Here is a 64,701-nt window from a genome sequence, read left to right on the forward strand (position 1 = left end):
TGTTTCATAACGGAGAGAAACCTGAGGTGTTAGTTCTTGTCTTTTTTTTGACACAAAGGATTGTACAACCAAATGAAGGAAGTCCATATTTTCTCTTTTTCTTTCATATTTAAACACAATTAAAGCAGTGTTTTATATTATAAGAATAGAAAAGCACATGGAGAACGCAGACCTCCAAGCAGCAGATTTTGCCCCATATGGTGACTTACACCTATAGCTAAAACTCACACATGACCCGGATCATTACCTAATTTTAATTAATTGTTCGTTGGCATTAGGTCCACCTTTGTTAACAATTTCCTTAAAATGTTTTCATAAGTTTCTAAATAAGGTACAGTGTGTGCCTGCAGCCTCTGGTGTTTGTTCTGCTCTCACCTTCTTTATTTACTCTGCTTTCTTCTTTGATCAGCATATCGAGACTTCCAGTGAAGAATGGCTCACCTTTCCCTTTTGTCTTCAGACTAATAATTCTGGCCTTTTTGAGTCCGATGCTGAAGCGGTCAATAGTCAATGCTGCCACCCTCTGGCTTAGGGGGGAACTGCTTGATCTGCTAAATAATGGTAAAAAGTTATAAAAAAAAATCCGGCATCTGGATTATGATGTAGATCATCACCAAAATGTAAAGGATTGTTCCTTGGAATGATGTGCAGCTTTGGTAAAAATTTCATTAAAATTCCTTAATAACTTTTGATGTTATCCTTTACACGGAAATACAGACAAACACACAAACTCAACCAAAAACTAAACTAAACTACTAACCAAAAATGAAATAATGTAAAAGTGTTTTGAGAAACTAATTATATATATTTTTGCACTGCAAGAAATTTCACTTTTGCTAAAGGATTATTGGATTTATAGGATTTGTACTTACTAATCAATCATAACACTACAAAGTTAACCCCTAAAAATGTAAAATTATTCATTTATTTTTAGTTATAAAAAGATTGATTGTTTTTTTATAAATAAAAAAGATATGAAGGTGTGGATGTCAGCTGCTTCTGGAGATTTTTTTCTGAATTGCAAGGATTAGTAAAATCACAACATTCAAATCATCAGTTGGCACGGTTACATTCTACACATGGATTGTTGGACCTTGCCAAGTAAAAACATCATAAAGTTGCTGAAAACAGGTGGCCTTTACAGTGAACTCAGTTAACAGACCATTCAGACAGATAATCACTAATTTTGCTCCCCGTTTGTCATGTAACTCCGCCTCCCCCGGACAGTACATGCACCATTTGTCACCGCTGTCACAACAGATCCCATGAGGCTTTGCGAGGAGAGCTCTTGCAAAGCAATCTGGGATTTATCTGCTGATCAGGCAACCATGGATGATCACTACTTTTCAAGGTGCAGTGGAGGAAATTTTGAGTCCACTACTTTTTCATCAACTACACGTTCAGACACTCATTTAAAATTACGTAACCATGACATAATGTCCTATGTAGTGATAAAGGCGGCGGTTCGGACACAGCGTATAAGACACCTATGGATTGGAGGTTTTCAGTTTGTCTTCCCTATTTTTTCTACTCACATAGGCTGTTGATGCATCACACCCTCTCATCCTTTTTTTGATATGCTTGGTTATACAGTACCTTGTGAGTTCAGGAGAATGGCTTAAGGATCAGGATAAACCTTGGTTTTACATTGGGATGCTCAGCAGTGGTGTTCTAAAGAGCGTTCCAACGATTGGTTGAAAGCATCTTAATTGATGCATCTTAATTCCAGCCTCCCAGTTTAGATCGTCTTGTTTTGATAGGTTTATTTCTACAGTCATTTCCTTTTTAGAACGGGGTGGAAATAAAATCTGTGAGGTAATTAAAGCTCGTTTGATAGTTGTTGTTTTTTTTTACTTACTTAAACCTGCTTTAAACTTTAAACTGTGAGACTTTCAAGATTTTAAATTACATTAAATTACACATAGACTGACTCCACATATTATGTCACTTTAAAGGCAATTAGTACTTTATTTATTTAGAGATATCAGAGCAACTCAATTTTCATTGTATTTCACAATTATCTTTTAGATAATCATATGAAATCAAAACATCATATATTGTGGGCTGTGGTTATAATGGGAGAACATATAAGAAAGATTGAGTGCTGCAGATAGTTTCAGTGAGCAGTCAATGAAATGCTCTTTGCACAAAGGTTCAGGGGTCTGATAACTGGGAATGCTTCTCTACTGGTCCAAAGCAAACTTACACGGTTTGATTCATACCTGTCAAACAGATTTATGAGGACGAAAGAACAAGAAAAACAGAGCAGTCTTTTTGGCAAGTTTGACTTCTTCAGACTGTACAACAGGAAAGCTTTTTTTTCCAGCTCATTGGATTCAGGTTCTGGGCTTATGTAAGAACTGGACCAATAGAAAGTATAGAAGAATCTGTTTAACATCATGCATGTGTCTGTATGCTTCTGTTGTAGTTTCATTTCAGTACGTCTGGTTCGGCCCCTGTGGGGAGTTCTGTCACTAAGCAGCGGGGAGAGCTGGTCTTATTAGTGTGCTGATGGGAGGACTGCTGAGTTGGGCATTCTTTTAAAAAGAAGACACGCAGCTTTAAATGACAGTAAAAGTAAACAAAAATTAGTCAAACAAAGAAAGTCTCAAAGGAAAAACATGATAAAGACTCTCCTAAAGGTTGCTTAAAGGCAAGCTGACTCTGAGAGTGAAAAGTAAAACCTTTTTGTTTCCTTTTGACATAAACCAACATCTGGAGTCCAGTAACTGTATCTAAATGTGTTTCGGTAATATGCACAAAAGCAATTCGCTGGAGTGACATGAATTTCAAACTGACTTCTGGAACAGATCTGCTGAGCCTGCAGCAGCCTATTTTTAGCTGTTTGGCAACTAATATACTCTAAGTTTGGATCCACTTGGTGACAGGAAAAAGAAAGTAGAAGGGAAATGAAGTGCAGCTTAAATCTAGGCTAGAAATCAGGAATCTCTCTAGGCTCCATGAAGGACAACCACATCAATCCCATCTTGCAAAGAGCCTCCTTATCCAGCAGATAAGGAGTTGCTACAAACATGCAGATTGTACATCGGGTTGTGTGTGTTTGTGTGTGTGCTGTGCATATTTAAAACTGGAATTTGCCTCACAGATCAAAAGCTGCACAGAGCAAACAGCCTGAGTGTGTAAAGATCTACTTTGATTATTAAGAGTAAGGCAATGACTCGGCATATCACTGTAGATACACATCATTTGAGCAATCCACATAAAAGATTACCTTTAATGTCATTCCTGCAGGGATAACATAAAGCAAAGTCTCACTCTCTACTAAATTTAAAGATGATTAAATCAATATTTTTGAAATGACTGATAATTTTTGTCCCTTGCTGAATAAGTCTAAAAACTCAAGTGTAAAAGAAGGTTGTCTATAAGTCTTAAGTGTCATATTAGGTGAAAAAGTCCTCTACCTGCAGCCTGTCTACACAGTAAGCCACAGTAGAAGAGTGGGATATCCATGTAGTAAAAAAAAATTGTCCTCCTCCATTGCCATAATTCACCCCCCCATCTCTCTCCACTTTCCGTAATGGATTGTTGATCCTCGTCTCATTGTGTCCAAAAAATATAAATCAAACGTTCACCTAATGGCTCAGTCAGAGTGTACTTAATCCCTGAATAGTTTATATTTCAGACTACAACTACAGTGACTGTGGAAAAAAATAAACACATTTTTTGGGGCAAAATAAAATGTGTTCAGTTATAAAAACCTGAAAAACTATATTTAAAATGTGGATAACAATCAAGGTTTGTAAAAAACAAACAAGGTAGTTGTAATCTTAACCTTATTGAGTGTCAATCTTCACAACCTAAACTTTTAGGTCTTTTTAAACAGTGAAAGTTCTGCAAACTCATGGTTTTGTTGTGAAACCATGGAGGCAGGTAGTACCTGGATTACGATGGCCTGACAATAATGGGTATGAGAGGAGGGGGCACAGTGGGCTCTTCCCCACTAGGGGAATTGGCCCCTTAAAGGGGAACATAATGTATGTAATAGGAGTGGAAGAATTTGTTTAATGTATATGTTCGTATGGGCTAAGGGTGGGACTGTGTAAATGGATGAATGTGTCTACTTGTCAGTTTGTGTGTTCGCCTCCCCCGCTCCAACTACTGAACATCCTAGGCGCCAGATATGAGCAGGGCCTGCCTCTTTCCCCTTCCTATGCTTCCCGCCAGCGACAGGTGCCTGTGTCTGCTGGCGCTCTGATGGGGCTGGGCCTGGGCCTCCTGGCCCGTTGGGCTCTCATCCGGGTCCACCTTGGGTGTAACCGGCTGCAGGCAGAGCCCATAGGCTTGCTGCCGCAGACCCGGTACTATGGCCTCTGGGGTCGGGGCAAGTCTGAGGTTGCCCACACCTGCTATTGATTTTAAATCTGAAGAAGCCATGTACATCCTATATACACGAGCCTATCCATGCATACATACCACAGGAATTTGGTTCCAGATGTTCACAGACACGTCACTAATACTAAATACTGAGCTGCAGCCACACATATATATATAATACCCAGAATAATATTGTGTATTCAACATGGGATTTACCTTCCAGACACATAGATATCAAAGGGATACCTGCTGCTCTAGTAGTATTTTGATGTTTCGTTTGATTGTCAGTTGTCTTCTTTTTTGCTGTTGCAATGTTCTCTGTTTTCTTTCCTTTTTATCTCATACAGTTGTGGAAGCAGACTTATAGGAGTTACTGTACATCTTCTGTGTTTTCTGTTTTTGCTGTTTTGTTTTATTTTCTCTCTTTTCTCTCTTTGCATGCATGCTTTCCTATCTCCTTCTTTCTTTCTCACTTCCCTTTCCATCTCCATGTCCATTGTATGCATATTTAATCACTAAATAATTTTCAATAAAGTTTAATTTACAAGTATCAAACAGAAACCTATGGAAACAGTGATAATGGTTTCCTTGTGAAAGCAAAGCTATTGGGCTGTCATCTAGCTCTGGGAAATCTATTCCATATTAGCTAAAGAGGACAAAGAAAAAAATGCAGATTACAAAACTCCCCGTTTATTACATTTTCGAAGTCACCACTTCAACAGTTTAAAGTAACAAAGAGGTTTATAGACCACAGTTCTACTGATTTTTTGATTGATTTCAATTGCCTTTATTTATTTATTAAGCAGTTTCTTTTTAAAGGAGACCAACGTCTAACAATAAAATTATATAATCAATCAAAATAATTACAAAAAAATAAAATAACAGAATTGAATTAAAAAATCAACGAGCTAAGGGATATAAAAGCTTTTCTGAAAAAAATCCGTCTTTAACCTGCTTTTGAAAAGGCCCAGTTTGATGTTGCCATGGAGGTCCAAAGGAAATTGCTACATAACATGGCAGCCACCACCCAAAAGGCCCAGTCACCCCATTGTTCAGTCCTAGCCCTTAGAATATTCCACTAAAAACTGACTGGGTGACCTTCAAGGACCTGTTGCATACAGATACTTTAAATCTCAGATACACAACGGGGTGAGAGGCAATAAAAGATTTAAAATGAGCACAGCTGTGAAACTTTTAAATTCATTTAAAAATTAAGCCAGTGAATCAAGTATAAAACAAGTCATTGTTCACATAAAACAAGAGTACAGGAGGATTGGTTGAGCATGATATGAATTATAACGAATCAGCAGTTTTGCATGGCTGAATGTAACTGGCCTATTGTAGACCTCTGAAATGCGTTACATGTGACAGGAAGCCACAGACTGTAGAAGTGTCTCATCGACTGAATTAGTTTCTATCTTTAATATTAGATTTCTGTGTTTTATCACTTTTAGCAGCATCAGAAAAAAAGTCTAAATAAAACCCATATAAAAAATGAAATATGTTAGATTTCAGGATATAAGGACATTTTCCAAAAATATTAACTACAAAGCAGCAGTAGAAACCTTTTCTTCCACAAATCTGTTCATGGGTGATTACTATTGTGGCAATTTATTTTTACACAAACAACAGTCTGAAAAACTAGCCTGAATCCAGGAACAGGCTGCTGCAGAGGTTTGATTTAGGATTAACATTGAAAACCTAAAGAAAAGCCTCAAAAAACAGAAGATTAAAAGATCAAATTTGCATGTTCTCCCCGTGCATGTGTGGGTTCTCTCCAGGTACTCCAGCTTCCTCCCAAAGTCCAAAAACATGACTGTTAGGTTAATTGATTTCTCTAAATTTTCCTTAGGTGAGCATGAATAGTTGTTTGTTGTGTTTGTCTCCTTGTTGCCCTGCGAAAGACTGGCGATCAGTCCAGAGTGTACCCCACCTCCTGCCCACTGACAGCTGGAGATAGGCACCAGCACCCCTCGCAACCCAAGCTGGGATAAGAGTGAAGGAAAATGGATTGATGTTTTACAGTCAGCCTCTATCCTCTTTCATGTGAAAGGAGCAGAATAAATAAATGTATGACCTGGAAAAGAGGGGTCTGCAACTTTTAAAATCCAAACAGACATTTTGTCTAAAGTCTGGCCGAGTAAAAGAGGCTTAGAGCTGCGAAAACACAGCTTACTTAGTTTTTTGTTCTCTACAATGGAAATTTGTAGCCATTTCAAACAACCAACAGCTAATTTGTGCTTTTAGCTTTTAAAATAAAGAAAAACGTAAACCCTTTTATAAAGATGAAGCATGATTATTGTTTTACAGTGGGGCAAAAAAGTATTTAGTCAGCCACCAATAGTGCAAGTTCTCCCACTTAAAAAGATGAGAGAGGCCGGTAATTTTCATCATAGATATACCTCAACTATGAGAGACAAAATAAGAAAAAAAAAAATCCAGAAAATCACATTTTCTGATTTTTAAAGAATTTATTTGCAAAATATGGTGGAAAATAAGTATTTGGTCAGTTACAAACAAGCAAGATTTCTGGCTCTCACAGACCTGTAACTTCTTCTGTAAGAGGCTCCTCTGTCCTCCACTCGTTACCTTCATTAATGGCACCTGTTTGAACCTGTTATTAGTATAAAAGACACCTGTCCACAACCTCAAACAGTCACACTCTAAACTCCACCATGGCCAAAACTAGAGAGCTGTCAAAGGACACCAGAAACAAAATTATAGACCTGCACCAGGCTGGGAAGTCTGAATCTGCAATAGGTAAACAGCTTGGTGTGAAGAAATCAACTGTGGGATCAATTATTAGAAAATGGAAAACATACAAGACCACTGATAATCTTCCTCGATCTGGGGCTCCACGCAAGATCTCACCCCGTGGGGTCAAAATGATCACAAGAACGGTGAGTAAAAATCCCAGAACCACACGGGGGGACCTAGTGAATGACCTGCAGAGAGCTGGGACCAAAGTAACCAAGGCTACCATCAGTAACACACTACGCCACCAGGGACTCAAATCCTGCAGTGCCAGACGTGTCCCCCTGCTTAAGCCAGTACATGTCAAGGCCCGTCTCAAGTTTGCTAGAGAGCATTTGGATGATCCAGACGATGACTGGGAGAATATCATATGGTCAGATGAAACCAAAATAGAACTTTTTGGTAAAAACTCTACTCGTCGTGTTTGGAGGAGAGAGAATGATGAGTTGCATCCAAAGAACGCCATACCTACAGTGAAGCATGGGGGTGGAAACATCATGCTTTGGGGCTGTTTTTCTGCCAAGGGACCAGGACGACTGATCCGTGTGAAGGAAAGAATGAATGGGGCCATGTATCGTCAAATTTTGAGTGAAAACCTCCTTCCATCAGCAAGGGCATTGAAGATGAAACGTGGCTGGGTCTTTCAGCATGACAATGATCCCAAACACACCGCCCGGGTAACGAAGGAGTGGCTTCGTAAGAAGCATTTCAAGGTCCTGGAGTGGCCTAGCCAGTCTCCAGATCTCAACCCCATAGAAAATCTTTGGAGGGAGTTGAAAGTCTGTGTTGCCCAGCAACAGCCCCAGAACATCACTGCTCTAGAGGAGATCTGCATGGAGGAATGGGCCAAAATACCAGCAACAGTGTGTGAAAACCTCGTGAAGATTGACAGAAAACGTTTGATCTCTGTCATTGCCAACAAAGGGTATATAACAAAGTATTGAGATGAACTTTTGTTATTGACCAAATACTTATTTTCCATCATATTTTGCAAATAAATTCTTTAGAAATCAGACAATGTGATTTTCTGGATTTTTTTTTTTTCATTTTGTCTCTCATAGTTGAGGTATATCTATGATGAAAATTACCAGCCTCTCTCATATTTTTCAGTGGGAGAACTTGCACTATTGGTGGCTGACTAAGTACTTTTTTGCCCCACTGTACATAGGATATCTTATTTTAAAAAAACATACAGTGGAGCAAAAAAGTATTTAGTCAGCCACCAATAGTGCAAGTTCTCCCACTTAAAAAGATGAGAGAGGCCGGTAATTTTCATCATAGATATACCTCAACTATGAGAGACAAAATAAGAAAAAAAAAATCCAAAAAATCACATTTTCTGATTTTTAAAGAATTTATTTGCAAAATATGGTGGAAAATAAGTATTTGGTCAATAACAAAAGTTCATCTCAATACTTTGTTATATACCCTTTGTTGGCAATGACAGAGATCAAACGTTTTCTGTAAGTCTTCACAAGGTTTTCACACACTGTTGCTGGTATTTTGGCCCATTCCTCCATGCAGATCTCCTCTAGAGCAGTGATGTTCTGGGGCTGTTGCTGGGCAACACGGACTTTCAACTCCCTCCAAAGATTTTCTATGGGGTTGAGATCTGGAGACTGGCTAGGCCACTCCAGGACCTTGAAATGCTTCTTACGAAGCCACTCCTTCGTTACCCGGGCGGTGTGTTTGGGATCATTGTCATGCTGAAAGACCCAGCCACGTTTCATCTTCAATGCCCTTGCTGATGGAAGGAGGTTTTCACTCAAAATTTGACGATACATGGCCCCATTCATTCTTTCCTTCACACGGATCAGTCGTCCTGGTCCCTTGGCAGAAAAACAGCCCCAAAGCATGATGTTTCCACCCCCATGCTTCACTGTAGGTATGGTGTTCTTTGGATGCAACTCAGCATTCTCTCTCCTCCAAACACGACGAGCAGAGTTTTTACCAAAAAGTTCTATTTTGGTTTCATCTGACCATATTCTCCCAGTCATCGTCTGGATCATCCAAATGCTCTCTAGCAAACTTGAGACGGGCCTTGACATGTACTGGCTTAAGCAGGGGGACACGTCTGGCACTGCAGGATTTGAGTCCCTGGCGGCGTAGTGTGTTACTGATGGTAGCCTTTGCTACTTTGGTCCCAGCTCTCTGCAGGTCATTCACTAGGTCTCCCCGTGTGGTTCTGGGATTTTTACTCACCGTTCTTGTGATCATTTTGACCCCACGGGGTGAGATCTTGCGTGGAGCCCCAGATCGAGGAAGATTATCAGTGGTCTTGTATGTTTTCTATTTTCTAATAATTGATCCCACAGTTGATTTCTTCACACCAAGCTGTTTACCTATTGCAGATTCAGACTTCCCAGCCTGGTGCAGGTCTATAATTTTGTTTCTGGTGTCCTTCGACAGCTCTCTAGTTTTGGACATGGTGGAGTTTAGAGTGTGACTGTTTGAGGTTGTGGACAGGTGTCTTTTATACTGATAATGGGTTTAATCAGGTGCCATTAATGAAGGTAACGAGTGGAGGACAGAGGAGCCTCTTACAGAAGAAGTTACAGGTCTGTGAGAGCCAGAAATCTTGCTTGTTTGTAACTGACCAAATACTTATTTTCCACCATATTTTGCAAATAAATTCTTTAAAAATCAGACAATTTGATTTTCTGGAATTTTTTTTCTCATTTTGTCTCTCATAGTTGAGGTATATCTATGATGAGAATTATCGGCCTCTTTCATCTTTTTAAGTGGGAGAACTTGCACTATTGGTGGCTGACTAAATACTTTTTTGCCCCACTGTACTTTCCCAACTAATGACAAAAGAACTAGATCTAAAAATATATTAAAATAAATAAATAAACTTGCAAAAGCTTCTGAGACAGGTATTTTATATTATATTACATTAGTTTCTTTTTTATATAATGTTAGGCTCTGTAGCCACAGGCTGTAGACCCCTGACATGGAACAAAGCTTGGGGTATGTGAAGTATGAGCATTTAAGCTAAATCAGATCACAGTCATGGGTCTCATAAAAATACCAATTTCCTGTAAAATTCATGTAAGTCAACACCTGTTAATATAAATTAGATGTAAATAAATCAAATGGTGGAAATTCTACCTTTAGATTATTTCGTCTCACAGCAGATTGATGATTTAAATAGTCTGACATCAATATTTTAATTGAACTCACAGCTGTATTTAAAGCCTGTGGTTATTTTCCAGCCTGTTTAGCTGCTAGTACCAGAAGATGTTTATCACTTTAGAGGGCTTTTCAGTGTATGGTGCTTTCTTAATATGTATTCTGAAAAATGAGAAGTGGGATCAACTGAGACCTGCAGAGTGAGACATTTTATTTCAGACTCCCGCAGTAGTGATGAAACCAGTGGAGCAATTTGCTATATCATCAAGATGTTTGCAGATTTACAGGGAAACCCATATTTTTTACTCAGAAGGTGGAAGCATTACTTTTATTTTAGCAGGCTTTGTGAAACACATTTAGATTAGAAAAAATAAACATTATGTTCACTTAAACTGCCTGAATATTTTGGTCTATGGTATCTATTTTCTTTTATATTAGACAGCTGCTTTGATTGAAAACACCTTCCATATTCACTACATGCTTTACACAAAATAAATAATTGGTGGTGCACCATCTCCTGTCTCCATTTCCTGTATAAATAATAATCAGCTCCAATGTAAATAATACTCTTATGAAAACATGATGATGGTTACAGGAACATAAAATAGCATTTACCACAGAGGTCTGCATTGGATTTGGCACCTTGCAGGCCAACTCTAACTGAAGATATCTATTGCTGCAAAGTTATTTTCTGCTTATATCCTAAAAAGAGAAACACTTTTAACAAGTTCATCTTCAAAAAGGCCTTTTTCTGGCTTTTTTCAGCCTCTGCTATAAATATTCTGTTTATGCAAGACTATTTTAATTTGTCCTCTTTGTCACTTCTACAAAGTGATCCGTATTATAAGTATTATTTACTGAATAGTTAACCAGAATAATCGAGGTGTCCAAGTAAAAGAAAAGGAGTAAGTTTTGAAATGGAGCCTAGCGGAAGTTCAGCTGAGTAAACTGATTACTCGCCTTGACACAGCCAATCAGCTTTGAACCACACCTCCATGAAAGCCAATCAGAATCCAAAGTCCATCTTAAAAAATTCAAAATTGAATTCAAAATTGAATGCTGTGTGACTTTGATTCAGATTACCCTGTTTCAACCCTCCTCCAGCCCCTCCTCCACCATCTTAGTTAAAACTTCATCATTAGTATCATTCCTCCCGTCTCTTACTGCATTCCGCGTCTCATTTCAACCAGTTCGACCCAAGACCACCGTGTTGAGCCTGGTTCTGCCAGAGGTTTCATGCCAACGGGGAGTTTTTCCTCTCCACTGTCGCTTCATGCTTGCTCATCATGGACAGGTTCTCCCAACCTGTATTATCCATTCCACACTGGACTTCCATCTTCAAGGTGCCTGCGTGAATCTCTAGTTCAGCACGTAGTTGAAACACACCAGGCACTCGAACACAGTCGTCAGCTTCAGGGGTTGGTCCCCTGGCAGACCATTTCATCATTCTGCTTCATTCTATCTCTATTCTCCCACTCTGCAGTATCTGTTAGTTGCATCTCTAACATTATGCTCTCTCTGCTTTTTCTCATAGTAGCTTCACCTCGTCTGTTCCTCTTTGGCTGTGACTCCAACCTGGAGAGAAATATCAGCTGTGCTGCTGCCATTAACATGTTTGTTTATAGATGTTGGAGAGCGGCCTGTTTTTCAGTGTAGTCCTGTTTCTCTGACTGTGACTGGCTGGATGTGCTCTCTTCATCCTCTGACATGGGAGTTGGCTCAAGTTCATCTGTGTGGCTGTGTGTGTCCTTGATGGGGCCGCCTTTTACAGCTGCTTTTTCTATGTCTGCTTCTGTCTCCTTGAACCTCAGTTGGCCTCAGCAGATGGCTGCTCATACTGAGCCTGGTTCTGATGCAGGTTTCTTCCTGTTAAAATGGAGTTTTTCCTCTCCACTGTCGCTACAAGCATACTCAGTGTGAGGGATTGCATTCGAGTAAATGAGTCGATGCAATCAACTGATTTTCCTTGGATAGAAAACTTTGAATGAATTGGACTGGATGATCTGGTGAACTGCAAAGTGCCTTGAGATGACATGTGTTGTGAATTGGCAATATATAAATAAACTGATTTGAAATGAATTAAAAATTTAACCAGCGGAGGACGGAGTGACCGATCCTGACCCAGTAACGGTAGCCTGGACACCTGCGTCCCCGTGTTTCCCCCCACCTGCCTTGTCCCCCCCAAAGGAGGACTGTGTCCTCCTTTTCAGTAACCAAAATTTGGTCACCCTATCTGCAGCTCACATAATCCACTGGATCTCCCCATAAAACTCAGCATACCGTCTCTCTAACCAGCGTCTACAGACTGACCAACTACATTTATCTCCACTCCACCACCAGTTTCAGGCCTATTCTTTGCTCCGGTTCATGCATATCTATCAAAATTCAGTGCTACGTTTCCTGCCGAGGTCTGAGCCCCAAATACTAAGTAATTATATCAATAAATTTCTTTTCTCTCCGTGTGAGTTTTCAGATTGAAATAGTTCTAGTTATGGAAAAAACACCCCTCACTGTTGCTAAACTTGTTTATAAAAGAAAGTCTTTCAATAAAATAAAACAGCATCCATTTCAGATATAATTGTGAAGTTTTCCACACACAGGGACAATACTTTCTATATCCATTGCTGTAACAACTTCCACCTGTTGTAGAGAACATAATAGCTGGGGGTCTGGTTTCCTCAGCAGCATTATTTACAGTAGATGTAAGATTACGTTTGGGAAAGAATCAGAAATAATTTCACTGGCAATAATGCGGTCTCTGGTGAATGTAAAAGCGAAACAGAAAAGGGAACAACATGTAGGTGGGTGTATGGGTGGGGGGTGGATAGGGAGGGCGTATGAGCTCTGACACATGAACAGAGAGAGGGAGCCTGAGCTGGCATTCAGCTGCTGGAAGTCTGACAGGAAACTTTCTCAGTCCTCTCCTCCACCTCCTCCTCAGCAGCAGCAGCAGCAGCAGCAGGAGTCCTTCACCCTCTGATCCATCTGGACTCCTCCACCCATTGACTGAAGCCATGGCTCCACCGCTCCACGCTGCGTCAGCGCGCAACTGAGGCTCGCGGACATCAGGCTGAACCTGATCAGGACAAGCTTTGGACTCACGTGTCAGTGATTAGTTAGTAACGATGGAGACTTTCTTTTACCTGCTCGCCTTCGTGTTGACTCGGGGCTGTTCGGGTCTTGGATATGTGGCCGAGTCCAGCGTTCATGCAGGTCAGAGAGCGGCGAGCAGACACAGGTAAGGACCTGACCTGTTGGACACATTTAAACAGAGTTAGGTTTAATAATCTCTGGACCCCGCAACACCGTATGACGTCATTTTAGAGTAAATAATAGAGTAATTAGTTTGATATTACTGTTTTACTTTCTGTGGCGCAAAAGCATCAACAACGCTCACAATTGTTGGTGGTTATTCACGTTGACATACATATTTAAAGCTGTTTTATTGCTTGTTTTTTTTACATGATAGATCAACATAGAGATTTAAATTAAAAAAAGGGTTTTACTAACATGACAGGTCTGATATACATGCAGGAGGCGAATTAAAACTTCTTAGAACCACTCTAGGTTTCAAACTCAAATTAAGGTGTTTGTAGGTATTACAAACCATGGTGCCATTCTGGATGCAAAGCATCTCTGACATGCAGTTTCAAAGTCTTGCTACAGACTCTCTTGTGGATTTAAGTAATAACTATTACTAGGTTAGTGTAAAATACACTTTGTTCTGCTGAAGCATAAACCTCTGCTTTAGAGTCAATTATTTTAGTCTAATGAGTTTTCCTCAAGGATTTCCCTTTATTTCTCTTCATAAATGTTTAAAAAAATAATTTTAAGAATATCTTAAAATTTCTTTATTTAGTGTAATTTCAGCAGGTATAAGATGATTTTCCAATGGAGCAGTTTAGTCCTTGAAATGGGACAATTAAATATTATGCACTTGAAATTAGATGAGTTTTTTTCTCATTTTGAAATAATGTAAATTACCTCATTCAAGTTGTAAAATCTCTTTTTTTCCCTTGCTCAAATGAAGGGGAAATGCATCTAATTAATGAAAATGGAGTCAGATTTCGATCTTTGTAGAACAGAACCTCTGACCAACTTCTCTCCCATTGGTGAAAAGTAAAAAGGAAACATGGTGTTTTCATCATCATCATCATCATGTGTGTGTGGGTGTCTGTAGTTGGTGGGGGGGTCTAAGGTTGTGTGCAGTCAGTTTTCTGACCTACAGAAAGTTCAGTTCTTGTCTTTTCTGACCAGAGCACCTTCTTCCAGTGTCTATGTCCTCTCCATGGCTTTATGACTATTTACAAACTGGACTTCTCCATCCAAGCCAGATTTTTAGAGGTAGTCCTGTGAACTCCCAGCTGAGTTATAGATTTCTAAAGCTCCTCCTGAGTCACTCTTCTTTTGGCTTCTTCTCTGATCTATGCTCTCTGTTCCTGCCTGTCAGTTTAGGTGGACGGCCATGTCTTCATGTTTCAGTAGGTCCTGTCCATCCTCTTTCCATTTTTTAGATGATGGATGCAAAAGCTCTGTGAGATGTTAGAAGATTGTGATATTGTTTAAAAACCTAAAACTGCTTTGAATTGTCTCCCTGACCACTGTGCTATGATTGTTGCTCATCTGATTGTTCTTTCTGCTTCACATATCCTCAGAAAAGACATTAAAATGTCTAGTTGTAATTAGACTAGATCAGTCGGCAGTGCTCGGTAATTGGCCGGTTTTCACATGATCAGCCATGATCAGTCATTATGAATACAGTATGAAGCACTGATGAGTTTTACCTCAGAGCTAATATGCATCTTTCTCATTTGCTTAGTCCATGTTTGTTTTGGTCAGAGTGCCCATAACAGGAGGATGGATCAACTGGACAACAGTGCTAAGGGGAGATAGTATTCTCAGCTCAGACAGTAGCAACCGGGAATCAGTGTGAGAGAACCCAGAGAGAGAGAGCTCCATAACTGGGACGAGGCAGCCAGTTGTGCCCTCCTGTGGAGCTAACGAACCACAGCGGTAGATCGTAGGAGCCCGCAGAGCGGACAGTGCACCAGAGCGGGGAGATAAGGCTGCTGGAGAGGAGAGCGAATAAGCAAAGTGGTAGATCAGAGAAGCCTGACGGGAAAAAAACCTGGCAGGGTGGGGAGAGGCTACAGCTGACCAAGGCTAGTTAGCCAGGCTTTGGAGGATTGAAGGGGCTGAAGATTGGATATGTCCACTGGGGAAACATGCTGAAGGCAGGGGAGAGGCTACTGCTGCCCGATAGTAGGACAACAGTACTTTGGAAAGCCCACAGGGAAAATGAGCATGGAGAGACAACAGCTGGCCAAGGCTAGCCTCTAGAGGCTAACTGCTGGAGGTGGAAGCATGATATATGATCAGAGGAGCCAACTGCCGGTCGTGTTTTCTACTGGAGGTAGAACGATGAAACAGTCCTTCTAAGGCTGAATTAAAATGCTTTTTAAAAAGTCACCTGCAAACCTCTTATCAGCATTTTCACTTCATCCTTTGCCAACAATATTTTCTCTCTCTTCCATTTTGATAAAGAAAGCTAGTCTCCATTGCCTCCTTCATTAAAACAATGGCCAGTTCATACTTTCTCATCTCTTATAATTTTGATACGTAATAATACAATATCATTCTGCAGGAGAGAGCACTATTGACGAATTTATGAAGTTGATGTTGTGATTGGCAATCTGCAGATTCTGATTTTTCTGAGCGGTGACCGACAGTTGGCTCCTGAAATCCTGCATGTTTTGTTGGAATGTTCAAAAATGTGTGAAAAAACCTTTAAATATGCTGGATATTACTTTGATGTAAATTTAAACTTTAAAAATGAAAACTTTGGTAAAGTTATCTCATGCAATACCTTTATAGAAAGTCTATACTCTGAAGAGAAAGGATCTTTGGATTTACTTGGCATTCATATCTTTGTTACTTGGTTAGTATGTGCTGGTAGGTGTTTGGAGGAGAGAGCTGTATGAGTGGGTGGTGTTGAGGAGATTGTTGGGGCCCTGAGATAGACAAGACTTCTAAGGATTACAAATATTTACTGTTCCAGAGATCTTAGTGCAAAGTCTTTAGGGGTCTATGATTTCTACAGAGGCCCCCATGTCAGCCTTAGGGAGAAGGAATTCACCACACTGAGCTGGAGGATTATTTCAAAAGGAGGTTGGAGGAGTTATACGATGCAAGGATAGTTAGTTTTAAATATCAAGAACGTGATCATTTTCCACATTTTGTGTTAAATTTTCATTTTAAGTTCCTAAAGGCCAAGCTCAGCCAACTTCAACATTTTAATCCGTGTTATATTGTGTTCTGTGGGCTTATAAATGTCCCCCAGCAGAGTTTGGACCAAAGGAAATTATTCTGATTACGGTGATTAACTTTAACTTCCATCCAAGACATGAAGGTTTCCATTGTGCACCGTTTTCGACCTGATAATCCTTGTTGGAAGGGGCCTGCCTTCCTCACCTCTTGGAGCATAAATCTCTGTTCATGTATGTGTGTGCTGATTGTCTGCTTGTAAATCAACAAGTAAGCATATTTTGGCAAGCCAGATGAGGGGAGACCTGGTGTGCATATGTGAGTATTAAAGGGGTCACAACAAAAAACATTAGTGTGAATGAATGACAGATCTTCCCTCCATGTGGCGTTCGCCTGCATGTGTTTGCACTTTATGCACGTCAGACTTCTTGGAGCAGAGCTTGGACGAGGTTTTCCTGCTCAGTTTGGCCCAGTTCTCCCCTGCTGCTGCTTCTGCGGTTGCACCGACTGCCTGAGTGATGAGATCTGGTCACTCCGTTGGTGCAGGCAAAAACTCTTGATTGCTGCGAATGAGAGAAAGAGGCAGGCAGCCAGAGGCAAAATGTTTTTGGAAAAGCCGAGCCGAGTGGTACAACTGAACTTTTATTTTTTTATTTTATTTTTTTCAGAAAATGTGTTTTGAGTGAAAGTAAGCAAGCAGGCGTGACAAGAGGGTATGAAGGAGCAACAAAGGGTAGAGAGCACCATGATGAGAGAAAAGGCAGGCTGATAGGATGTAGCGGGGGCTTGGGTTGTTGTTGAATCCTTTCCTTATGAAGGAGTCTGCTTGACTGGCCTGTGCCTTACACACACACACACACACACCCAAAGTGACGCATCAGAGGGAAGAATGCACTGGCCTGTGGCAATTCAGTTTGCCCCTCTGACATCTGCTTGAACTCAACTGATCTGTTTTGACAGATGTGTGGAGTATTCCAAAAGTGGCAAAGGCTATAAAACAAGGTCTTAAGGGGAATCGGGAGGACCAAAAGCTGTTTGACACATCTCCTGCCAAAGTTTCATCTCTACATGTTATCCCATAAGGTCCACAAAACAAAGATGATAAGCTAAGGATAGGCTGCTCATTAGTTTTAGTTTATTTGATGGATAAATATTCAGTTTTCCCTTGATAGCAGCAATAATTGAAGACAGAAAATTATTGATTGGCTCTCTCTTATCAAGGATTTGTATTTTCAGTGGCAAGCTTTTCAAATGACTTGGGCATGCTCCTTTTTAGTATGTGTCAAAGTTTTATATAACTTGGTTATTGGACTGCTGGAGATAAGCACCAGCACCCCTCGCGACCCCAATTGCGACAAGCATGTAAGATAATGGATGGATGGATGGATGGATGGATGGATGGATGGATGGATGGATGGATGGATGGATGGATGGTTATTGGAGATTCACTTTGCTACTAGTAGGACCAACCCAAGAACATTCTCACCATGGACAAAACAATGTCAACATCATCTTATAAAACATATTATACATTTAACTAGGCCATACTTTGAACCACATGACTCCATACTAAGATCAGATCATAACAAAGAAACATCCTTTAGGCCACCAGAATAAATGAAACACCAAACAGTTGTTTTTATCTGTTTCTTCTTAAATTCACAAAGATGGTCCCTCCCCTAACCTGCCTTTTGTTCATGTTAGATTAAAGGGAACCAAAGGAAACCTGGAGGGGAAGTCAGAATGGTAGCTACAACTTGTTCCAGAAAGAAAAAGTGTTTAACACTGTTGTACTTCTACAGAGGAAACGGACATCAGTACAAGGCCAGTTATCTATATTATCTTGGCACACAAGAACATATGGGTGATAAAAGCAATAAATACTTATACTCAGTGGTAACATTCTGCTCTGCAAGGGTCTTTGTGTTTCTGTCCCTGATCAGCTGGTCCAAGGAAGCCACCCTTACAAAAATCTGCCGTTCAATGGCAAGTGGTTGGTTAACTTGAACCCCCCTTTCCTCATTGCTCCTTTCAGAAAACACCGAGATAATGGGAATGGATTCTAACTTAGCTCATTGGGAAGTAGGTTAGAGATAAGTGGTTTTAAGGGTGTAAAGTATCTCCAAGAAACCCAGCTATTTCATTTTTTCCTTTCTTCTTTCATCAATGACCAGGGGGACCAAGAGGATGTTGCCAAAAGGAATTGTGGTAAAAGTTGGAAAAACAACTTACAGACATTAATCAGACTTGAAAATGCTGTAGGGTTTGCCAGTGTGGGCATGGGGAGGCCAACAGCTGTCTGTAATTTAGCCTCCATTAAAATTTGTCTCAGGGCAAAATAATGAATGCCATTGGTTCTACTGTTAAACTACAGTCTCTTTGCCCTTTTTTGATTCCTTCATTTTATATCACTGCATAATAAATTACAAAAAATTTAGTTTCGGTGGCAACCCTACCTAATGCAATATCCAAAAAATGATCCGAAAACTTTTACGTTGATTGTTTAACATTTAACTTTTAGAAAGGTTTGAGACAAAGTAAAGGTACACATTTTAATAATGAATAATTGGCTTTAATTTGACTGGATTTCTGTCTGCTTTTGAGTGCATACAGCTCCAGTATTTGGCTTCATGGAGGGTTATGTCAGCCAGTTTATCCAGACTTAAACATCTCTCAGGGGGTTTCATTAAGGACCACCATGGAGTTGAATTTTGAGGCTTAAAGGAAAATGTCTTAATAGGTAGAACAATAACAGAGGAGATTATGTTGGTAAAGACTACAGCTATCATTATCTGTGTAAGTGATATGAAACCAGGTATATCTCTTAAATGATTGACAATGTTAGGTAGAATATTGGAAAAGTTCCAGCCAGAATGGACCTGTAGTGTGGAAGGTGGTACTGTATCTCATAACACCATTAAGCCCTGGTAGAAGGTGCTTTTAAGCCTGACTCTAGATGTGCAGCACATGCCTTGATATCCATTATGCAAGGGCTTGTAAAAACCGAAAGGGAAGATGTTGACCTGCAAATATTAGGGTTGCCAAGCTCTGTAATTATGGTGAGATTCTGAGCTTACATGTTGTTTGAGCAAACATTGTGGTAGAATTTAGCCAGCTTGAACTATTGTGTTGTAAGTAACCACTGTGTCTATAAACATAGGCCTACAGCTAATCAGACCAATCTCTTCAAACCTGAGCCAGTATACAATGACCACAGAGGTCAATGCTCCTGATGTACTCACAGATTGTGTTGTTTCATCTTGGTTGGTGGCTCTGGCATTCGTTAGCCCCCAACTTTCCCTTGTTCATAATGTATGATTTTAGTGCTGCAAATAGGGGGACCCCTTCAAGTATTAGTAAAAGCTTTGATGTTTTCAAATTAGAGATATTAAACTTACTTCCAGTTACCCAGAGGATTGAACTAATCTTTCAATTTTACCATCTGTCCTATTGAGGTTATATTATACTAACATGATATATAAACATTTTGAAGTGACCCAGCCATAGTCCTGACTTGCACCTGAGAGACAATGTGTAGAAGGAGCTATAGATTAGGGTGATTGTAAGGAGGCCTTCTAACCTTAACACAAGTTGTCAAAATAATAAGTGCAAGTATGAAAAATATTGTTCAGGAATTCAGATAATTTAATTGCTGGTAGACCAATGAAGATTTTTCTACTTATTATTGAGAATGGTATAAAGAGATTGCAAAGAGATTTTAAATAATATATCAATAAACCATAAACTGTTAATATCTACAGTATTATTGTAAAAAATATAAAAACTTATTTGTTGAATAAATTTTTTTTTAAATATAGTCAAGAATGCTTAACCGATTAGCTTGATGAACAGTGAAATATAGTAATGGTTTGCCATATTTTCTTCCTTCTTACTTTTTCAATACTACAATTCTCCATCCTACTCTCCAAGAGTCATTTATAAATCGGAGTATACATTCTGTAAGACATGTGGAGGTAAAGATTGCAGATGTTTTACTTATACAGATACAAAACCTGTACTGACCTCAGCTACAGATGTGGAAACTTTTATAAGCAGCTGTATAATAAATAGGTTCTACTTCGTATTTTCAGTGTTTTATAAATATCATTGCTGATATATTTGAACACTACTTTTGGTCTGATTTTCCCTTAATAAATTTAATGTCTTGCACTTTTAATAGAAAGTCAACATTGCCTTTCATTGCCTCAATTTTAAGCCTTTGGCATTCCCATGTGAACAGAAGTCCTTCACATAGCTTTAGCTGGGAACGGTTTAGAACTGGATTAAAGGCAAAGCAGAGTGGATCCAAATGAAGGAAAATAACTATAGTTAAATCTTGACCCCTTAAACAATAACAAGCAGGGCAAATGTGGATTTAGCGTGGGAGTTTTGTGTGGGGCACTCTTAGTGGTTTTATTTACAGTAGATTCAATGTTTTTGGGGGTGATTTAAAACAAGGCTCTGTTGGACGTATCAGTCAATGGGCTGCTCTATGTACATTGTTGAGGTTTCCATCCATCCATCCATCCATCCATCCATCCATCCATCCATCCATCCATCCATCCATCCATCCATCCATCCATCCATCCATCCATCCATCCATCCATCCATCCATCCATCCATCCATCCATCCATTTTATTTTTTATCAGGCTGCAGCGTATTAGTCCCATAAGGTAATCCTGGATCTCCTTTTCCATGGGGGGAAAGGGCCTTTCAAGGCTTTTCCAGTCCACAAGGGAATTATAGTCCCTTCAGCATGTTCTATACCTGCCTCATGGTGTCCCCACCATTATGCTTTGCACAGAACATCTAAAAAAATGGTGCTCTTGGGGTATCCTGATCAAATTCCTGACCATCTCATCTGACTCCCTCCAAATTGTGGGAGAAGCAGCGTTATGCTTCCTTTGGGTAATGGAATTGTTCTTATTATCACTAAGGCTAAGCCCAGCTACCCTGGGATGGATGTAACTTACATCTAGGACCTTATTCTTCTGGATGGATGATCCATAAGGCCTAGATTCTGCACCCAGCCAGAGCCAGCAGGACCGGAAGGGCACAAAGCTTGGAGTTTTTCCCGTATTATGGGCCAACTACCTGGACAGCAGTTACAGCAGATGGTCTTTTGGTGGTGCAACCATAAATATCTGGCTGATAGGAGCAGTGGGTGAGGCAGGGAACTGTTCATCGCGGTTCATGGTATAGATTGGACAAATGCGGTCCACTCTTTGAGGACCAGAATGTCCACATTTTGGACAAAGAAGACAGGTGGTTTGAAAGGGGTGTTAAGAAAGCCATTTATGTTAAGAGAGATAAAACAACCTTAAACAGAGGGGGAGGACTCAGCTTTTAGCTCTCAAATACCTATAACGCAGCGTTAGAATTTATTCCTACCCTCTATCACCTCAAACCCTCATCACCATGCAGGTGGGGAAAACATTGCGCCTGTTAAGCCAGTCCAATGAAAACCCTAACGACTCCCCATTACAGAGGCATGGGCCAGTTTCTGGTTAATTTGCAGGCCAACGGCGACCTTAATGACTCCCTATTACAAAGAGGTAGACCTGTTTTCGGTTCAATTTGCATGTTTTCTAAGCCATAACAAGGCTTTTGTTTTTCAGTGTAGTCCTGTTTACCTGACTGTGATTGGCTGGATGTGCTCTCTTCATCCTCTGGCATGGGAGCTGGCTTGGAGCTCATCTGCCTGGCTGTGTGTTTCCTGGACGGGGCTGCCTTTGGTGCTGCTTTACAGTTGCCTTTGTATCTCTGCTTCTTTCTGTATGTCTGCTTCTGTCTCTTTGAACCCAAGTTGGCCTCGGCAGATGACCAACTTTCAATGAGTCATTCAATGAGTCGATGCAATCAACTGGTTTTCCTTAGACAAAAAACTTTAAATCAGTTTGACTGTATGATCTGGTTGAACTGTAAAGTGCCTTGAGATGACATGTGTTGTGAATTCTTGCTATATAAATAAACTGAATTGAATTTTATTGGGCTGCTCCAATAAAAGCCTGGAGCTTAATGCTTCCGCAGGCATTTTGAATTGAGAAATCTTTCTGGATGAGAAGTGAAATGTCTTAAAACTTCCAGGGGTTTGTTTTTTAACTTTTTGGAATCAGCGTAGGTCACCATAGAAAGCTAATTCAAGTTTCAATTGCAATTGATCCAGCACACATGGTTTTAGGAAGACTAGGGTGAGTTCTTTAAAACTCACCAAACAGCTCTGGTGTACAGTAAAAGCTCCAATACATACTCGTTTAGCTGTAGCCTTTCTGGTCCATCACCCCTTTCTCTAAGCATATAAACTGAGGGCTTTTATTTTGAAGAAGCATAAATAATGCATTGTCTTGCTATTTATTTCCTGCAATTCAGTGAGTATTGTCACGCAGTTACACTTCATCAAAAGATGCCACAAGTAATCAGGAAATAATAGCATAACAGGATTTTCCTCTTCTTCTGCATTTACAATCTGAGGGTGATTTTAGCACACTGTTAATTTGTTTAGTGAAGAAAATCCTTGCCTATGGTAATACTGTGGGAAAGGGACCATGTTCCAAATTACACCATTGTCACATAATTAGCATATCGTCCAGCATTCATGGCATTCAAAAGCTTTATTATGTTTAAATAAATATTGGCCGCACTGAAGAGGCTTGGATTGCCTCCCAACAGTTATCAAATCCCACCCCGTAACAGAACAATTGAAACTATAAACCTCCTCTTAAAGCCTAAATGGAACAGCATGGGAGACAGCCTTCAGAGAGGATAGTAAAGTTTTAGCGAGCTGAGTGTCTTTTTAGGGCAGCTGTTATTTTAAGGCTTTGTCCTGACTCAAACAAATTCCTCCATAAATGGCTAAATGTGAAGCACCAAAAAAAGGCCTTGAGATGTCAACACTTCATATCTGAGCAGTGGTTCTGAACCAAACAGCTGTATCTGAGACCTTCTGTGTATATCTTCTTGACCGTCAGGCTAAACAGTCAGCGAGAGGTTTACATAGACCTGCTGTCCCTTGATTTTGGAGCAGCTCCAAAGACAGGAGTGAGTGCTCGTCTCTCTGGGTGTTTGTCTCGAAGAGTGTGATCACTCAGGCAAGAGTTTGCTCAAGTGTGTCCGTTGTCATCTCTGACAATATGCTTACCTTTGGTTTTGTTGCACGCAGGGGTATGGCTTTATGGAAGCTTTGTAACGGGGCTTGACCTGAGGAGGTCACAGTTCAAACGATGAGTCACATCCCTCCCCAGACACTCTTTCAGGTCTCAGTCTGGGGTTTTCCTTTATAGCAAAATAAAAGTTCTCTCCACAATAGGCAGTGCCAAGTGATTTTTTTAAAGCACTGAACCCCAGCACTCTTTTTTTCTTTCCCTAATTCCCTCTTCCTCCTACACACTTTTGCTTCTGAATAGTGAATATTACACACAGTTCTTCAGTGTAGGCTGTTGTTAAGTGAAATGAACGCAGCACAAGTGGGTTGCGATGTCAGACTAACTTCCTGCTTGCCTCTGAAGCGTCTGGTTTTTAATTGGAAGTGAAATTTATTGGAAAATAAAGCATTGCCCGGACAGGTGCAGCGTTTCCACTCATGCTGAGTTATGGCCATGTAAATAAAATAAAACCCTGCCAGGCGTTTGGACTTGATGTATAGAAGACCAACATGCTCCAGTTACCATGGATGTTTGTTCCGCACTTAATTTCTGTTTTGTGCCTGTTACCTACTTGTCATGGTTTATATTTTATTTACGGTATAATAGTTGTGTTGTAAAACAAACATCTAATCAGCTGAGACAGTAAATTATGGAGCTCATTAAAAATATATTTTTATCCATTATTAGGGAAATTACCTCCTAGTGGGGCTGGATAGATATCTGCATTTTTAAAAATCTACATTTTTAACACTATTATTTTTTTGTCACATTCACTGATAGTAAGACACTATTTCTCACTGTAGCCCTTTAGGTGGCAGTGATATATTTAATGTTGTTTTGCCAACACACAGAAGGGAAGAAAATGAAGCCTGGGTCAGACTGGTTGCATCCAACTTTTTAATCTCCAAGCTGATGTTTTTTTCATGTTACACTGATTGCAGGATATAAAGAAGCTTCAACTATTCAGGGTGAGTAGATTGTGCAGATTTTATCACTTCTATCTTTGCGTCCAACAAATTGAAACACTGTCCCACATTAGATTATCATAAAAAGTACCGGTAATATAAAAGCAAATAAAAAACAGCAAATGCGGCCATAAAGCAAAGCCTCACTTCATAACCAGCCTGTCCAGCTTGCTCTTAAATCAGAACAGACAGAGGATTTTGATATAGTAGAACTGCAATTGGAGCTATGTTTACACAAAAGGAAAAAGTAGCAATAATTGATGTGGAATGGTTTATATAGGAAGTGGTGTGGCAGCAAAAGGTGTTTCTCAGATAGCGATGTGGGAAGTTTGTAAGAAGCTGCACTTCCATGTACTGTCCCTCATTGTTTTGTCTTTTGAGGCTCAAACAGGATCACTATTCTGCTTAATCCCTTTTCTGTCCTTCTAAACTCCTATTATGGGTAAGGTATTGTGTTTAATGAAGTGTTTATCGATTGTTTATGTTGAGTCTATTGCACCTGCACTGTGGCTGGTTTCAAATGGGGCAAACCTGGCTGCTTTCTTTTTTGATTGAGGGATTTTATTTTGTGATTTACTTTAAAACTCTTCCTGTCAGGCCCATGAAATTGCTGCAAAATTGCTGCATAGTCCAATTGAAATAGACCTCTGGTCTATTCAGTCAGAGGTTTGCAAACCCCCATGCAGAAAATCATGTTCAGTGTGTTAAGGGTTTTAAGCTATTCTCTTGTATATCAAAAGTATGCAAATTATCGATCAGTGGATTAATCTACATTTGATTGATCTCATCGATTGACTAATGATTCATTTATAAGAGGGCATTTTCCTGAAAGCCTGATTTTTCTCTTGTATCCAGAGGATCATTGCATTACGTGAAGAACAATTATTTTAACAATATGCTGAATAGAAAAAAAGTATATTATTACAGTTTAACAATTAATTGTCCAAGCTATATCAAATGCTGACTGAATAAACAAAAACATTTTTTAACACATTATTTAACTGGAGCTGTTTAAAAAAAAAAAACAGGAAACTATGAGGCCACTGGATAAAAAAGTATGTGAAACACAGTATGTACAATGATATAAAACCATTATTAATAGTGTATCACTCTGACATATTTTCAGACTGTTAGCCACTTTGTCTCAATCACAGGGACACTAACTGTGATATGCAGCACACTCTGTTTTTAGTGTAATCCAGCGTTCAGTGCTGGGAGTGATTTTGTGCTGTTAGCAGTGTTTTTAAACAAGTGATTGCTATAAGAGTAATGTTAAAACTTCTCTCTTAAAGTGCAATAATTCACAAAAGGCCTACCCTGTTTACCAAGATTATTGTTAGCATCGTTAGCATTTTTCTATCCTGTTAAAAATATTGTTTGTTACGCCCTCCAAATTTCTGTCATCACATCCTCACCTTCCAAGCCGAGCAGAGAAATGATGGTGCTCCACCATGCAGTAATGCAAAATCAGCACTATTAAGGTGATAACTTAAAGAGTGAATCAAGTGGTTATATTTACAAAATGAACCACATTAAGTTTTTTCTGCATCCTTGTCATCACTAAACTAATTAATCCCAGACTGCATGCCTGCCTCCTCTCTGGAAATATTTCTCTTGCAAATACCATGGAGGCTCAGCTTAAGAGCCCTGTAGCTCAAGCAGAGATACTGTGGAAGGAGAAAATATTACACCACAAAAAAGGTATTTTCAGAGTAATTTATAAAATCTGATAGAGCAAATTATAATCTAATAAACTATTAATTGAAAATTAAAGCTACAGTGTGTAATAATTACAGAGATATACAGTCAGAAATGTAATATATTATACATAACTATGTTATTTATCATCATCTACGAGCTCAGCCTCTTAACCATAATATTTGCGTTGCCTTAGAATTCGTTATTTATAATTACATAGGAGCGGGTCTCGCAGCCATGGAGGCAGACATCTTTGCGCTACGGCAAGCGCAGAGGCAACAAACTAGCGATTGCGAGATCGCCAAAACGTCACAACGATGTAGAAAAAATAATGGGTATATTTATTATCTTAAGTCTACATGAAATCTATACCCTACACAGACTAATGAAATACTATCTGTAAAATTATCTATGTAAACAAACCTCATCACTTGAGAAGGTAGGTGATGCGGACGTCGTGGAAGACATTTTGTCCCGTAACGCTCGCCGTACTGTTGGGGGGGTGTGCATGTTGCTGCAGTCTAACCGCTAGATGTCGCTAAAAGTTACACACTGTAGCTTTAAATGTATGTTTACATCATAATGTTGAATAAATCTGTCTTAGTAAAATATAATCTAATTGCAATTTTGGATAAAAAAAAAAAATCATGATTTGATTTTTGACAAAATTGCTCACATTTAGCTAGTTAGTCTTAGCTGAGCGAAGAATTTTTTGATTTAGGTCACCAATAGATTTCTTTGTGTATCTTCACCTGCATGGATGTTGCCACATTATTCTCCTGTGGTAAATACAGGATCATTGGTTTGTGTTTTACATCATAACAGCAGTGATCTATGACAGCCATTCAGTTTTTTAAACAAGTTCGAGGAGATAATTAAGTCATGGTTGGTTAATGCTTGACGATTTAAGTTCCACGTGGAATTGAGACGTGGAACTTTGCCAACTTAATATTTGCAGCATTTTTACCTGTACCATATATTCTGGTAGACTCTAGGGGGCAGTGTAGAACACAGACTGCAAGCTTACAATACTACATAACTGGAGGAAGTAGACAAGTTGTTTCCAGTAGGGTTGTCAAAAGTATTGATACTCAAAAAAGTATCGATACTGAAATGTTGTATCCAGATACAATACTCGTTTTTAAAAGTATCGATACAGTGCCACCACCAGTGGCACCTAAGCAGTCATTCATCTAAAGTGCAGAATAGAGGACAATGCACTTTCAGAACACTGTGTGATTGAATAATTCTGTGCAATTTTCAGTTTCAGTTTTTTATCAAGCTTGCTTGATATTGTGCACAGCATACAACCTTTATTGTATTTATTTATTTTATTTTATTTATTAATGAAAATATTTCTGTAGAATTTTGGAGTCTTTGTTTTTATCCTTGTATCGAAAATGGTATCAAGTATCGAATATTTTCTTTAGTATCGGTATCGAGTTAAAAAGTTTAGTATCGTGACAACCCTAATTTTTAATGCCTCTTGATGTCATCCAAGGGAGCGAAAAATTATTTGCCAGGAATTGTTCACATTCTTTGGATTATAGAGATAATTATACGCCGAATTTCAAGATGTCTGTAGATGTTTATGTTAATGTCTCTGCCATATATATCCCCAAAAGAGCTATACATAGGGGGATGGAGGTTTTTCGTTTCTGAACCTCTAACTAGGACATAAATAAACCACCACCAAGTTGGTATACCATTTTTTCCCGTTTAGAATAAATAGTTGGGAATTTTGATGGATGCACTTTGTCTACATTTTACTTTTTTTTTCTTTAAATCACTACTGACATTTTTTTTGTTCCTCCTCCTACATGTACCTGACAACGAAATTAGACTGACAACAAAAAGTGAAATCTCATATATAGATTAATTTCACACAAAAAAAGATCTGTTTGAAGCAATTCAGTCAAAGGCTTGGTAAATACTGTGTACTTGGCTGAACTTCAGTCTCCTGACATCCTTCATTAATGCTTGATGGCATGGAACAGATCAGCCGGTGGTTCAACAGAAACATAGGTTGCTTTAATATCGGCCTTCAGACGTTTCCATTGTTGGCTCTGGTGTCTGTCATCTTCCTAACAAAACTCTCCATGGGATTTATATGTCAGACCAGTTTGTCGCTAATCCAGCACAATGACTCCATGCTTAGTAAATCAAGGACTGGTGGGCAGGTTCCAGGTCCTGCTGTTCTTCTCCACTCTTCCTCCAGACTCTATTAAACTGTCCTGTTTTATTTTTAAACTTGTCTTAGGAACACTGAGCAACAGTCTAGCCCTTTTCCCTTAGCCCAGATAAGACGCTTTGATGTCTCAGGTTTAGGAGTGGACAAATAAAAAGGAATCTGATCTCTGTGCTCCATATCCTGTGTGTAGTGCCTCTTGAAACTCCTACTCCAACTACATTCTACACCTCCCCCAAACTCTTGAATGAGCTTTTCTTTTATAATCCTTTCAGCTGTAGAGATATCCACGTTGCTTTTCCCTCCTCTGTTTTTCCACTACACTTTTTTTTCCTTCCACTGAACTTAATACCTGATTTTTATCCAAGAGTTTTATTTAGTCTTAATCTGAAACAGAATGTGTCCGTTTGCATTAACAATATGCTAAAAGCAATAAAAAATGAACAGAAACAACTGAAATATATGTGCAGTGAATCCATGCCATGAACTGCTGAAATCAGTGAATATTTACAGAGTCATAACTTAGTGTTTAACTGCTATATTCCTTCTGAAATTTAATTTAGAATTACTGTTTATCAATCTTAGGAGAAAAGGAAATTAAAAAGAACATATTCAGACCTTTTTCATCCACTTTAGTTTTTTGGAAAAGAGTATAGACAAGTTTTTGACTTGTGTGCATGGAAATTTATGTGGATGTAGCTTTAGCAACATTAGCAGCTTGCCATGGTTTGTTTACACTTGTTCCCTGGTTTCTTACACAATGGCTTAAATTGCACAAGCAGCCACCTTTACCACCTGCCTGCAGGTGAGTCCCTGATTGTTGAATCGCCCCTTTTGGTGGATTAGAGGCCAGTGGTGATAGCAAGGCGGGCTAATTTTAGCACACTTCCAGGAGTTTAAACAAAAAGCCCACACACAAAAAAACAACCCATTTTTTGTACTCCAATCTTCTGGTTTTAATTTAAACCCAACAACTACACAAGTTTGGAACAAAAACCCTAATTACATTCTCAATAAATATGGTTAAAGATAGGGCTCTTGCTTGATGCCTACACAATCTTTCCTTTTTGATTAATAAATATCTTTATGATGTTATATACTGCAGTCATATGAGCATATTTAACCCCCTGAAGCCTGAATTAATAAACATGTACATATAAAAAGACATTTGGTGTGTGTTTTTCCCTTCAATGAGATGCCACATTAAAATAGTTATTTTTACTAAATAAATAAAAATAAAGGTAAAGTATATTTTGTAACAGCAATTATAGCTACATAATAGCATACACTGTGACTTGCACTGGGGTGATGCAAAAACTCTATGGTGGCTCTTTGTCTACACTACAAAAATGTCTGAAAATGAGTAAAAATGTCATAAAAAATAAGTTTATTTACCCTTAATATGAGTAGGAAAATAAGATGAACTGCCAATGGAATTAGCATTTTTACCCTTAAAATAAGATAAATAGATATTGTGCACTTGAAATAAGAGATGGCAGTTGTTGTTTTTTTCTTATTTTAAATGTACATTGTCTTGTTCCAATGTGTCTCACTTACCTGCTCAATTGAAGAAAAAAAATGCTCTTATTTTAAGAAAAATTTACTTACTTAGATTTACACTTTTTGCAGTGTAATACAAGCGGTTTGTTTGCAGATTAGCTACAACAGGCCAGGTTAAGGGTTAAGCCAGTTTTATTTTGTTTTTAGAACATCACACTGATTGTGAGCATTCAAACGACTTAAATGTTCTTTAGACAAGTTGGAGAGCTTTTTCATTTTAAAAGTCACATTTTTTGGGAATAAAACACATGAAAGATCATATTGAGATAAAAACGAAAAAGTCCAGTTGGTTGCAGTGCGTCCTTTTTTCAAACGTAGCTCCCAAGCAGGAGAGAGCGTGCATGCAGGAACACGCACAAACAAACCTATTGTGTTGTTTTGGGGGAAGGGCAGAGGTCTGTTGGCATTTTTAAACGCTCCTTTGACCTTTATTTAAATGTGGAGAGTGACAGGAAGAAACTAGTACTTTTAGCTCTTTTCATGCAGACTGCCCGCCCAACCAGTTGAGCTACCCAACGCCCACACACACTTAATTGGTTTTTACGCTCGCACTTGGTCCTCCGCTAACAAATACAAAGACTTCTCTCACAGAGCTCTGGGATGAAAAGATGGAAAATGAACTTACTGGCAGCGTGACACAGACAGTTTGTGTGGAAGCTGCCTAGATGGAGCCAGTCATGGACGCATTAAGTGTGTCTGTGTGCACATCTGCGTCTGGTCAGAAGTGAAAAAATGACAGATGGTTTGTTTGCGTAAGAGCAGCGGCTGCTCTCTATCAGATTAGATAGGGCGTGTGAGTGGCCAGCTTTATGCTTTATCTGCTGTCTGTGACTCTGAGCATGTTGAGATAGTGAGCCAGATAGAGGTCCCACTGAATCACTGAGACAAAAACAACACATTAGGACTACATGGGGAAACATCTGAGCTGCTCTGATAGACAGCTGCTGTCTTTCTGTGTTTGTTCAGCTCCTAATGCTGTTGTTAGATTTTTGTCACTGTACCCTTTTCTCCAACATGCACTGTATAATAAACATACACCAGATTAAATTAACAAATCCAGACAGCACCAGTGCATCAAAAAGGCTTTCTGATGTTGCAGTTTTGCCCAGAACAGGTCAGATTAAAGAAAGAAAGAGAAATACTTCCATAAAATGCATGAAACCACTGAAAAGCAAAGCAAGAATGTAACACTGGATCAGAGCAAAGAACCACAAAAACAAAAAAAGAGACCAGAACTTTTTAGATAAGTATTAGGTGAATTCAGCATAATGGCATTCACTTATACTGGAGCCGTGTAAAAGTTCCAGCCCAAAGCAATATGATCCACTGCGAATGTACCAGATGAGCAGGGTTTTGATTGGAAAGGCCTTCTCTACATGAACTTTAAATGCAGTGGTGTGTAGAAAAAACAAAAAGTGGGGCTGAAAGAACATAATGAGTTATTTAGGGATTTTTTTTTCATAGCACTGACCTAAGGCCCAATTCAAACCTCTTACTGTGCTCTGCTGTCCGCTCAAATACATATCCTGTGTTCCATAAACCTGGTCTTTGGTACAGACCTGCCTCTTTAGACGTAGTGAATGCACTGACTGTGCAATTTTTCAGGGACAATAACATCACCAGTGAGTGGGAAGCACCAAACATGAACAGAAGAAACAGTATGATTGAGAAATCTGATGTTTTCTCAGTGAGAATGATTTATTATAAATAAGAACTTAATGACGGGATTTGATAACCTGGCAAGCCAGATTAATAATGTGTTGCTCTCTCTGCTTAGTCCTACATATATTCAGTCTAGCTTTGCTCGTTTTTTTTTTTTCCAGCTTTCTCATTACAGAGCAACAAAATAAACTCTCTGCATTTAACCCATCCCCTTGGGGAGCAGTGGGCTGCCATTGAGGGGAGCAGTGTGGGGTTAGGGGTCTTTGCTCAGGGAGCCAGAGTGTCAGTCTGTGGGAGTGGGGCTTGAACTTAGAACCTCTGGATTCCAAGTGCAATGCCCTAACCACTTGCCCACCACTCCCCATGGCTTAAGATATTCAGCTAATTTGGTTTGTCAACACTTGGTGCCTGACGACTAGAGTTTTGGTTTTAGCCAATCAGGGCGTAAAAAGGCACAAAGACATCTTTGCAACCAAAAAATGAAATCCTGAATTCTGCTAAAACAGATGTGACATCAGCAACCATGGGGTCCTCCTGTGCTGCCATGTTTATTTTGGTTTAGGCGTGCAACCTCCTGTTTTGTTCACAACTGTTTGTCCCTACTGCCATGTGATTGGTTGACCCGTTTTGGGAGGGTTCTGAAATACTTTCGACGGAAGCAGGACAGGATAGATTCTCATGTTTGTTGTTGAACAAATATCAGGATAATTAGCTTGCAGGCAGGGTTACGGGTGTGAAAGCTCTAAAGCTAGCTGGAACTACCTTCAGAGCCGGCTACGATAAAAATATGCTTTCATTTATGGTTATTACTAAAGAATAAATGGGGAAATGTTTAAAATTTAGATTATTTTAAACCACATCCCCTTTCTCCTATCTAGGGGACATTAATGAAGCTGTGTTTTCCTAAATAAAAGAAGCAACATTTTGTTATTATGGTGGTAAAGAGGTTGGAAGCATTCTTAGATGTCCCTTGTTGGTTTAGATGGCTCTAAACCAGCTGGGACATAGATGTTGCTCTACAACACATGCATCATTGCCTGCAAGTGAGTAAAGTATCTGAAGGTACATCCAGCTGGATTTGGTGTTTTCTTTTGTAGGAAATTTTTCTTGAAAGGGTACAGATGGACCCAGTATTCAAGGTGAGACAGACAGTGGAAAAGTTCAAAGCGTTTATTAGAACAAAAACATAGACAGACAGAAGCGTGGAGCTGTGGACCACAGTGGTTTCAGGAGGGGCAGGGCACAACCCATCACTGGCACTCTGGATGTGGAAAAAACACAGGTAAGTGACCATGATCATCTGACGGAAGATGATTATTCATGTGAGTCACTTACCTGGTTTAACAGTTCAGTCCATCCTCTCCAAGGAAGGCAGGATCCAGCCAATGGACTGCCAAACGAGTGGTGGCGCAGAGCCGCCCAGAGAATGTCCCCGACGCAGCAACCTCACTAAGCAGGCAGCGATACAATCCAGGTCAGGGAAACAGACCGGACAGGAACAGTTTTGGAATCCATGAGTCTGCAGCCTGGTCAGGGGTTCCAGTCCGCACATGAAGAGACAGATCCAGGGTTCCATGAATCCACATAGTATTCAGGCAGGTTCAGAGTTCCATGCGTCGAGCAACAAGCTCACACAGAAATGCACAGATGCAGAACGGCAGGCTCAGTGGTTGAGGGACCGAGACACTACATGGTACCAGGAACATTGCAGGAAATTTAAACTGGTCTCTAAGCAGGAGCAAGGACTTAAACTTCTCCACATTCCGTGTCAAAACCCTGAGGGCTCCACGGAGAAGGGCCAGAACCCGAGCTCCCCCCACACCCTGTTCCAAAACCCTGATGGCACAGCGGACAAAAGCTGGGACACAATCTGAAGACAGGAGACAAAGAGTAAATCCTCTCAATCAACTGGCCGCCGGGGACGGGAACATGAACCAGGTACCTAACTTAAATTAACGAACCAAACACACATGTATAAAACAATTATCTGGCCCCGATAGCTGGGCTGAGCCAAATATAAAGCCACAAACGTAGGTGAATAAGATGAGCGCTGATTAGGAACCGGGAGGAGATAGACAGGTCAATGAAGTGAATAATCAAGGTCCGCGATCAGGGCAGATCATGACAAAATTTCCCCTGAAATGTCCTTGAAATTCGAAAAGTCAATGCAGTAGGAGCATACCTAACTTCTACATTCAAGATAAATGATGCTTGAATTACAGTAAAAATATTTCAGCTTTCCTCCCTTGACTATTTGCAGCAGTTTTATATTATATAAGCAGAGTTGAGTAGGTTTGTACATTAAATTTAATTTTTATAATTCGATATGTTTCTGTGCTGTTTGTATGTTTAGAATACTGCGTTTTTATCATCGTCATAAAATGCCAATTGTGGCCATGGAGAGAATAAGTGTCAAAAATCGGGAAGCTGGAACACATTGACTTTGCAGATTACGTCTCTACATCTTGCTTAAAAACATAGAAGATGTCATATTATCCGTTATTGCTTTTAGATTGAAATTACTCCAAATCTGTTCAGTCAGATCGAATTCCTCTCAAGGCAGTAAACAACACATCATTATCTGTACAGTACACAGCTTGATGACGAGATAAACCACAGATTTTGTTGGACATGTGGAAATGGTCTCAGTTTCGTCACATATCTGGTCTTGATATAGCAGTATTCCACACCCTTAATCCCAATAAATATACATCATTCAGAATAGGAGGGCATCAAAAACCACACACATTCTTGTGATGTTAGGTCTTAATATTCAATAGAATCAACATTTTCCATTACATTTTTACCCACCTGATATATAGAGATATATACATATATATCTATCTATCTCTCTCTCCCTCTCTCTCTCTCTCTCTCTCTCTCTCTCTCTATATATATATATATATATATATATATATATATATATATATATATATATATATATATATATATATATATATATATATATATAGTTTATTTATTTATTATTCATGCATTTATTTAAAGATAGGATATCATGACAGTAAGATTGTGGTACCAAGCAGGGAGAAATGCATCTTTGGAGAGCATGTGGTCATAAAGAAAAGCACATGTGGCTCTGAAATATTTCTCTGCCGTCAGAAAAGTGGAAATGCGTTTTACCAAGAACGCTTTTTCAGTGACATAGCATCACGCAGCCTGGTTCTGGACCTGAACTGAACAGTCAGCATTCTTTGTTTTGCATTTGGTCTGAAGTAAAACTGATGTTTCCATAGTGTGATTAATGATAACCATGTTCCTTATTTAATGTAGAAATGTTTTACAGTATTTTAACCTTTAATATAAATCTACAAATTCTTTACAAACCTACTCTGCCATTTTATTTGAAACTGAGCTTTTAAGTGTTATATTTATTTTTTTTTATTCTGTCCATGTTAAAGAAATGCTTCTTTTTCTCAGCCCTATTATTACCTCCTGGGTTGTCTTCTGGGTCATGACGAAAAGATTTTATGTTTCAGATTCATAATTTCCAATATCCGTAAAAAAAAAAAATAATGTCAGCATTTTTAGTAAATTTTTTGTAAAATATACATTTTTGTAGATCTGTCTGGTTGCCTAAAAGTATATATGATTAGGCCTAAGTTGAAATAATCTGGAGACGTAAAATCTTATCTTACTAATAACTCATAATCATTGTGTTGCTTCATTCCTGCTACTCATAAGATGTTCCTCCCTATCTTTGCTAACCTTTTTTACACCATCATGCAGTCCTTTTTTAACATGCTCCCATATTGCTATTCATTTAATAATATTTATTTAATAGTATTCTCTAATGTTTCATTCACCTACCTGCTTGGTTAAATATTGGCTGACAGTTAATTAGTCATGTTCACTTTCCCAGGTTCATTACATAGAGGTCGTGTGGAGTGGGCCATGAGGCTCTGGGAGGATCAAACTAGATAACCTTCTGTGTCAGTGAGACAAGCTCTGGTATGAGGAGGAGGGCTGTGGGATCGGGGTGCATGGGGGGCACATCGTAAACTGCAACAGGCATGAAAGGAAACGGGTGTCAGGAAAAAATGAGTGCTCCAAAAATGAAAACACACATAATGCTCAGGTAAAAGTTTACACATCTTGGGATTTTTCACATTTTGTCATGTTAGAACCACATAATCCTTTGCACTTCCTTTTACTGTAATTATAGTTACAAGTTTTCTAGTACGTTTCTGTAAATCACATACCTACCATATGAATGGCTGTAGACCCCCATAGATAAGACAAATTACACTTATTTTGATTTACATGGGATTGGATGGTCGAGCTGTTCCTATTGGACACCCTGAACCTTCAAAAATACATGCTTGGGTAAAACCTTCCAAATAAAAATAAATATTTATATATTTAATAACAAATTTCATTTATTTATTAGACATTATTATTTTAAAATGATTATTTTCTTAGACATATATTTTCTTAAGCCTTTTTTATATTTTTACTGGTTGTCATTCATCCAGGTTATTGTCATTCCTAAAAAGTAAAAAAAAAACTAATGGTCAAATGGCTCAAGATCAGCCAGATTGGATGTTGGAGTGCATCTTTGCAGCTTACCATGCGTTACCATTGGCTTCACTGCTACTTGTTTTTATTATTGTAGGTCTTCTTCTTGCTTTTCGATTAAGATAATTATTTCTAGGTAGGCCATAATGTTTTGTTTTCAGTTTTTAGATAGAAAAATGCTGTGAAGGGGGTTAAAGGCTTGGAATATAGTGTTTTATAACCTCATTCATTTTCTTCTCTGACCTGTCGGCTGTGTTAGTTGGTCTTCATGATACTGGCTGTCCTCTAATGTTCTCTGACAAACCACTGAGACCTTAGAAAAATATTCAGTAGTGGACTTTTGAAGGAATTTTTGTTGTTTTAGGTAAAAAGAGTAAAGGAGTATAAATGCATGAACCTTTTCATTCCTCTTTCCAAAGAGTGTATAAAGTGAAAGAATGAAAAATGGAGACAGTCTGGATGACGCTTGATAAAAGCTACTGATGAATGAAGTTCTTTTATGCTTTGGCTTTTATCCAAAAGGTCCTCAGTGCTCCTCAGACTGACACTAATTGATCAAAAATACCAACAGATAAACAGCTATGTAGGGATTCTGGGTATTATTAAAATGATGATAGATAATAATTCAACAGAATTTATGTTTTAGATGTTTCTGCAGAGAGATGAGAGCGACATCTCTAAGGGTCAGAGCAAAGGGGGGTGAGGAGACAGGGAGTACGCTGCAGAGAGCTGGAGAATGTGGGAGTGATGTAAGAGTGTCACCTTTACTTTGGGCTGCAGCGTATTTAAGGGGATATTTTTATATTAACACTCGGTTTCACTGTATTTACTTCATGCGAGTTATTGTTTAAAGATAGAGTCAAACTAGACCAAACATCAAAGCTTGTAGATGATAACCGTATTATACTTGTGTTTAACAGTGACAATATGAAACCATTAAACTGTTTTTAAGTGTTTATGGTGCGATATTGAGCTCATGTTATTTTTGCATGTTTGCATATATGCATTAAAATCATGCATACCCAGTGGTTCTGATTTATTATTACAGCCTTATTTTTAACTCAAATATCCTACATTTAGTAGCGCCACAGCAGCACTGTGATTAATAGCTAGTAAAAACCCATCCCTGTGTGGAGATGTCAGAGCTGGATCAACTTTCTGTAATGGAGACGGATAGGAACGTTCATGGTTTTCCATCTAATCTGGAATTGGTTTGTGTTGTTGAACCATTATCCAGTTCAAGTTCAGATAGAGATGCTGAGAAACAATGAACAATCAAACCATCCAGAGTGGACCTCTAGCCTATAAAGTCAGACTCTGAGCTGGAGGGTGATGGCTAATATGACTGCAGCAGCCCTGGTAGAAAACAGATGGTGGGGAAACACACATTGAAACCCCTCTGGCATAGATAGGATAACTGGTTATTAGTTTATAAATATAGATAAGTATATAATACTTTAAATCAACATCATTTTCAAATAGATCCTCCACTGCTGTTACAAGAAATGATCTACCTAAAACAGAATGCAGAGCCATATTATTACCACTGAGTCAGCCTCTGATTGTGGTTCTGCAGGAGCTAATGGGACATCATCGGGGACAACAGCAATCTGTGATTTAAGATCCACATTAGCCTGTTGTTTTCCTGGATATATTTAAAATTTCACTTACCTCAACATGATATCGGCTAGTATGTGGAGCTGGAAGTGGAAGCGCTGGGGGCGTCATCGGCAGGTTCTTATTAGCAATCCGTCCAAGTCTGGCTCCAACACCTGTGAAGGTTCTCTCTCTGCCCCAGGGAGAACGCTTTAGGTACGGCTACTGGCGGCTGCTCACGGTAGATTATCACTGAACTACCAAGCAACTCTTTCAGTGAGGGAGCAAAATAAAAAACATGTCTTTCCCAAATATTCCAAGAATAGTAGAGCCACCGTGGAGTTCTCCAAATATGACACTAAATGTGTGCTGCTTGTGGTGTTAAACAGTGAGCTAGTTTATCTGTTATGAATACACCAAATAACAAAAAAAATGATGAACATTCTGAGCCATGGAAGGCCAAAGAGTGCATTGGTAGAAAATAAATCCAAATTTTCTAATAATTAAACCTTCATAAATCTCTTTCCATGTGTTGGGAAGCTTGAACATTGGGAACTGTATGGACTGGGTTGAAGTTATCTTTCCTTTGTTTTTGGAGTTTCCTCCTTATTTTGCTGCTTTCTGGGAATGTGTTTGTCCTATGTTGGTTTTGCCTTTTAAATTTGGTTTTGGGACATTCTTCATAGATTCTGAACTGTGGTAAATGGGAATCGAGATTCTTAAGCAGATTGTTATTTTTGGTACACCTCTATCAGTTAGTTAAGCATGATTGCATACTGTGTGCCCTGCTTTCATTAATGCTATGGGATCTTTAACCACAACCATTCACTCTGATAAAAAGTTGAATGGTTTAGGAATAATTGAAGATGCTCAGGAACAAAACAGGATTTGGCTTGGCCCTTCAACTTTTCAAGATCTCAATCTAACTGAATGTGGATTAAGATTAAAATAAAGTGGAAAGCAAAACTCATAGCCTACAAAACCTTAAAGAATTGGCTGCTAACATGTGAGAACAACAGCTCATCCTATGTTCTTTAGACATTAGTACAATGAAACCCCCCACACATTTTTAAAATCATCCTGACTCCAACACTTGGAGGAGAAAGAAAAATGCTTCAGAATAAAATCCCACAAGTTTTTTTCTTTTTATGTACTTTGTCCTTCTGTTCCCTCAGTTCCATCTGTGCTTAAAGGGACAACTTCATCAAACTAACCATTTTTATGTCATGCACTCTTAGAGATACTTGCCTAAAGGAGACCATGTGTTGAGGTTAGCTGTGTTTTGTTTCTTCTCAAAGGGATACATGGTCTAAAAACAACAATGATATGTATAGCCTGTATCTTGGATTCAGTGGTGGCTGGTTAGCATTGGGAGAAAAACATAATAGCAGCGTTTGTTTGAAACAGCAGTTATCCTGAACTGATCTTACATCTGCACCATTTTCTAGAGTGCAGAATAACGGCTGACTCTAGGATTAGAGATTGTAATCTCAAACTTATAGTGGAGCCTCACAATCAAAATGTAAATGAACTTTTGATTGTTATCTTTTTTCCTAAGTTCCAAAGAAAAGATTTAGGTTGGATTCTAAGCATAGAGCTTAGTATGTGAGAGGAAAGCTGCTTTTTCCTTTTTTAATTCTTATTCATTTCTTTTTTAGCTGATCTAAACTTTTCGCTGTTTCTGTGTGCAATGTCACAGGAACTGGTGTGCTTATGTGGTGACGAGGACAGTAAGCTGTGTGATGGAGGACGGAGTGGAGACGTACATCAAACCAGACTATCAGCGCTGCACCTGGGGCCAGTGCCCTAGAGTTGCGTAAGTATCTACCTTTTTTCATCTCCTCTAAATCCCCCTTCTGCTACCAAAGCTTCGTATCAGTATTCATCCCTGCCTTTCTATCTTCCTGTGTTTTGACTGTATATCTTCTCTTTATCTATCAAATATCCTGCTTTAAACATTAGATTTAAGGCAGGGTATAATGTAAAGCATGGAGGCTTAGGCATCATAGCGTATGGAGGGGCCTCAGACTCGTGGTGTTGGATATGGTCTGCAGTATCCATCACATTATAAAGAAAAGGGATTTGCTTGAAATCGAATGATACCTTTAAAAGTAAAAGCAGTAAGATTAATGGTTCAGCAGAACAATGACCCCCAAAACTACGGTTAGTGAGACTCATCTTGGTTCCAGACAAGCTAAATTGAAATTATAGACGTCAAACCTGTTGTGTAGTTCAGCCTAATCATCGCATCTGCAGCATAACTGAGATCAGCTAAGAGGAACCCTACTGCAGGGGCACAGCGCTGCTATTTTTACTGTCCATACCAAAAGTGCACAACTTTAATTGGGTAATTTGGCAAAATTTTTTTGTTCTTTATCTTTTCCCTCAAATTCTTTTATTTCAAACTGGAATGCTGGTCTACATTAGACATTGATCGATATTCTTTATTCAAGGCCAAAGGAGATCATTCTGCCATCAGTCTAACTGACCCACAATAAGCGCGGCTATTTCTATGTCAGATTCTTAGATGGGATATTTATTTTTCTTCCTCTCAATTTAAACAAATAAGAAACATTTATTTACAAATCAAACCAAATGTTAACAATGGATAGTAAATGTAGGGAGAGGCAATGCATTTCCCTTCAAATGATCTAAAGGCACGGGTCCTTAAAGTCATAGGGAAGTGATATTTAAAATTCTAATCATTCTGGCTTAAACATGTATATAAATGTACTCTTTATCAGACGATAGTGTTCCAAAAGTAGGAACATTTCTTTTAAAAAAAATCCTGTCTTAAAATCTGTGGGTTTTTTTTCGTTATTTTATGCAGGCCAGTTAGTTATATGTCAGCTTGTACACCTAAATCGGGCCAACCATATATCAACAGTCTGTACGGCTGTAAGCCTTCTACACCAAACCAAGCTTCTGCGGCCATGGCGTCCTCTTCCACAACATCTTCATCCCCGCTTTCCTCCTCTAAATAAAAGATGTATGACGGAGGAGACTCATCCATGACACAAAACTCCTCCTCTTGCATGTTTCCACTGTCCATAGTGTTCCTTGACAGTGTCGTTGCTAAGTCACTAATTTAGTGCTACTTGGTCAAAATGTAATTACCCATTGGGAACCTACTAGCACTAAGTTGCTAACTGGTTAGCAAGATGCTTCCGACAAACCTGCCACAATTAAATTGCTTGCGAACCTTCTGCCACAACAATCCCGTCCTTTGATAATCGACCAATCACATTCACTTTATTCACTCGTGTAAAGTTGGGCACCACTATGGAGAATTCAGAACTGTAACCAACTTTAATGCACCAAAACCCATTTTTTCATTTTTGCGGAGCCACCAAAAATAATTTTTTTTTGTGTCCCATCAATCTCTAACCTCTTTTCAACCTTTTAAACATTTGAACAAAGACAAGTCAAGAGCAGTAAATCAAATATTGCAAGAAAATTAACTATCTACTGTAAATCGCTAAAACTGTGACCTTTTAGGTACAATTATGTTAAGTTTAGTCTTGTTATTCTATTGTTTAAATGATTTCAACATTGTCATTAGGGGATAAATTAACAAATAAATGGTCAAAATGGGCAATTTATTTAATTCATTGCTGTATCATTGGCCAAATATACTGTCTGGTGGATGAATCGGGCTATCACTAGTGTATATTTTTGTCAATAAAATTCTGTCAGATGCAAAAAAAAAGAAGTTAACACTTAAATTTTATAGGAAACATAAAGGTAAGGTTTATTAACTTAATAGCTTAACCTAATTTAATACATTTATCCCCTTACCTGAGGGTGAACCTTAGTCAACATTGTTGATGAGTATCATGAATCAACGGTTTGTGGATAACTTCATTAAATTCCTTTTGGGACCGATTTTGATTTCTTTACCAACTTCTGTGATGTACTTCGAGCCTTGATAGTAAAAATGGTTGGGCCCTGCCCCTGCAGTACAGCGCTTATAAAAGGAGGGGATGACATAGATGTAGAAAACAGCAAGGAGCCCCACCATCATGACAAAGTCCCAGAGCCCCATGTGTTGGAGAGGTGGAGGTCCAGCCTATTCTGTCTCATGAAACAGGGGAGGCTCAACGGTGTTAATCAAAGCTAAACATAACGTATTGCATTAAGAAATGCTGAAACATAAAATGCATCCCTACAACAGCTCAAGATGACTGTTCTGCCTCAATGATCACCTTTCCCTCTGGACTCGTGAGAAAAACCTCCTTGCTGTCTGACCACTGTCAGTCACAAATCCTTAAGTATGTTGGCCAATCAGCCAGCTTAACGACCTGCCCCCTGGAAGTGACGCATTTTGTCTGTTATTTAATCTGGGAAACAACAAGGATTTTTGACAGGTGGTGTCCTGCTGCTCCAGAGCGAAGGGGAGATTGCTTCCAAGAGAGGAAAAAACAGCTGATTAATGCACAACATACTCATGCAATCATGTTAAAGACAGTTAAATTACTACATTTATGAAGTGAGGCAACACAAATTTGACCAATAATATACAGAATTTAGAGGGGAGGTTTAGCCTCTCTAATATTTATTGAGAAATTGCCACTGTCTCATGCCCACCTGGGAATATCCAGGACTAAAAATCCAGCTCCAAACATGCCATAAATGGTACTTTGTGAACGATTTTTCCAAATGTGGATGTTGTACTTTCATAGAACCATTACTCAAAGTCTGCCCCTGTTTTTCCTCTTTTGAAGTTCCTCGTCTGTTTCAGCCTTTGCTTGATCCTCACGGCTGCCAGGGGCCTCGACATAAACCCAGGCTATGCTAAGAATGAAGCCAAAGTGGGTTCCAGGCACCACAGTCTAGTCTTTCTCCTAAAAACAATCTCTTCTTCTCACTCTGGCTCTCTTCTTGTGTTTCTTCTGCTTTCCCTCTTTTTTTCTCTCAGTGATTAGTTTTTTCCATCGGTTTACCTCTTTACTACCTTCTCCAAGGAGTCTCGACAGCCTGCTGGCCACTTTATAAATGAAAACCTGATGTATCACTGCCAGCATCCCTCTGATGCTGCTCAAATGTTTTATTGACATATCTGTCCTATTTGCTGCACTCTTAAGGAAACAGGAAGGCTCTTTAGACAGACTTGGATGACAGAATCATGAGAAAACTGCAGCAGCAGGTTCCAAATCAAACAACTTTACATATTTGTGGAGGCTATTTTTGAACAAGTTATTCAGCTTTAGAGTCAGAGATATGCAATGGATTCTATGAAAGCTAGCTGAGAAATAAAGGAGGTAGGAATAACATTTAAGGCTAAGAGAACTCTGATAATACTGCTGATAGGCAGTCGTTTCCTCTGGATATTTATGTCATCAGTGAGAAAGAAAATCTGGGCGTGCAGGAAGAGTTAAAGGTCACTGACTGGGAAACCAGGATGACTGTACCGGGTGGTGTCTGTGTCATGATCTGCTTTGTGCGAAAAATCAGGGACTCTTGTGAGATTATACCATTAACAGGATGTTCCCACACAATTAAACCAAAAGCATTCATGTTTATGTAGTTGAATTATTACTTAAACATAATCTGACAAAACCTCCATACACACTCCAAATACACGTTTCTAAAGGAATCAGGCAAGAGCAAAGCTCACTCTTTAAACTTGAATCCCTAAATAAAATCAAGTAATATAAGTTTTCCTTTTATAAGTATTTTGGCCTTCATGCAGATTACTTTGAGCGTGGGAAACTTAAGGTTCCACATCGGCCTGCATGCCCTCCCTGATATGAAACATAGTAATGGCACCGTCATGCTGTGGTGCTTTGCTTTGGCAGAGATAGCGAAGCTGGTCAGCTTTTTTCCCTACAGTCTTTAGAATTTAAACCTCTTGTCCAGTTTTTCAAAAAAAGAAACAAGTCCTTCTCCATAAAAAAAAAAAAATGTGATTGGAAATCCTGTTATTGTTCTTCTTAAAGAACCTCTATTGTAGAACATTAAAATAAAATATCTGCAAAACAGATTAATTGTATATCTTAATTAATATGTTGAATTGGATATAAAGAAAATAGCACATATGTTTTAACATAATAACACTAAAATTCAACAGAAAATAATAGATATTACTCTTGCTATTACTGTCAGTATGAAGCGGGATTTCTTTGCAGTTTTAAAAGCTAAAGAAATGCTACATTCAGTTATTAATTCTATAATTAAAACATATATTATCATTTTTAGCCAGCATCATTAAAAGTCACTGTGGTCTAAAGAGGTCTAAAGATTCATAAATAAATTAGAATAGATAAATAGATAAATCCAAGCGAAAGTCCTGCTGGTTCCATAAAATAGAAGCACTGATTATAGAGGCACAATAAATCCCTTTTCCCACTTCTCTTCTCTCTGTTAGTTTGTTATTTAAACTTTCATTAAAATCTAATAAATTTGGAGACTTCTCTGAGGGAATATAAACCTCCACCATAGTTTCCTGTCTTCTCTGTAGAGCTACAAGAACTGAATCTTTTCTCCAATTCAGTACAGCTGACAACAATAATCCTTTTGGTAAATAATGTGTCCTTTCTGTTTGACCTTCCAGCTATCGAACATACAGGAGGCCGAGGTATAAGGTAGCTTACAAGATGGTGACAGAAATGGAGTGGAAGTGTTGCCACGGTTACTCTGGGGAAGACTGCCACCAGGGTCCTCAGGGGACCCTTGACACCCGGGTCAATGGAGGGCAGACTCAAACCACACAGACCGGGGGTGGAAAGAAGAGTGAAGAAGGTAGAAAAACAACAGTTTTGTTTGTATTATATTAGTAAAAAAACATGACTTTGTTCTCCATTAACAAAAATTGTTATTTATTGCTTTTCATTTTTTTAAGGTGAGAGTGAGACAATCCGGGATCTGCAAGATACAATCACTGGCCTTAAAAAAGAACTCCATGACATGAAGACCACCATTGATGGCATAAACAAAAAGCTGTACGTGATGTCGTCCATCCGTCCTCCATCACCTGCACGCTGTTTATCCCAAACTGGCTAGCATTAATGTTTTTCTGCTTTTCTGCTCCTCTTAAACCAAACATCTGGGACACACTGTGTATAATTTACTGTGTGTCAATATTTACGACTGTTGGTCAGTTTTGGAGAGTTGATATCCTTCTTTCTTCTATCACACCGACAGGATGAGATAAACTTTTCATACTGAACAAGATGATGTGATAGCATGTAAATAAACTGCAGAACAAGTTTCTTCCTATTTGTCCACAGGGTATTTCCCCGAGCTATTAACATGTTTAGAAAGAAATGCTCTGCTTTAATGGTTTACTCCAGATCTTTGTTTAAGCCTGTAATCCTCTGCATGTTCTGGTTTATAGTCCCAGCCTGAATGGGGCCACGGTCCCTGCGGATTCAGCTCAGCCGTTCATGAAAGAAACCATCAGCAGCATCCAAACGAAGCTGGACCAGCTCTACAACAGAACACAGGTAATCCCTGACACTGGATTATTTCCTGGTTTCTGGCTGTCTCTGATAGATAAAATATCTCTCCATCTTTACATTTCCATGGAAAAATTAAAGGCTTTAAAATACTGATTTGATATATGATGATAAGAAAGCATTATAGCCTATAGTTTCCCCAATATTGACAAAAAAATTAACTATTTCAATATATTACTTCAACCTCTGTGTTTCACTGAGGGTCTGTTGCTGAGGCTAAACTTACTGTACCATCTGGGAAATGACTTCTGAAATTCTACTTTGATTTTTTCTCACAGTAACACATTTTCCCACAAGGATTTAGAGTCTTTAAGCTCTGAATGTGTTCTTTTAAAGAGAAGGCCTCTCTGTCTTTCAACCCTTCTCCTTGGACCGATCATAAGGACAATATTGGAGATTGTTTTCCATGTGGATCCAAGTCAGTATTGGTCAGAAAATCTGTACAGCTCCTTCAGTACAGCAGTCCACTTCTTGGCAGCATGATGGACCACTTAGTGTCTTGTGTTTTCATCACTCTTGGAGAAGCTTCCAGGTTGTGGAATGTTGTTGTTCCCTCCGTCATGGTAAGCTTTTATGAGAGTGAAATTAGGAAAAGGCTGAGGTTAGATCAGAGGAGAACTGTCTCCCTCTGGCAACAGAGCTTCTATTGACAGTCTAATTTGGTTTTGTAAATTTAAGGAAAGTTCTAGTTTGATTCAAATAATGTGTGGATTTCCTTTCGATAATGCGCAGCCCCACTTTTAGTATTTTTGTAAAAACAAACCGGTGCTTTTTCATTTCCCTTTCTGCTCCTCCTATGTCTGGCTGTGTCAAAATGTCAGCCCTAACCCCTCAATCTCCATATAGAGCAGGGACTATATAGCAGACTTTATAGTGAACTTAGTTAACTGATCATTCGGACAGATGATCACTACTTTTTATTCCCCGTTGGTCACGTAACTCCACCTTTGTTATTAGTCACCTATACAAACAAATAGGGCTGCAACAACGAATCAATAAAATCGATAAAAATCGACTTTTAAAAGCGTTGGCAACGAATTTCATCATCGATTAGTTGTGTCGCGCGATTATTGCGTCATCCGCCGCGCCGTCATCACTGCCTCTTGACTGAAAGAGGAAGAAAAAAAAATATGGCAGAGCGAGTCAGCGCTGCAGGTGCAGTGTTGCCAACTCAGCGACTTTTCAGACCCCTCCAGCGACTATTTTTCAAAAAAGCGACTAGCGACAAATCTGGCGACTTTTTTTCGGTGTCACTGGCGGCTTTTGGAGACTCTTACGTGAAAGCATGTATCGTTCCTACTCTGCGGTGGGGCGCCTCCCCCCACTCCCGCAGGAGTCCCTCTCAGCGCTGCAGTCAGAGCCTGAGCGTCCAGACTGCAAATGAAGCGCGCATGCGCCGGGATTGACGGCGCAAATTGATCACAATAATTAAAATAGCCTGCGCTTTGTAAAGCGAAAAAAGTGATAACATGCAACTTTTTTCAAAAGAAATTAACATGGCACGGAACCACCATGTTTGTTTGGTTTTAAAGTGGGGAAACGTAACGTTAGTTTCTCAGGTAGCTCATCTGATGCTTTCCTTACCTTGTTAGTAGGTTACAGACAGTGATAAGGTTGGCTACTAATTTTACTTTTAATTTCATTTGAATTGGCTTAAGCAGCGTTTACATTTACTTTATAAATAAATTAACTTGCAAATTATAAGGGCAAGGCTTGTAAAGTTTAAATCTTCTGGCAAAGATAAAGTAAAGAAGATCCTGCAATTTATGGAAGTAAAGCAGAATAAAATCCAGCAAGATCAGTAATATGTCAATTAATTATATTTGCCACATTCCCATGTAAATTGGAGTCTTTGGAGGATGTGTTTTTTAGCACCCCTAGTTCTCTCATTTTTATTCCAAATACAATTTATAATTTGAATCACAGGGCTATTTTTATCTCTATGGTTCAGTATTTTCTCAAGTAGTAACTTTAACTGCTATACTTTCCTGTCTTAAAAGGATGTACAGCTACATTTCTCATGTACGTTTGCGTAGTTTTAACACAAACATTTATTTTTCATATAGCACCAGTACAGTTAATGAGCAACCTGTACTTGTGTGCTTGTTTGTTCTGTCTAAAATGTTTATTTTGGAATAAAGAGGTTAATATAAAAAATATTTTTTGTCCGATTCATCGATTAATCGAAAAAATAATCATCCGATTCATCGATTTTTAAAATAATCGTTAGTTGCAGCCTTACAAACAAATCCCATGATGGTTTGCGAGAAGAGCTCTTGCAAAGCAATCTGTGATATATATGCTTGTCGAGTGACCATGATCAGGTGCATTGTGGGAAATTTTGATTCCACTACTTTTTCATCCACTAGACGTTTGGACTAAAAAGGCGTAACCACTATATAGTCGCCTATATAGGGATTAGGTCAGACGTTCAGACACAGCCTCCGTGTGCCTCTACACTGCTTTCTTCTTCTACATATTCTTCTACTAGTTTTTTTTTTTGGGGGGCTGTGTTAAACAACTAATGGTTCATTAGCACCACCAGCTGGTATGGAGTGTGAAACTAAATAGCTGAATTCTATGTATTTTCCTTACTTGTTTCTATAAAAGCTATTACTTTTAAAGTCCCCCACGTTTTTCTTCCAGCTGTCCCAATATTTCTCTACACTGTTTTGACAGAAAGGCAAAGAAAAAAAGCAATGGGAATGATTCTCCTGATGCAGCTGGATGACATGAAATATGCAAATTAAGGGGATGACATCATATGGTGCCTTTTAGGACAGCCATTAGCGACTTTTCTTGCTGAGGACTTGGAAGCACTGATGAGTGCACAGAAACAGGTCCACACGTTAGCTGGAGAGAATCTAAAGGTGCATAAAAAAACAAACCATGAGTGCAGAGAAGGAGCATGCACTGATGCGAGAGATATACTGGGGACTGTATGTTCAAAATTTATGTGAAGAGTATTTTATGCATATGTGTTTTCAATAAAACTGCACTAATGGACTCCTCCTACAGGAAAAAAATCAGTTTTTTAAGGTTGAATTTGAAGCGTGATCTCCAACAGATGATCAAAACTACAAAGGGCATCTACACAGGGTGGTTTATAAGCCCCTATGCTATGTATCTTTGATTAAACTGATTGATTTTTCCTATGAATCCCTTTAAAATCCGGTGAAATTCTCTTTAATTCCATACTTAATAATTTCTAGGAGAAAAAAACTAATGGAACTGATTCAGACTACTTTTCATACCCCATTCTTTTCTCGTGAGTGTATGAATGAGAATATGACTTGTTTGTTCATATGGATGTAGCATTAGCAACATAAGCAGTTTGCCATTTTTTGTTTACAATGACACCTTTTAAACTGAAGGCTGAGTTTATTCAATTTTTTTCTCTTTAATGAAGTATTTCATAAGAACATAAGCCACAATCTCTGATTCTGTGATTTAGGTCCATGATGAGACCCTGGTGAACATCAACAACCACCTGGTGAACGGAGGAGGGAATGAATTGGATGGGAATGCTGGGAGAGGTGGAGGGAACCAGCTGAACACGCTGAAGGAGGAAATCCTGACGGAGCTGGAGCGAAGGGTCTCTCTGTCCTGCTCATCCTGTCAGGTAATAATCCTTAAGGCTGATTTATACAAACATGGTACCAAAGAGGAAATATGCATAGTGTAGAGCGGATGTAGAATTGAGCAATCAGAGGCCTAATGTCTGCAGCACTGTCTGCGCAGTCAGCTACAAATATGGCAAGGTGTACCAGAGTGTCTGCAGAAGGGGCATATCTGCATTCACTGCGTCACGCACGCAGACGACCTGGTTTCTGAGTATAAACCAGCCTTTAGTTGGTGATAAAGCAGTAAAATATAAATGGTGAAAAAAAAACTATTATAGAAAAAAAAAAGAAAGAAACGTTAAAAGAGTAATATTTAATGTAATATTTTATGTAATAGAAACAAAACTTTATAACAAGATTAAGATTTCTTTGATTTTTTTATATTTACATTTGAAACAGAAACACCAATGGTAGTATGACTGCTTGCTTTTGTGTAAAAAATGTTGGTGATTCAGTTGGATTTTACAAGAGGCTGAAGTTTTTTTTTAAATCAGGTAGGTCATGCTGAGGTGCTCAATATTCTGTGTGTAAATATAACTATTGACACACAAGAAAAAAGGGATAACATTATAAAGGTGAGAATACTGTTGACATCTAGTGGTCTGGGATAAAATAGCATAAAAAAGGCAATATATAGAAGATAAATATATCTCATAAGAGTAAAGACTACATCATTAAAAAAACATTTTCAGTAGCCCAGTTCCTTCCTTTTCTTCTTCAGGGGACCAGGGTCCAAAACCTCTAAAGAAAGTGCAACATAATCCTGCACATAATAAGTGTTTTATATTCTCCATAGATTACAATGTTCTGCTTTGTCACATCAAAATTATTGCTGTGGTAAATAGCACTTTTCCCTCCATGAGAAACCTGATTCCGCAAACCAGCAGTGTGTGTCCTAAAAATTATGTGGTTTTCTCCTAGGCCGGAGTGGAGGACCTGAGACGGCAGCAGGCAGAGGACAGAGAAAGGATCCGAGCATTGGAGAAGCTGATCAGCTCCATGGAGCAGAACGTCAGGCAGAACTTGGAGATCTCCCGCAGAGAAAGCGAGCGCTCCCAGACCTGCTGCAACACCATTACAGAGCTGGAGAGGCAGCTGTTCAACTTTGACACTCGACTTACCTCTACCTCAGACAAGTGTGACAGCATTAAAGCGCGGCTGGATAAGGAGCTGGCTGGGATCGGTGGAAGGGGGGGAGGAGTCTCTGAGGATCGGTTTAACAGCAGGCTGAGAGAGCTGGAAAAGAGGTTAAATAACACATTGAGGAAGACGGAGCAGAGGTGTACTAACACTGGGAGCAACCTTAAAGAAAGCATCCAAAGAGATTTCACCCAGCTGCGTAACACGGTCCTTACCCAGCTAGAAGACCAAACTGTTAAAATCCAGCAGTTAGAACGGAGAGTGTTGAATCTTGAACATACAGATGAAAAACACAACCAGCGTTTAGACAAGCTGGAGAACTCCACAGTCTTTCTTGACAGAAAGTTAACCTCAACTGCAAAGATGTGCAACGAGACCTGTGGGCACAAAGGCAAAGGCCCCACGACTGACGAGACTGTAAAAACCTTAGAGTGGAGAGTCGTGACCAATCAGGAACACATCAAGAGGTTTAACAACACCCTGAACGAGTTGTCTGTGACAGGAGACTCCCTGATCAACAAGGTGTTTGACCTACATGATGATGTCAATAAGATAATAGCTGTGACCGGACAAAATGGTGAAAACTTCAACCGCGTCGTCACAGAGATCGACACTCTGAGCAGAGGTTTTAAGGACTGTCTTGTTTGCCGCGACATTGAGGAGGATCTGCGCTTGCTCAACAGCTCCACAAAAGTCGGCCTTGACAACTGCCAGAGGGAGCTGACGGACCTGAGGAGGAAAGTTGACTCTGGGGAATCCACCTGCTCTCAGGTTTGCTCCAACCTTCAGGAAGAGGTGGGGCGACTAAGAGAGGAAGTGGAGGAATGCACAGGACAGTGTAAAAATGGCATAAATGACCTGAAGAAACACTTGGATGGTCATACTTCCCGCGGTGATCAATTAGGAGGTGATCTGACTTCCATCCGAGGAGAGCTGGCCAATGTCATGGTGACCTTTAACTCCATTAATAACACTCTGAAGGACCTGGGTCGGACTGTGAGGACGCACGGTACCACTCTGATAGACCTATCCCACACCAATGATGTCACCATGTCTTTGGTAAGCACATGTGGCACTATCCCTTTTTAACCAAATTCTTTATATAACAACATTCTAAACTATGAATTAGTGGTGGGCCGATATCAGCGTTAAGGCCAGACTCTTATCGATAAAAAAAAAATCCGTTAATCTATTCTCACGGCCGGGTTGGGAGCTGGGTCTATACTAATGATGACTTTCACCTTGATATTTTAGCACGGATGTATATCTGGGGGCGAGAACAAATCTGTCTTCCAACCTGTGTAGTCATCCTGTGAAAATATCACATCAAACGTGATGTGCTGACATGGATGCCACTATAAAGAGGCCGGTGTTATGCCGAGAATTACTCCCCTCTGGCACATTGATGATAAAACGGATTGAAATATGAACAAAAAGGGAATTTTCAAGCATATTCTTAATGTTTTCATATCTCATATGCATGGATGGCCTAAGATTGAGAGTTTACATTTACAAGGACAACCATCCCATTCTAGAGCCTTACTTCAGCTCAAATCCAATGTTTGAAAAATGTGCCTTATGGAGGCGGAGCACAGGGGATAAAGAAACAGGTTAGGGTGAGGCCTAGACTCGGCCATTTCTCAATATGTGTACATGTGCGTTCTCATGTGCTCGTGTACTCATGAAACATCATCAGACTTTAGCCCTAGTACTGTTCCAAATCACAAGAACAGCAGAATGAAAATGGACAAAGTCCCTGGATGTTCTCCTTCTTTACCCAGCATGCATCAGAGCAGACTTGTCCATTCTTGAGATTGACAGCTGTCCCAGCATGCATCAGAGCAGACTTGTCCATTCTTGAGATTGACAGCTGTCCCAGCATGCATCAGAGCAGACTTGTCCATTCTTGAGATTGACAGCTGTCCCAGCATGCACTGCGGCAGCAGCAGCTTCCAGGTTAATGCTCACAGAGCTCAGAGGATTAAGTTAAAAGTTCTCTTTTCTGTTGCTGTTGTTCAATGAAAGTATATTTTAAGATCATTTGAGGTGAAAAAATAATTCTTTTAAGCCTCACTGTAAGGCCCATTTACCGATTTAATGCACGAGCACACGAGAATGCACAAGGCACATTCTGGAAAAGCATAATCTAAATCATTTTATTAATCTTAACTAAACAGAAGGTAAAAACTTTTCATATTACCAATACGAGGCAACAGTTTTGGCCAAATCCATGCCTTGCATCATGTGGTTGGTGCTCCTTTAGCATGGAAAACAGCATCAGTATGTTGCTTGTATTAAACTATCTAACTATCTAATCTATTTCCTCTGGTCTCTAATAATAAATAATAAATGAACCCCATTTCAAGGTAAGCAGAAAGTTGAATTTAAAAAAGAAGCTAATTTAAAGGTAAATGTCTTAGTCAGTTTCTCACAACTTAGTTTTCTATAGCTGCTTTATTTGCATTTAAAATATTTTCTATATGACCGATCTATATGCTTATTGTTTTAATTTATCTGTCTGACAGAAGCCATTAATTTTCTTTGCTTACTGTGAAAACACTGGCTCAGTCAGACATCCATTATGGCTATCTGGGAAGCTTCTTATGATTTTATTAGTAAACCTGGTATAGAAACAGAGATGTTGTTAGATTGAGCATGTGACACAGCGGGAAAATTACATTTGGCAAAGATCTAAAAAGTTAGATGAAAAACAAATGTTTTTCTCTTGAAGGTGAAAGATGTACAGGAAGAGCTGACTGAGCACAACGAAGACTCAAAGATTCAGTTTGACAATCTGGGCAGGGAGCTCCAGATCATCCGAAGCAACTATGTGACGGAGGTGGGGGAGTGCCGGCGGTCGAGTGAAGGCCTGGACCAAAGGCTCTCCAAGCTGGAGGGCGTCTGCGGCCGCTTGGACTCCTTCACTGACAGCCTGGAGAAAATCAAAGATGGCCTGAACAGACATGTGTCCGGCCTGTGGGGCTGTGTTAACGGGCTCAATGACACCGTGACGTACCAAGGAGAGCTCATTGACAATATCCAGAACATCCAGCTGGAACGTGTCCACTCCAGGATACATAGGCTGAACTCCTCAGTGCTGGACTTGGGCAAACAATTCACTGTTTTCAGGGAACAGGACTTCAGGGGTAAGTTCAAGGAAAAGAGAGCATGGGATTGCAATGTTGGCCAAGAGGATGCACTAATGTGATGGAGGGCATGTTAGGTTAAGGTTAAAATAGGCCAAAAGAATAAATCCAGGCTGCTGTGTTTAAAAGAACTGACTTAAAAGCCTATAAAGTCTGTTGTCTGTCTGAGGGATTGCTTCTTATAAACACGTGTGAAAGACACATCTGAAGTCTCGCCGGGTTAAATGTCTTGCCTCTCTTGACTTAATGTGCTAGTTGTTGGAAGCTCCTCAGAGCCATTATCACTGCTTTACAGGAATGTATGTGGGTGTTTCTGAGCCTGTTTCTCTAAATGCTGCATTCCTTCAGGTCCACCAGGCCCCCGAGGAGAGAGAGGCTATCCTGGACCACAGGGTCCTGTTGGACCCCAAGGAAGGGTGGGACCTCCAGGCAAAGAAGGCAGACAGGGACCAGTTGGACCACCAGGTACAGAAAACTGCCCTAAAGGCTCATGTTATGCTTGTACAATGTGTCTCTTCAACACTGTCACATTTTATATCCAAATTCAAAGTTTTTATTTGGATTTGTGAGATTAAAAAATCAACAGATAATTTCATATATTTCATTTCACCCCCGAATTGGATGCAAATAGATAAAACCTAGTGCAACAAATGGTTGTGATTGATTTCCTATCTGTGTTTATCCAGCAGTGAACTCCTCAGAGGTTTGTTAAGTTTGTACAGTAAGGTTTGTAACGGTAGATGATAAACCTTTTTTTCCCCCAAGTGATAGTGTTATTGATATTACACTATCACAACTACAGAACAACAAAATTAACTCTCTGCATTAACCCATCCTCTGCGCCCAGGGAGCAGTGTGTGGTTAAGGGTCTTGCTCAGGGACCCAGAGTGTCAGTCTGTGGAAGTGGGGCTCGAACTTAGAACCTCTGGATTCCAAGCGCAGTGCCCTATTCACTAGGCCACCACTCCACAATAATTTAACTTTATTGATCTCACATTGGATAAATTTACCTTTGCATTTAAACCATCGCTTTGGGGAGCAGTGGGCTGCCATTGTGCGGCACCCGGTGAGCAGCGTGGGGTTAAGCCAGACTGCAGACTTGAAGCTCTCTCAGTGCACAAGCACACTGCTCTACCCACTAGGCTAACACTTCCACTGAAGGCAAACTTCCACAGCAGACAGGTCAGGGAGGAAGATGTGGAGGTTTGGAGCAAGGAAAAAAACATCCTCACAACGACTAAATCAGAAAAGCAACCGACAGGCCCGTGGAGGAGCTGCAGAGCTCAGGTGGAGGAATGCAATGACAGAAATCTGCTGATATGAAAGAGTGGGAAGAAGGAAGCCATGGAGATCCTTTAAGTCATGTTAAGACATACCTTGAAAAAACTACAGGTGTATGTAACACTCTATAGTCTAGAAAGCATTGACTTAAGGGGACTGAATTTAAAATAACTGTAATTATACAGTTATACAAACACATCAAATCCAACATTTTCTCACTCCCAACTCGCCAGACATTGAAGCTGGGTCAATAGTGGGGTACCCCTCGCGTCAGTATTTGACGGGCAGGGTAAATTACAGGTTGCGGAGAGTGTGTCACCTGACCCGCAACAAAAAAATACATAGAAGTTTAGCCTATAAAGTTACTTTGGTAGTTTTAGAAGTATACGGTAACTTCTATACTGTTTCTTTAGGTTTAGGGGTAAGGGATGGATTAGTGGTGTGTTTTTTACTTCACAAGTCATGGAAACATTTATGGAAGTTCCTGCTACAGCCTGTTATGAACTCCGTCACTTCAGATACTGACTTGACTAAAATGTGACGAGTTGGGAGTAAGAATGAGCTTTCAAATCTCAATGAAATATGTTGAAGTTATGGATAAAATGTGACTTCATGTGTAAAAGTTAAGCAGTAGGAACATTTGTACCAGACTTTTTATGATAAATCACCAATGAACAGAAGTGTTGCAATGTTTGACTCACTCTTCATATCTTTTATCTTTCTTCCAGGGCTCAGAGGAGAACAGGGTATGTGTCACACTTAGCGACCAACAGATGAAAGAACTTCATTACACTTTGATCTGTAATTCTTACTAAGCTCCACTCCGTGTCTCTGCCTTGTCATCAGGTCTTCAAGGGTCTGATGCCCATGTGCCACGCCTTTCTTTCTCCGCTGCACTGACTCGTCATATGAGGAAAACAGGAACTATAGAGTTTAACCAAGTCTTTGTCAATGAAAATGATGCCTATGATCCGAAAACAGGTGTGGTTAATGCTTCAAGATTTTCTATTGGTTCTTCAGTTTATGTTATATCTTGTCTTTTGTCAGACAGTTATGTTCAATAGTAAAAATAGGTACCTATATGGAGGGCCAGAAATGAAGAGAAAAATGTTTGAATATATTCCGTCCAGCATTGGTAATGCAGCTCATGGTTTTTGTTCTAATGTCAGTTTTAGAGGATATGCTTTTATGGTTTTGTTTTAGGTTGATAAAATTCACCTTTATGATGAAGGGAAAAGCTAAATATTATGAAAAAAAAGTTAAAGTTAAAAATGATTGGCTTAGGTTTTTATACAGACATGGTCCTCTGTGTTGTTATTTAGTCCCACTCATGTTTGTTTTATAAAATGTAAGTAAAAAGTTTTTTTTTTATTAAAGCTGTTAATTTTACACCACATGAAAGAAGAAAAATAGCTAAATTCTAAAGAAGTCTAAAGAACGTTTTATTAAAAGTATGGAGGACAAGTAGGATGTTTTCAGGAAAATGTCAGATGGGTCCAGAAGCCACCCTTTCCCTTATACACTATATTGCCAAAAGTATTTGCTCACCTGCCTTGACTCACATATGAGCTTAAGTGACATCCCGTTCCTAATCCATAGGGTTCAATATGACGTCGGTCCACCCTTTGCAGCTAGAACAGCTTCAACTCTTCTGGGAAGGCTGTCCACAAGGTTTAGGAGTGTGTTTATGGGAATTTTTGACCATTCTTCCAGAAGCGCATTTGTGAGGTCGCACACTGATGTTGGACGAGAAGGCCTGGCTCTCAGTCTCCGCTCTAATTCATCCCAAAGGTGTTCTATCGGGTTGAGGTCAGGACTCTGTGCAGGCCAGTCAAGTTCATCCACACCAGACTCTGTCATCCATGTCTTTATGGACCTTGCTTTGTGCACTGGTGCACAGTCATGTTGGAAGAGGAAGGGGCCAGCTCCAAACTGTTCCCACAAAGTTGGGAGCATGGAATTGTCCAAAATGTCTTGGTATGCTGAAGCATTCAGAGTTCCTTTCACTGGAACTAAGGGGCCAAGCCCAGCTCCTGAAAAACAACCTCACACCATAATCCCCCCTCCACCAAACTTTACACTTGGCACAATGCAGTCAGACAAGTACCGTTCTCCTGGCAACCGCCAAACCCAGACCCGTCCATCAGATTGCCAGATGGAGAAGCGCGATTCGTCACTCCAGAGAACGCGTCTCCACTGCTCTAGAGTCCAGTGGCGGCGTGCTTTACACCACCGCATCCGACGCTTTGCATTGCACTTGGTGATGTATGGCTTGGATGCAGCTGCTCGACCATGGAAACCCATTCCATGAAGCTCTCTGCGCACTGTTCTTGAGCTAATCTGAAGGCCACATGAAGTTTGGAGGTCTGTAGTGATTGACTCTGCAGAAAGTTGGCGACCTCTTCGCACTATGCGCGTCAGCATCCGCTGACCCCGCTCCGTCAGTTTACGTGGCCTACCACTTCGTGGCTGAGTTGCTGTCGTTCCCAAACACTTCCATTTTCTTATAATACAGCTGACAGTTGACTGTGGAATATTTAGGAGCGAGGAAATTTCACGACTGGATTTGTTGCACAGGTGGCATCCTATCACAGTTCCACGCTGGAATTCACTGAGCTCCTGAGAGCGACCCATTCTTTCACAAATGTTTGTAAAAACAGTCTGCATGCCTAGGTGCTTGAATTTATACACCTGTGGCCATGGAAGTGATTGGAACACCTGATTCCAATAATTTGGATGGGTGAGCAAATACTTTTGGCAATATAGTGTATCTTAGCTATTGAATTATAAAAATAATAATTTATAATAATAATTGAACTTTATTAATCTCACACTGGAGAAATTTACCTCTGCATTTAATCTATCTCTTTTGGGAGCAGTGGGCTGCGGGGAGCAGTGTGGGGTTAAGGCTGTTTTTCAGGGACCCAGAGTTGAGGCTGTGGGGATCAAACGGGATTCTTGCAACCTTCTCAGAGCACAAGCGCACTGCTCTAACCACTAGGCCAACCCTCCCCAACTAACATCAACCCTACCTAAGAAATAATTAGACCTGTAGAGCTTTAGAAGTAGCTCAGTGTTCTTTCTGTTAATAGATTTACTCACCCAACACTCATCCATGTTTTCTTTATTGATGAAGAACAGCTCTCACTGTGGCTCACGAAACTAAAACCATAGAAAAGGATTTCTCACCCTTTCCAGGCTAATAAGTGTCACTTTTAATAGCTTAGTTTGCATGGACATGAGTAATTGTCGTGAACGTCTGATCAGACTAACAAAAATGTCATATAAACATGCAACTCTAACTATTCAGATTGGATCAAAATAAACGTGTTTATATAATTTTATTTATATCATTATTTTTTTAACTCAAATTCTTTAATTTATAACTTGATTAATAAAAGCTAGTGTGTTATTGGGGGGGAGGTTATTGTTCTATAGTCGGTCAGGTTTAACTATTTCTAAACCAAACTCTACAGGGGAGTTTGTTTAATCATTTTAAGCATTTTATCGGGATAAAAAACAGAAATGTTTTAAGGGTCAAATACTTTTTACATCACTGTAAACTTCTGAAATAAAGACAAAACACTCCTCTAATATGTAACATAAAAGCTTTACTAATCACTGTTCTGCTCTACAGGTATATTTACGGCCCCTCTGCGTGGCAAATACTTTTTCAGCGGCATCCTAACGGGTCATAAGAACATGAAGATTGAGGCGGTGCTTTCCAAGTCAAACGTCGGCGTTGCCCGAGTGGATTCAGCAGGATATCAGCCTGAAGGCCTGGAGAAGCCCATGGCAGAGGCCAAACAAATCCCCGGAGCTCTGGCGGTGTTCAACATCATCCTGCCTTTAGAGGCCGGGGACACCGTCTGCATTGACCTCGTCACCGGAAAGCTGGCCTACTCCTCTGAACCTTTAACCATCTTCAGCGGGATGCTGCTGTACTAGAACGGCTCTGACCGTATGATTTCAGAGTTTATGTTGGACTCGACCACAGCGAGCCGTGGACAGAGTGTGAAACTGATACAAATGGACTGGATCAGTCCAGCAAAGAGGACAAAAATGTCTCACAGCTTTAAGGAAAAAAATGTTTTTATTTTCTGACTGACATGTATTTTCTTTTGCGGGGGGGAGAAAAAGCCACTGCTGGGTGATTCTATATCTCTGTGCCTTGCTATAAACTTTGATACCTTCTTGTTTGCAGCTGCACACACTCTTAACTTTCACTTGTGTTAGAGAAAGGACAAAAATGGAAAGATTAAAGTTGTGGGTCCTTTTTATTTATCTGCGCTGTCCACTCACGCCACAACAAGTCTTTTAGCTTTCATTACATTCTCTTTTATTTGTTTTATCATTTTCTTTCCTCTGGTCATTTATTTTTTTGTTGCTCAGTTTCATTTTGACCACAAAGCAGTTCCCAGAAATGCAACACTGAGTGCCAATTGTCTTGGGGAAAAATGCAGGGGAAGGACAAAGTCCAAACCGCTATTCTTTAGGAGGAAATGCACAAATGAAGTCACTGACAGTTCATCAGAGAAACCACAGGATTTTATAAATCATGCAGCCACAAAACAATAAGACCATTTTTGGACTTTGGCTGCGCCCTGAAACACAGGGGAATTTGTCAGATGGAAGAGAGGGGATTTGTTTCCTCTTTGAGCCCTATAGGAGTCATCTTAAAGTTAGGAGTTCCAGTCAGAGGTTTACATAATCATCAGCATGAATGCAATGCTATCTAAATATTAGATTTTCAAAAAGAATTCGAAAAACAGACCTGAGATTCATTATAGATGTTGTCATACAGGCTTATATTTATGCATCAACCGTGAGTTATTATTGAAAAGTTTTTTCTTAGTGTGTTGCAGAGCGGCCATTAGCAGGCTGGATATTTGATCACAGCTCTGGTCTTAATTATTTTCTGGCACAGAACCAAACTTTTAGCACAGCTCCAGGAACTCTGCAGAATTCAGGATCAGGGGCCATGCCAGAGGACCGACCTTTGCAGCATGCTTAGGGCCTGCTTTTGCTGCAATGCTACGTTGTGTGAAAAACATAATGTAAAAATAAAAAAGGAGCATGGCCCATTCTTCAGACTACCTCAGACAAATGTCCATTTTCCAACAGAAAAAAAATATACATATAAATATACACTCACCGGCCACTTTATTAGGTACCCCATTCTAGTAACGGGTTGGACCCCCTTTTGCCTTCAGAACTGCCTCAATTCTTCGTGGCATAGATTCAACAAGGTGCTGGAAGCATTCCTCAGGGAGTTTGGTCCATATTGACATGATGGCATCACACAGTTGCCGCAGATTTGTCGGCTGCACATCAATGATGCAAATCCCGTTCCACCACATCCCAAAGATGCTCTATTGGATTGAGATCTGGTGACTGTGGAGGCCATTTGAGTACAGTGAACTCATTGTCATGTTCAAGAAACCAGTCTGAGATGATTCCAGCTTTATGACATGGCGCATTATCCTGCTGAAAGTAGCCATCAGAAGTTGGGTACATTGTGGTCATAAAGGGATGGACATGGTCAGCAACAATACTCAGGTAGGCTGTGGCGTTGCAACGATGCTCAATTGGTACCAAGGGGCCCAAAGAGTGCCAAGAAAATATTCCCCACACCATGACACCACCACCACCAGCCTGAACCGTTGATACAAGGCAGGATGGATCCATGCTTTCATGTTGTAGACGCCAAATTCTGACCCTACCATCCGAATGTCGCAGCAGAAATCGAGACTCATCAGACCAGGCAACGTTTTTCCAATCTTCTATTGTCCAATTTCGATGAGCTTGTGCAAATTGTAGCCTCAGTTTCCTGTTCTTAGCTGAAAGGAGTGGCACCCGGTGTGGTCTTCTGCTCCTGTAGCCCATCTGCCTCAAAGTTCGACGTACTGTGCGTTCATAGATGCTCTTCTGCCCACCTTGGTTGTAACGGGTGGTTATTTGAGTCACAGTTGCCCTTCTATCAGCTCGAACCAGTCTGGCCATTCTCCTCTGACCTCTGGCATCAACAAGGCATTTCCGCCCACAGAACTGCCGCTCACTGGATGTTTTTTCTTTTTCTGACCATTCTCTGTAAACCCTAGAGATGGTTGTGCGTGAAAATCCCAGTAGATCAGCAGTTTCTGAAATACTCAGACCAGCCCTTCTGGCACCAACAATCATGCCACGTTCAAAGTCACTCAAATCACCTTTCTTCCCCATACTGATGCTCGGTTTGAACTGCAGGAGATTGTCTTGACCATGTCTACATGCCTAAATGCACTGAGTTGCCGCCATGTGATTGGCTGCTTAGAAATTAAGTGTTAACGAGCAGTTTGACAGGTGTACCTAATAAAGTGGCCGGTGAGTGTATATATATATATATATATATATATATATATATATATATATATATATATACACACACCAAACACACAAAAAACCCATCACACTTCATCAAAGATAAAACAGGCTAGCATGGAGCTTCTGGAATGACCCTGACCTCAAGCTTTAGCAAGAAAATCTCTGGAATTCACTTAAAAGTTGAGTCAATGCCTGAAGACCAGCAGTGTATCAAGTTCATAGCTTTAAAAGCCATGTGTTGTGATTTCTCTACAACCTGCTAAGGGAGGGGATGAATAATTTTAGCTCCTTTGTGGAATTTTGACCAACAAGATAATTTAGCAACACTCATAATAAATGAATGGACCGACTTCTTGGTAATAAACTCATTTTATAGATGTAATGTAAGGTACTTGGCTTAAATGCCTCCAGAATGATGAGGCCGTCATGTTCCTAAGGAGAGGATGAAACTAAACCAGAAACTATTAATTAATCAAGTTAAACTTATCTTGGTTTCTCTGGGGCAAAAGCCTTGTTTTTTTATTACTTCTGCTGGCCTTAATAAGATTCTTGTACGTGATAATTATTCAGCTTTAAATGTAGATTAAAGCAAGACAGTAACTTTTAGTCACTAGGGGCTCTAGGTTTATCGCCCCTGAAAGCAATTGGCAGCACTGCACTCCGGCAGGTAGCAGACTGGAGCTGATTTATGGCCATAAACACTTTTTTTTTTTTTTTTTGGTAAAAAATAAAATAAAACTTTAAGTGGAAAAAAAAATTTAACTGGAAAAAAGCTCCAATGTTCTTTTTTCGTTTCAGATTTTTTTTTGCTGCTTCAAAAGTTTAGTTGACTGTACCACATTGCATTCAGGAATTATGTGAACTAGAAATGTCTATAAAACATCATCAATATTCTATTTTATAGGTTTGGTTTTGAAAAAACATGAAAAAATTGAACTACATGTATCCATCGGAAAAGCCTCCTGTTTTGGTTAAAGTGTTTGCAAAAGAGAGCATCATTCATGACAATACAAGAGTTGCTTGGGTACCAATCTCCCAGGTCAGGTTTTTATCCAATCAGAGCAGCAGTAAGAGCTGTGCCTTATCACATTTTTCTGTTGTTTCACAACCAGCAGAGTTGACCTTTAAAGTTCACCTTTTTTTAAATGCAAACGCTTTTGGCATTTACTTAATCATATTTAGTTAGTTTAAACAACTGTTTCATGTTAGCATGGTAGGACAAAAAACAATTGTGTTAAAGTACCTAAATATGATTAAGTAAATGCCAAAAGCGAATGCATTTTTTTTTCAGTGTTGTTGAATACAGCTCAGATTAAGCTAATACTTTCCAGAAGTTACACAATGTGGTGTTAAAAATAACTTTATTTTTTAGATTGAAAATGTGTTTTCTTTTACCCTCATATTTTTACATTATTTCCATATCTTACAGATTTCTATCTAAAATATGTTTTCATAGTGTTTTTTTTCTCAGTCTTCTGTGTTTCAATCTCCGTCTAACTGATACTTCAAACGGCAGCGTTGTCCTTATGTGAATATTTTGCTACAATTGTTAAAAAACAAACATTGAGATTTGTCTAATAAGCTACCGCCTCACATTGCCGGTTACTGTATATGTTTTCCCACGTGTGTTCCTTAAAATACAGATACCCAGTTTTACACAGCCAATGTCAGCAGTGGTTGCTCCTTTTTGTTAAATGAACCAATCTGTTCCACCTTTTACACAATGTTTAGCCTGCTTTGGACGTGTTTAATCTGGCACTCTATTGGTTCTTATAAATACACACAGCTGGGATGATTTTACTCTCTAACTCCTGCCTAAACACTTTTCCTTCTCTTTGTTTTGACCTTCATCAGCTACTTTTAGCTCAGAGGAGCCAGTGTTGAAAATATTTCTGTAAAACTGCTTACCAGTGACACCTGGTGGCTGGATTCAGCACTGCATCGGCTTCTATGCACCCTGTGACCAACTTTTAGGAATTAAGAATCCCCAGAAGGAAAGAGGATTGCTTCTGTCATTCTCCACACATGCATAAGTGATTAAGGAGAGCAACGCTTATCTTGATTAACATCTCTGTTTTCAGTAGCACTCCTCTGTCACTCACAATAACAAGGTCATCCTGTAAGTTGATCTGTATGCAGTGTCGTTCAAGAGCAAACTGGTAATTCAACCTTGACCACTTAGGTACGTAAGAATGCATAACAAGATGGGATGTACAGTGGGATGATTTCACTGAACCCTACAACAATTAGCAATCTATCTGTGTGGCGGGAATTAAAGAAAAACAGTGCTCTTAAATACCAGTCATAATTAAATGAATATTTCAGAAAGGGAAATAAATAAACCCAAAGTCACTTAGAGTTCTTTTTTTTTTTATTGGCACTGTAAGCAGATTTTTTGAATTGAGGCAAGGAGCTGCAGAGATAGAATAACATTAATCTCTACTGTTGATAAATCAGCACTGAAATGTAATTAAAGTAGTGGGCTTACGGTGATAGTGATGCTACCTATCAGGTTTTGAGGAGAAACATGAGGAACTACACTGCAAACTATTCGGTTCTTACCAAGATAAAAATAAATATATTTAGAAGTGATAGATAAGTTCTAATTTTAAGTGTTTAGCAAGCTTATTTCCGTGTTTAAAAATCTTAAATCAAGAAATTGTGTCTGCATGTACAGATGCTTTGTTGTTTGTTTTAAGTAGCTTTTCTTGGGATATATTAATTATTTCTATTTATGGAATAGATACCCCCCCCTCTTTTTTTGTTGCAGTCTACATTGTCCTTCTGCAGGGACACATTCACACATTAGCAAATTGACTGGCATTTGGACTTATACTGTTTTACTCTACATCCCTGAACCTGGGCTCTGACCATATGTTTGGGAGGCCACTGACCCTTTGGAAGGTGAATGCTTGTAGTGTCTAACAGGTTTGCCTTCAGCATAGCCCTTTAATTAGCTCTATATAATTCCAAGTTTCCAAAGAAAATGCTTCCCAAAACATGGCCCTTTGTTCAAGAGAAGTTGTTTCTTTTTTTTTTAGAATGATTGGAAGTGTTTGCATTGAGTATTCACTGCAGAGCCTTTCGTTCCTTGTGTTTGCTGTGTCCCCTACCTTGTGAAAAACTTTCAACATACCTTTTTTTATAGTCCTCTTTTAAACCGCCTTTCATCCCCCCATTCTTCCATATATGCCACAGCTTGGAGTCCATCAGATTTTTATGATAAAAAACTTAAACCTGTTTCCCGTTTCACAGTCATTTCCCCTATTCTTCACATATTTTCTCTACAGAGCAGGAATACAAGACTGAAGACTTTTATAATAAATACACATATTTAAAGTCTCTAACTAGTGTGTGGAAAAATTTGTTGTTATCAGATGAGATCAAAGTTCAACATTCTGTCCATGAGTTCAGAAAGCAGTTTTTTTGGAAACTGACACCGGCTTTAAACAAACAATACACCACACTGACAGTTAAGCATAGCAGTGGCAGCATCATGCTTCGGAGCTGGTTTGGTTCTGCTGTAATTGGGGCAATAGCAGTGGTGGTTCTAGATCAAAATTACTAGGAGGGCAAGATGGGCCAGTATTTTTTCATGTTGGCCCTAAACAAAAGCATAAACCAAAACAAAGAAAAAACAACAACCAAAAATACAAAACACACCCCCTTAGTTTTTTATCCTTATGAAAAGAACCTTTTTTACGAAATAAAAAAAGCAGTTTTTGAAAATTAGAGAGCAGACATTGCCTATTAAAGATGTACTATTCTGGTTTCCCCACACCTCAAAATACTGAGAGCTGCTATGAAATCAGAATCATCCAAGTGGGAACACTCTTGTATCAACTTGTTCCAGTTTGTTAT

At 39.4% G+C, this 64,701-nt stretch overlaps 1 protein-coding gene across 1 annotated transcript; it reads left to right on the plus strand.

Annotated features, from left to right (window-relative positions):
* The first annotated feature begins 13,107 nt into the window (after positions 1-13,107).
* On the plus strand, positions 13,108-59,575 carry emilin1a (elastin microfibril interfacer 1a). The gene is made up of 12 exons (XM_038308553.1): positions 13,108-13,459; positions 39,533-39,649; positions 44,387-44,574; positions 44,675-44,774; positions 45,170-45,278; positions 48,745-48,912; positions 49,835-51,112; positions 52,785-53,199; positions 53,548-53,664; positions 55,209-55,226; positions 55,327-55,461; positions 58,118-59,575. Exons 1-12 carry the CDS (start codon positions 13,347-13,349, stop codon positions 58,426-58,428), a joined length of 3,069 nt encoding a protein of 1,022 aa, XP_038164481.1. The 5' UTR covers positions 13,108-13,346; the 3' UTR covers positions 58,429-59,575.
* The last annotated feature ends 5,126 nt before the right edge of the window (positions 59,576-64,701 follow it).

This window comes from Cyprinodon tularosa, unplaced genomic scaffold (assembly GCF_016077235.1).
Source record: "Cyprinodon tularosa strain WSP-4 unplaced genomic scaffold, ASM1607723v1 ctg64, whole genome shotgun sequence".
Taxonomy (NCBI): Eukaryota; Metazoa; Chordata; class Actinopteri; order Cyprinodontiformes; family Cyprinodontidae; genus Cyprinodon; species Cyprinodon tularosa.

Coding starts and splice junctions, on each gene's coding strand:
- emilin1a (XM_038308553.1), top strand. CDS start 13,347: ATGGAGACTTTCTTTTACCTGCTCGCCTTCGTGTTGACTCGGGGCTGT. Junction 13,460..39,532: donor AGAGCGGCGAGCAGACACAG/GTAAGGACCTGA, acceptor GCAATGTCACAG/GAACTGGTGTGCTTATGTGG. Junction 55,462..58,117: donor TGCCTATGATCCGAAAACAG/GTGTGGTTAATG, acceptor TCTGCTCTACAG/GTATATTTACGGCCCCTCTG.